Source organism: Coloeus monedula (genome assembly GCF_965178545.1).
Source record: "Coloeus monedula genome assembly, chromosome: W".
Lineage (NCBI taxonomy): Eukaryota > Metazoa > Chordata > Aves > Passeriformes > Corvidae > Coloeus > Coloeus monedula.
Window position 1 is genome coordinate 24,601,555 of NC_138821.1, and position 72,089 is coordinate 24,673,643.

Below are 72,089 nucleotides of genomic sequence, written 5' to 3' on the forward strand. Positions count from 1 at the left end.
CAGGTCGGGCGGGCGCTCCCCACTCAGTTTTTTTGTAACTGGCTCCCTAATCCCCCAGACCCTTGCTCCTGTTTAAATTGATGAAATTGCTACTTGAGCGGGCAGTCTTTGGTCCAGTGCCCGGGTTGGTCACAAAGGAAGCAGGTGTTTCGGGTCTGCTGTTGGGCCCGCTTCTGGCTGTTCCTTGATGGAGGTTGTCCGCTGCTTCGGCCCGTGGTCCTCTTCTGGTCCACAGCAGGATGGTGTGTTGCTGTTCCCACCGAGACCGCTCCTCGGGACCGTTGCTTGTCCGAGCTGGCAGGTTGCAGGTGCAGTGCTTTCGCAGCACAGACTTCTAACATGGCTTGGATTGTCGGCGGGGGGTCCAGTGGGAGGCTCAGGATAGCTGTCTTGCATTGGGAATTAGCATTTGCCATTGCCATCTCTGTTATGACCTCCTCTCTGGCCGCCGGCTGCCTGACCTGCAACTCTACTGCTCGGGTTAGTCTCTCTACAAACCGGAGGAATGACTCCGAGGGCTGCTGTCGGACCCGTGAGTAACTTTCCATGGGCGCGTCGGGTCTCAGGCCAAGGAATGCCTTACCGGCCAGTTCCTTGACCTGCTGCATCACCTCTAGGGGCAAACTCTGGGCCTGCTTCGGCGCCAATGCCCATTCCCCCTCGTCGCTTAAATGGTCCATAGTTAATGCCTGGTTTCAGCATCAACAGCCGTATCAGAGCTCTGCAGAAGCGCAGGAAGGAGTCGGCGGAGCTCCTTTTCCCATGCCGCCCTCCAGAGCAGAAACTCTGCCGAGGAAAACGAGAAAAGCTGACGCAGGTCAAAAGGCGTCATTACTGCTCCGGAGACATTTGCCTTTAAAAGGCCACAAAAATATTCGCTTTCTCTCCCGAACTTTTTCTGTGCCTTGCAGAGTTCTTTGATCGTTTGGTGGGAGAGGGGTTCCCAGTTGGTGTGGGTCATTCCCCCTCTCCTGGACCTTTGATAAAAAACTGGAGCGGCCGAAGGAATGGAGTCCAGTTCCAGGTTCCGGTCCTCAGGCCCCTCCCCTTCCGGCCACTCACCGTGGGAACCGGAAGGCCAAGCGTGGGAACAGGAAGCAGGAAGCGGGTGGCAACCAGACACGGATCTACAACAACTTCTAGGGGCGGAGCACGGGGGCGTGCACTGATGACAGGTGGGAGGGGCAACAGGGGTGGACCCAGCTTGGGTGTGGGAGGAGTTAGGGTACTGGGAGGGGTCATGACGAAAGGGGTTGGGACTTGGCAGAAAGGGGTTTTGGGATGAAGAAACAGGGGGAGGGCAAGAGGGGGTTTCTGCCATGTGGCACCCGCCATCTTGTCCTCGTCGGGCAAGGAATCCATTTTCTAAGTTCTCAATATAACTAAAGCGAACACAGGGTCTAACAACTGGGGAAGTCGGGGAACGGGATAGGCCCCGGGCAGTCTGGCCAGGACTGTCTGGGCGGGGGGCCGAGAATCCCGAGGGGAGCCAGGGAGTCGGTGGCAACCTTGCGCAGCATCACGGTTTGCTTCCTTCAGGACGCCCGGTTTAGGGGACACGGGTTTAGGAGAAGGCTTAGGGGTAACTGGGGAACCGGGGGCAGGCTGTCCTTCCCTCTCCCTTTTTTGATTTAAAGCAGACTGAATGTGTAGGTATAATAAAGAAAATCTATCTAGATCTTTTTCTTTTGTCAATTCAGACTGAGCTATTCTTGCTCCCACGGCGTTCCAAAAGGGATCGCTTAAAACTGAACTGTGGGAGCACTGAGGGAAGTGCTGGAACAGCCACCGCACATACCGTTTTAAACACCCTTTAGAAAAACGTTTCCCCCCGCCCTCCAGGAGTCCCGCAACTTGGAAAAATACCCCCTTTTGTGCTGTGGACAATTTTGGGCCCATAATCCACAGCACGACGTCTGGAGCTTTAAAAATAAACCAACCCTCAGACACCGATTACCCGAAACAAACCGGAGGCAAGCAACACACTCGCCCCGGGGCTGCGCAGCCTACCCTGGGCTCCTGCGAGCTGCGGACCGTGTGAAGCCATCCACCACGCGCTGCGCACGGCCGGGCAGGCACCGCCAGGTCCCACCGCTCCCGCCCGCGGCTCGTGTGGCTCCGCCCGCACGAGGGAACTGCCTCAAAAGGCTTTACGGTAAGTTCCCCCCCCGGGGAAATACTTACCTGCTGGTGTCCAGGCGAGCTCCAGGCGTCCCGATTTCCACCGAGGATGACTCTGCTGGCGCAGGCGGAGCTACCGTCCTCATCCCCAGGAGCGCAGCTCACTAAAACGGAGCCTATTACAACTGGGGTAGCTTGACGTCCCAAGGACGCACTTGGAAGTCCAATCAGTCCCTTCCGTGGGATCCGGTGGAAGCGGGGGCCCCACATTGGGCACCAAGCTGCCTCTGCGTCCTTTTTGGAGCAGTTCCCACTTTGCCCGGTCAGCTCTGGACGCAGCAGGCTGTGGGGGCCAGCCTCCGGAATCCAGGAGACGAGAGGTCTGGCTCATGGGTCCTTCCACAGGACCGCTGCAATAGAGGCAGGTGGTGGAAGAAGGAGGCAGGCTCAATTGTGGATGAAATCCAGAAGGTTTATTGTGTCTCCGAACAGGAGACCTTGCCCCCCGGGGGTGTCCAGCAATGAGGGACCCTGAACGCGCCTGCCAGGGGTTTTATGGGGGGGTGGTGACAGGGGAGGGATGACAAAGGCATCGAATCGGGGAAGGAGAAGGACGGGTCTGCGGGATGAGGGACACACAAGGGAACCTATCTTGGGGAAGGAAGGGAGGGATCCTCCCCCCAAGACCAATCACTCGACGCCCCTGCCAGAACTTTCTAGAAGCTTGGGAGGGGTGCCGGAGCGATTGGCAGGGGTCTGGGAGGAGACAAATAGAGAAAGCAGGGTTATGAACACGAAACCAGGAGGGTATAAACTGGGATGGTACAGTAACACAAAACCCAAAGGGGAGACTCGGACTGAACCAAACAAGACACACTCCCACATATAACAATCTGAAAAAGTTGGCCTGTTGGTCAGAAAAGGAATTTAATAGGACTTTCCATATATTAACTGAGCTTTTAACTGATGTAGATAGCATTAGGCATGCTGTACTACAAAATTGAGCTGCAATTGATTTTTTATTGCTAGCTCATGGCCATGGTTGCAAAGAGTTTGAAGGTATGTGTTGTATGAACCTGTCAGACCATTCCCAGAGTATCCATCGACAGCTCTCAGAACTGCAGGATGCTTTTCAAAAGATACAGATCCATACAGACAGCTTCTCTGAGTGGCTGCCCTTGCTCGGTCTGACAGGGTGGTTAGGAAACCTGGTTCAAGAAGGATTACGTCTGCTAGCTACACTAGTAATTGTAGCAATAATAATTTGTTGTGGTTTTGGGTGCATACGGAAAGCTTTAGAGAAAGTTGTTCATCGAGCTTGGCTTGTGCAAGAAGAAAAAGGGGGAATTGTAGAGAAATGGCTGAGTGAACAGGGACATGTACACGTGCACAATCCAAGCTATATTAGTGAACTGTCCTTGACTAGGGAAAAAAGAGAGGAGCAATGCTGATGTGGCAAGCCGACAGGATATTGCAGAGGGGGATGCTGACCATAGAAAGAGAAAGACTTATGTTAGTTAGTCACGTGCATATTAATCTGTAACCAATCGCTTGCTATTAAAGGCCGTGTGAACAGTAGCTGTAACCCAGTAGTATTGCACTAGTTTGAAAACAAACCAGTGGGAGGCACCAAGTCAGAATAACAATTTAATGGGGAAGTTAAAGAAAAGGAAAGAAAAAAAACTAAAAGAAAACACTGGTTCAAACTGACAGAGTCAAGATACAACCTGAGTCCCTGTTAGGCAGGGTGGTGGTAGCAGTCTGCTAGAATGGTGGCTGCAGTCCTGTGAAGCGGTGATCCTGTAGAAAAAAGGGTCTGCTCTTCCTCAGAAGGTCCAGTGGTGGCTGTGTAGCTCCTGTCCTCTGGAAATCCAGTGGAAAGGCGTTGTCTCTGGTGTTCAGCCTCAGCTTATATCCACGATGGGATGCTTGGTTCCTCCCTCTGGGTGGAGCATCTCACAATGGGGTAATGAGTCATGAGGCCAAGTGTTGATTAGGTTCATTAACAGAAGATAGTCCAGAGGGAGTCATCTATGAGTCATGCGGCAGGACAATGATAGGCCATTAACAGCAAGATAGTCTGGGGGGAGGAGGCAAGGAAACACTGCCCCACCTGATTTCAACACCTCATGAGGATGGTGATAGAATACACTGCAACCCAGGACAAGTATGGAGCTTGCTTATGTGTGTTTGAGGAATTAGGGTATAACTATGGGTCTGACAATAGAATAAACGGAGTTCCATTATATCTCTATGAGAAGCGTGGTTCATCCCAGCAGATCTCTGGCTATTATACTGTTAATAGTAATATTGTTAAATAGTTAATAATTGTTATGTTAATAATGCATGTACTGTCAAAAGGTTTGGTTATTATATTATAAAAGGGGTACTATGTTACACCTAAGTAAAATGCACCCCCCCCCCCCAAGCAACGAGCCAGCCTGGATGAAACCCGTAAGAACCAATCAGCACCTTTACCTTCATGCAAATGAAGGATGCAAACAGACGAATCCAAAGGGACAAAAAACAGTATAAAAAGGGGGCATCCAGGTCAGTGAGGTGTGCCACTCAACCTTGAACATCGGGAACATCCCTGCTCTGAAGAAGAAGATCCAGTGCCAGCTCTGCATCATCCACGCTCGTCCCTGACCGGGAGCCCTCCTGCTCTACTTTCGCCGGACCATCGAAGTGCGCTGTACCCCCAGACCCCTATGCTTTAGGCCACATAAAAAAAGCTGAAATCACTTTAGAACCGGGAGTGCCTTCCCATATCTAACATGTTTAAGAAAGTTAAAACAAGATTAATAAAGTTGTATAAGAGATAGAGTAACGGGTGGGAAGTTAAACAACATGGGACAAAAAGCAAGTAAGACAAATCCCAAGAAAAACAAAAAGGTGTTGGATGATATACCACCCGATAGCCCACTGGGGGTTATGATAAAGTACTGGGATGAATCTAGTATTACTAAGGGAAAAGATAAAGTTAAAATGATAAACTTCTGTATGATGGTATGGGCAGAAAGAAAAATTAGATCTGAGAATCTACATTGGCCTAAATATGGTTCATGTGAGGGTTGGATGTGCCAGGCATTAAATGTATATGTTAACGGAAAGAAGCCTTATAATCTGGAGGAATGTGAATATGCGGCTGTCTTGGTTTGAAAGACAGGTGTCTGCTAAGGAAGGCAGGAACCCCCTTCCCTCTGAGTTATTATAATTTTGAAATCAAGGGGCTTTTAGGCAAAGATGTGGAAAATAGGAATAACAGTTCTTTACAATTATATATCTATATGTGTATAACAAGTCAAACAAACAACAATAACTATGGCAGTAACAGCAAACAATCACAAACCCAGTGCCAGCCTTCTTGGCTGTCAGGCCCTTTCCCCTTGGGTGCAGTTCCGGTCGCAGCAGGCAGGGGTGCTGGCGGCTTCCGGGGAGCAGGGCAGGTGCAATGGTTTCCCCGCGGCTGCAGGGGGCGCTCCGGAGCGAGCTCGGGGAGCACGCGGCACTGGTGGCCTGGGATCCCGGGGAGGGATGGAACAAAAAAGCTTCACAAACCCCTGGGCAGCTGATCCCGGTGTCTGGCCGGACCCTCGGGAATGGCAGGCTGGAACAGCAGGCTGGAACGACAGGGATGAGCACAAATCCCGGGTGGCAGACGAGATGTATCTGAGTGGGGAACCCCCAAGAGGTCTGGGCAGGCAGGTCGAGCAGGGTTACAACGTAGCGAAGGCTCGAAGCAGCGGCGGGGGCAGGACGGCCACGGCCCAGCTCCCAGCGGGGCAGGGAAAGGCGGGCTTTGGGATCCCAGGGCTTCTCCAGCAGAAGGAAAAGCAGCCGAAGAAAGCAGCCTCCCTCTCTGTCCAAACGCTGGAGACCCACTGCCCACACACCCAGGTGAAACAAAAGAGTAGCCAGCTCTTTTGTTTTTCTGAAGTACCCAGCCATTTGTCCCCCTAGCAACATGTATGGGTAAAATTCCTTTAACAGAAAAAAACAAACCAGGAGAGCTCCTAAAACCCCAATGGCATGTTGGAGGGGATCAGAGGTAAAACCCACAACAATTCTAAAAGTAGAGGAGGCTAAAACAAAGCTGGGGGGAAGTAATTGGGATCCTTTAGAACATCTCTCTCCACCTTGTAATCCCCCTCCTGTGGAGGTTCCGCTACAAGAGGGACCTCTGCCACAGGGAGAGGAAGCCCCACTTAGGGTAGAAAACCTCCAGCCATGCCGCCGAGTCAAATGCTCAAGAACAATAGAAGAAAGGGGAGAGGAAAAGTTATTTCCTTTAAGAGAGGTCCCTCTGGGGGGTGTACAGGGAGGAATTGGGTTTATAAATGTTCCCTTAAACTCTACAGAGGTAAGAAGTTTTAAAAAAGAGATGAAAGCATTGTTAGAAGATCCCTTGGGTTTGGTGGAACAGTTGGACCAATTTCTAGGGCCAAGCATATACACATGGGGAGAGATGCAGTCTATTATGAGTATATTATTCACCCCAGAAGAACGACAAATGATTACAATAGCGGGAATGAGAATATGGGAAAGGGAAAATCAACAAGGAGTCCCCACTGATCAGAAAATGCCTCTTCAGAGTCCCCAATGGGACCAGAATCAACCTCAGGGAAGACAAAATATGGTGGATTTTCAAAACCTAATCTTAAGTGGAATAAAAGAGGCAGCCCCAAGAGGACAAAATGCAGCTCGGGCATTTGATAGCTGACAAGGAAAAGATGAAACACCCATGGAATGGTTAGAGAGACTTAGAAAAACAATGCAGCAATTTTCTGGCGTTGACCCCTCTGGTCCAGTGGGACAGGTGGTACTTAAAGTAAATTTTGTTACTCATTCTTGGCCAGATATTCGAAAGAAGTTAGAAAAATTAGAAGATCGGCAAGACAGGGGTTTAGAGGAATTATTAAAAGAGGCTCAGAAAGTATATGTCCGGAGAGATGAAGAAAAAGCAAAAGCCAAAGCGAGAATCATGATTGCCGTTATGAAGGAGGCAGAATCCACAAACAAAAGGAGGGAAACCCAGAAAGGAAAGGGGTCGGAACAGTGCTCGGAAAAGTGGTCAGGGACCCTTGGGGGAACAACAATAGGAAAATCAGAAAGACGCGTGGGAAAGTTTAGCTGTCATTACTGTGGTGCTCCTGGGCACTTAAGGAGGAATTGCCCGAAGTGGGCCAAAGACGTGAAAGCTTTTGAAGGGGAAATGGCATAGGGGTGTCAGGGGCTTTTTATACTGGGGATGGAACACCAAACTGAGCCCTTGATAAAATTAAAAATAGGACCCTAGGAAGAAGAAATAGAATTCTTAGTTGATACTGGAGCTGATAGAATATTACCGCAGGCCTGGTTCCTACGGTATATCACCGTGTCCCGCAGCCATAGGGAGGAGGAGGAGGGAAGATCCAGCAGGCAGGAATTGTGCAGCAAGATTGATTTATTTAATTATTTTACAAACTCTTTATAGACTTTTCTCTTCGTAGTCTAATTGGACAAAGGACCAGCCACCCCTTGGGGGTGATTGGCCAAAATCCTAAAACATCCATTATCAAAATATTTTCTACTATACCATACTTTTCAAGGTTGCAGGTGGCTTGGTTGTTTACATTCCCTGCTACCTCTTCTGTGAGAGAGAAAAGTCTCTCACGGACTTAGAAAATAACAAGAAAATCCTCGCTAGCAGCATTTTTGTAACTACAATAGAACATGTATATTAAAGGTTCCTGAGGGGTGTAATATAAGTAAAAAGGTTATTAGTGTGATAGGGGCGAAAGGGGAAGGGTTTAAGATACCCTTAATCGAAAATGTACATGTAGAAGGCCCTAATCGATTCACAACTGGAGACTTATTGTTAGTGCCGGGTGCCAGATGGAATTTGTTGGGGCGGGATTTGCAATTATTATTAGGTATAGGTGTACTCCCAGAGGAAGGACAAATGAGAGCAAAGATTTTAACTTTAACTAATGAAGACGAGAATAAAATTGAGCCTGAAGTGTGGGCATCTGAAAATAATCAAGGAAAGATAGACATGAAGCCAATAGAAATAAGTATAGAAAATCCATCATACCCCATAAGGGTCAGGCAATATGCAATACCTAAAGAAGGAAGGATAGGGTTAAAGGTAGTTGACAAATTGTTGCAAGAAGGAACTTTAGAAGCCTGCATGTCACCTCGCAATACCCTGATATTGCCGGTAAAAAAGGCTGATGGAACATATAGGCTTATCCAGGATCTAAGAGAGGTTAACAAAAGGACACATAAGCAGTTTCCTGTAGTTTCCAACTCTTATACTCTTCTGAACCATATCCCTCCCTGTCACACATGGTACAGTGTGATAGATTTAAAAGATGCATTTTGGGCTTTCCTGTTAGCAGAAAGTAGCAGGGACTACTTTGCATTTGAATGGGAAGATCCTGAGACAAGAAGAAAGCAACAATTACAGTGGACTCAATTGCCCCAGGGATTTACAGAATCTCTGAATCTATTCGGGCAAGCTTTAGAGGCTCTTCTTATGTCTTTTGAACAAAGTGAAGAGGTACTTATCTTACAATACGTAGATGATTTATTAATATCAGGGTCAGACGAGGAAACAATTCGGAACACCACTATTAATCTGTTAAATTTTCTTCAGAAAAAAGGGCTATGGGTTTCAAAGAAAAAGCTACAGTTTGTAGAACAAGAAGTAAAATATTTAGGACATTGGCTAAGCCAAGGAAGTAAAAAGTTAGATCCTGAAAGGGTGCAGGATATATTATCCCTCCCTCCATCGCAAACTAAAAAGGAAGTTAGGAAGCTATTAGGATTACTGGGGTACTGTAGACAGTGGATTGATGAATGTAGCAAAGTGGTAAAATTTTTGTATGAAAAGTTGATCGGTAAGGATAATATCTGTTGGACACAGGAAGACAACCAGAAGCTAGAAATAGTAAAAGGGAAGCTGATAGAAACTCCAGTCTTAAGTTTACCAGATGTAATCAGACCCTTTCAGTTGTTTGCTGATTCAAATGAAGGGGTAGCGATGGAGTACTCACACAGGAATGGGGGGGTCCAAGAAGCCTGTAGCATTTCTGTCTAAATTATTAGATCCTGTGGCCAGGGGGTGGACAGTCTGTGTACAAGCTATATCGGCTGTAGCACTGTTAGTAGAAGAAGCTCGGAAGCTCACGTTTAGCAGAACCCTAGCAGTACATACCCCACGTGCCATATGATCAGTATTAAACCAAAAAGCCGAGAAATAGCTCACAGATTCAAGGATGCAAAAGTATAAAACGGTGCTTCTGCAAACTCCAAATTTAACCATCTCCACCAGTAACCATGTGAATCCTGCTCAGTTTTTGTATGGGGAACCAGAGGGGAAGGTTATTCATGATTTATTATGGTATCCCGCAGTGGTAAGGAGAAGAGAGATCCAACAGGCAGGAATTGTGCAGCAAGAGTGATTTATTTAATTATTTTACAAACTCTTTTATAGACTGTTTTCTTCATAGTCTAATTGGTCAAAGGATCAGCCACCCTTTGGGGTGATTGGCTAAAATCCTAAAACATCCATTGTCAAAATATTTTTCTACTGTACCATAAACAAAGCTCTGCAAGGTCGCAGGTGTTCATAGTTTATAGAACTCTGCTAATATCTTCTGCGAGAGAGAAAAGTATCTCACGGGACTGGAAAGAAGCAAGAAAAATTCTTGCTAGCAGCAATATTGTATCCACAATGATTGCTTAGAACTAATACATTACCAAACTAAAATATGGGAAGACCTAATGGGATGTGAGCTACCGGATGGGGAAAAGTTATTTATTGATGGGTCTTCCCAGTGCCAGCAAGGGCAGCAAATGTCTGGGTATGCAGTGGTAGATGGGAGAACTATGGGACTTAAAGAAAAGGGAAAATTGCCTAGTCACTGGTCAGCCCAGTCTTGTGAACAGTACACCCGTAATAGAGCCCCAAAGTTATTAGAAGGAAAAGTAAGAACAATCTTTACAGATTCAAAATACACATATGGAGTAGTACACACTTTTGGGAAAATCTGGAAAGGAAGAGGGTTATTAAATTCAAGAGGAAAGGGGCTGATTCATGAAGGACTTATTTTTGAAATCTTAGAAGCATTAAGAATGCCTAAAGAAATAGCTGTGGTACATATTAAAAGACACCAAAAGGGGAGTACCCTAGAGATAAGAGGGAATAATTTAGTAGATCAAGAGGCTAGGGATGCAGAAGAAAATGGAAGTGAAAAAGTTATGTTAATCCTAGCTCCAAGCAAAGAAGAACCAGAAATCCCAAAATTTAGCGAAGATGAGGAAAAAGAACTTTGTAAAAAAAGGGGGGAGCAAGACCAGTCTGGGAAATGGAAACTCCCTGATGGGAGTCAATTACTTAATAAGCCCCTAGCCAGAAAAATAGTAGAAGATATGCATCCAAAAACCCATTGGGAAACTCAAGCCTTATGTGAACATTTTTTGAGGAATTATGGATGTATTGGGATTTTTGGATTAGCCAAAAAAGTGACTAAAAATTGTATAACATGTCAGAAGATAAATAAAAAAGGTATGAGAAAAAACACACCGGGAGGGCATGAGTTAGCCCTGCGGCCATTTCCAAACATCCAAATAGACTTTACTGAACTTCCCCAAGTACAGAAATGGAAATTTTTATTAGTAATAATAGACCATTTAACTCATTGGGTAGAAGCTGTCCCAGCTGTTAAGGCTACAGCCAGCATAGTATGCAAAACCCTCCTGGAACAAATTATTCCCAGGTATGGAATGGTTAACAAAATAGACTCAAATAAGAGGAACACATTTTACATCAAAGGTGTTACAACAAATCACATGGGCTCTGGGAATGGAGTGGGACTTACATACCCCGTGGCACCCTCAAAGTTGGAGTCGGGTAGAACAAATGAATCAAACTCTAAAAAACACCTTAACCAAAATAATGATTGAAACACAGATGTCCTGGAAAAGGTGTTTACCTTTAGCCATGTTGGGGTTTTAAGAGTTCTAGGGTTTTTTTTCTGTTAAAGGAATTTTCCCCCATACTGTTGCTAATCGCTGGGTACTTCAGGAAAACAAAGAGTTACCCACTGGGGGTGGGGTGAGCCTGGCTACTCTTTTGTTTCACCTGGGTGTGGAGGCAGTTGGGTCTCGGTGTCCAGAGAGAGAGGAAGCTGTTTTTCCTACGGCCTCTTTTCTTTCTGCTGGAAACAACACCAGGATCCCAAGCCTGCTTTCCCTGCCCCGCTCGGAGCTGGGCCTTGGCCACCCTGCCCGGCCGCTGCTTTGAGCCTTCACTACGTTGTAGCCGTGCTCGCCCTGCCTGCATAGACCTCCGGGGGGTACCCCGTTTGGATACATCTCGTCTGCCATGCGGGATTTGTGCTCGTCCCTGCTGCTCCAGCCTGCCACTCCAGCCTGCCGCTCCAGCCTGCCGTTCCCGAGGGTCCGACCGGACACTGGGGCCAGCTGCCCAGGGGTTTGTGAGGCCTTTGTTCCATCCTTCCCCGGGATCCCAGGCCACTGGTGCCACGTGCTCCCCGAGCTCGCTCCGGAGCGCCCCCTGCAGCCGCGGGGAAACCATTGCACCTGCCCTGCTCCCCGGGAGCCGCCAGCACCCCTGCCGGCTGCAAGTAGAACTGCACCCAAGGGGAAAGGGCCTGACAGCCGAGAAGGCTGGGACTGGGTTTGTGATTGTTTGCTGTTACTGCCATAGTTATTGTTGTTTGTTTGACTTGTTATACACATATAGATATATAATTGTAAAGAACTGTTATTCCTATTTTCCACATCTTTGCCTAAAAGCCCCTTGATTTCAAAATTATAATAACTCGGAGGGAAGGGGGTTGCATCTGCCATTCCGAGGGAGGCTTCTGCCTTCCTTTACAGACACCTGTCTTTCAAACCAAGACAAGCCATATTAAGGGTCAGGACACAACCCAGATCAGACCTGGCAGTGTCCCCTTATGAAATGATGTTTGGGCTGCCCTTTCTGACCACTCAACATAAAACAGCTTCTTATGAGGAAGGGGAGGCAAGTGTTAAAAAATATATCACCACAATTGCCCAAACCCTGGAAAATTTGTGAGCGAGAGGAATGATTTCTCAAACCGCACCCTTAGACTTTAAAATCCATAATATTCACCCTGGGGAATGGATAATGGTTAAAACGTGGAAGGAGCAGACTCTGGCTCCACAATGGGAAGGTCCGTTTCAGGTGTTTTTGCTGACAACCGAGGCAGCGATCCGAACCAAGGAGTGAGAGTGGATCCACGCCAACAGAATCAAAGAACCCGTGGAAGAACCTAAGGAGTGGACCCTAATGTCTATGCTGGGTGATACAAAATTAACTCTTAAGCGCGGACAGGGGTGTAATGAACTGAGAAAACCTGAATGATCCACAGAGAAATTTAAGCATTGTAAATGATGAAGAAATAAAACTAAACCTGTATCAGTGGTTCCAGATATCATCAGGGCAAGTCCTAAAACCTTTGTGTTATCCCCCTTGGGGAGAAACAATTCCACCCCAAACCGGAGGATCAGGACTGTATGAGACAGAGGGTCCTAATGTGTTTGCATTAGCTTGTGATTTGTATTTTAAAAAAATCACATTATATCCTGACCTGAAAGCATTATTACAGCCCCCACCAGTGCCATTCCAAATGCCTTGTTTAATTCATCCTAATAGTACATACTGTGTCTGGGTCGAATGTAAGTGTGAATGCTGTAAGCAAAATTGGTATTGTATTTCCTATAAGCGGCAACCTCGATGTCCGCAGTGCCGTAGATACAACCACCTGACTGCACTCTGTCACCTTCAACGGCTAGCAAAGGTTGTAACCCTAATTTGTGGGCGGAAACTAGCACTCTCTGCTGAGTGTTAAATAAGTGAAAAGGAGTGGGAAATTATACAAGCCCGGGTAAAAGAACATCGGCCTGACGATCAGTAAGACACTTAGAATTATTCGAATTATACAGCATAAGAATAATGCAAACTCTCAAAGGACCAAAAGAAATCATTACCAACCAAAAGACCCAAAGAAGGCAGCTTTCTTGTTTAAAACGTCCCCACTTAAATCATCAAGCATGGGTATTGTGCAAATGTGTTAAATGCCTAAATAAGTGGTATTGCTCTTCAACAAAGAGGCATCCCCACTGTCTGAACTGCCAAAATAATAAAGAACAAAAAGGTCAGGAAAATGCTGTGGTAGAACAAATTTTGTGTGGGTGAGAGTTATTTGTACCTGAAATTTGGGAAATTCCCAAAGAAAAGTGGGAACAAGAGTTACGCTTATGTGCAGTGCGGTTTGCATGGAAGTGGGACAAGCAGCGTAAAGAGGGTAAGACCAGGTTGGCCTCTGCACCTGCCTTAGGTATAGTCTGGCCACGAGCAGCAACCTCGGAGGGCATGAGACAAGGGGGTGTATGTCATACCGGACCTCTGATTACAACCGTGGCGATCATAATTATCGCATGCACCCTTGCATGGGTAACCCCAAGCAATGCAAATCCAGCAAATCCCTGCACCAAGTGTAACTACCTTCTACGATGGAGCAGTCGTGCTTCTTATCTAACGAGAATGAAACATCCCTAGAGACTTGTAATTATGGGGAACACTCACTATGGGTAGCCAAGTTAAAATCCTCAGGGGGATGCCAGCCAGGACCACCATGTCCAAAGGGACAGTATGTTTGTTTTGTCAATGCAGAAATGTGGGGCATTTCAGATGGTGGGGGTGCACAAGACAAAATTAAAAAAGAACTAAGAAAGCAGCGAGTGCAGACTCTCAAAAGCTCCTCGAAACAGACTCAGTCACTCCCAACTCTTTCAGACTCCCTCTACAAGACAGTTAACAGCTAAAAGAAACACTATTTGTCCTGCCGGTAGGCAAAAATCTGTTTATAGATTTAATGGAAGTAATAGTGCAAGCACTAAATGTCAGTGACTGTTAGATATGCGGAGGTGCATTGACAACAGAGCTATGGCCCTGGAAGGGAATTCGCCTAAGTGTCCCCGAAATTCTTTTTTGGAATAAAAACAAAATATCTAGAGAACACCGTCCTGAAGGATGGATGCTAAATTCAGGAGTAATGGGTGAAGAAAGCATTGGGAGGGAAGGTAAATCAATGTATAAAACCTGGGTAGGAGTAACCCCGTGTAAAAGAACTCTACTCACAAATGTGACCCATCGTTAGTAGTCACCAAAAACCCCTAATGGCTATTGGAAACTGAATAAATGACCAAATGAAAAATGTAGCACCTGGAAAAACATTACCTTATTCTGGTGTAACAGTAGCAATGATGACTTTATCAGTCCTTTTGCAGGCATGGCAGAGTTACATAATTATTGGAGCCACAGTAACAGTATTAATATACCGTGGGATGCCCCCGATGGGCTCTTTTGGATTTGTTGGAGAAAAGCTTATACTAAACTTCCCAAAGATTGGAGAGGAGTTTGTACAATTGGAACCATTCAGCCAGGATTTTTTCTATTGCCAGAGGCAGTAGGGAAAAATTTAAGCATTCCAGTTTATGAAGATTTACAAAGACAAAAGCAAAGCTCAACAGAAAATATCCAAAAATGGAGTGGTAATATAGGAGACACTCAAAGGTGGAAAAACTATGAGTGGCCACCTGAAAGAATAATAGAATATTTTGGCCCAGCCACCTGGGCTCAAGACCGATCATGGGAATATAGGACCCCCATTTATATGCTAAATAGGATAATAAGACTCCAAGCAGTGGTGGAAATCATTAGCAATAAAACGGCCTCAGCCTTAGAATTAATTACTGAACAGTTATCCCAAACCAGTACAATGACCTATCAAAACCGTTTAGCCCTTGACTATTTGCTAGCAGAAGAAGGCAGAGTGTGTGGGAAATTTAATTCCTTTGATTGTTGCCTGCAAATAACTGATAATGGTCAAGCTATACTTGATATTGCTACTGACATATGAAAGATTGCTCATGTACCGGTTCAAAAATAGGAAACAATACTAGAAGCTAGCTGGTGGGATAAATTCTTAGGAACCACATGGTGGAAAAAACTATTTTTTTTCCTCTTGTGTGCAACTGCTGGGCTGATATTCCTTTCTTGTTTAATTCCCTGCTTCATCCAGCTAATCACAAGTGTCGTCCAAGGTATCCAGGTAATTACCATGCCTATGGACTTGGAACAAGCTACTTCTGGAACAACAAAAGGATAATGATACTGAAGAAACAAACCAGCACTGGAGACCCCCTTGAAGAAGCTAGGTTAATCTGTAGAAATTTCGAACGTAACAGTGAAGTGTAATTAAAGATTGTAGCTCAAGCCAACATAACTGACAAAAAGAAAAGGGGGTGTCAAGGGTTCGGTTTGTAACCGGGCGGAAACACCAATTTAGTGTAGTGGTTTGGTCCAAAATACTCATTACTGTTTATCTGCTGTAATATAAGAATTAGGAGAAATGCAAAGCAGGCACCAAACTTGAAAGAATATAAAGAAGTTTATTAACAGACCTAAAAGAGGAAAAAAAAAAATTATACCACCTTCAGAACTCTCCTCCTCCCCCCACCTTCCTCCCTTCTCCCACTGACAATGTGAAAAAACAACCCTTAAGATGTTCAGTCTGTTTACCACTTCCATAATAACCTTGTTTAGTCCATTTAGAAAGAGAAGTCTCTTCTAGCTCATGCTATGAAAACATTATCACAATGAGACAGCCGCCCACTTCCAAATATCATTCAATCCATTTAGGAAGAGTCTCTCTGCCTGTGTGTGAGTCCTTTCCCCCGACTTGCAGCTTTTCCCGCAACTGCTTTCGAGGGTCCACTCTTGAAGTTTCTTGGGGTACTGTTTTAAGGTTGAGCCATTCAGAAACAAAAACAGAGGCACTTGTCCTTCCCTGGGAGCAAAGGGTCTTCATCATCTTCATTGTTAGGACTATCTCTGGGAGCATCTCTAGGGACTGAGGTTTTCTCCTTTCCCGTTTGGAGCAAAAGTCCTCATCTGGTTCATCTCTCCCTGTCCAAACTTCTCATGAAATTACAGCTGCGTCAGCATCTGCCTATCTCAGCGCAGGTGCTTTTGCTTACGAGTTGAACACTCCACCCCTCATATATTCATGAAATTACAACAGGATACTCTGATATATCATAGCTTCACAACAGAATTTCAGCTTTAAGCATCTCCTCTCTCTCTTCCCTCAGGTTTTCAGCTCTTCACAGCAGTAAAAGGGTTAATCTCACCTCGGCCTTGCAGCTTTGCAGCTGGATTGTTGAATTTTTCTTATCACAGTGGAGAGGGGGGGAGAGCCAAGTTGCTCCGGCTGCCCACGGCAAGGCAGTGGGGGGGGTTCCACGGCTGGAACAGGTCCATCGACTCCAGGATGGCCGTGGCCCGGCCCGGCCTGGCCCAAGCAGGGCCTGGCCGGGCCTGCTGGCCCCCACACGGGGCCCGCAGCCACCTGTCCCAGCGCCGGAAACGAGAGAGAGCTTGGGGGGAAGTTTGCCTATTCTTAAATGTGGATCACAGAGGTGGTCACAACTTTAAGTGGCTTAGAGAATTGTCCATATTCAAACTGGCCAGCTGATAGGTTCTATCAGTTCCCAGAGGAAACTGTAAGCACCCCTTAGCAAGGACATCCCTTCCGGGACTATGCTTGCTAACCTATGACAGGGGGGATGGTGGTAAATGAGTGAATGATAAATGTTGTCTTTCGCATATAGGATTTTAACATTTGTAAGTGATGATGTATTATGTAGAAATAGAGTTAAGGTAAAATGTAGTTAAATAGAAATGAGATTAAGGTAAATAGTAACTTTGAAATAGTTGTAATATGTTAAGAAATGTAATAATAAATGGCATGAATATATTGTGATGTTGGCTTTTCGCATGTTACATAATGAGAGAAAAACTTTACCTAGGTTCTGTTATGTAATACATGATATAGAATATCTATTGTTTATGTAGTTAATTTAGAAAAGATAGACAGAGAAAGTCTTCACATTCCTGGAGTATCTTATCTGAGAAGAAGAAAACCAGAAACCAGAGAGAAGAATTTATGGAGGGAGCAGAGACATAATGGAGCCAAGGAGGAAGATAAGGCTGATGGGATGATACACAGAACCTCCAAAGAATTTATGAATCATGCATGATTGTGATGAATATGCAATAAGAGATGTACTTTTAAAGACGATCTTTTGGATGTAGAAGGGTGCCTTTGGCTCTGCCAAAGCACCCAGCCGTAATACCCTTTTTGCTATTGTCTCCTAATTGTCCCTTTTATTAAACATTTTTTAAAATTTTACAAAGAGTGAACCTTGTTCTTCACAACTGGTGGCCCATACAGGGAAAAAGACCTCGCCTCTGAGATCTCCTGGGGAACCCAGGGCGGGAGGGGCTCCCCCACCCGCTTTTGGCGGCCTCGCTTTGTGTTTCCTGACGTGGGTCAGGGGGTTTGCAGGTCAAATACCCAGAGGACAAAAGAGGAGACAATAAAGCAAAAAGAAAGGAAAGAAAAGGCTCCCTAAGATACCGCGGTACTTAAGCAAACAAAAATCTTGTGCACGAAGACTCAGACAAAGGCATTTTTTTTCTTTCCTCTGTTTCTTGGGGGGGGAGCGGATACAGGGGATGAAAATGTGTGTATGAGACACAGGCTGGTTACCCTCAAGCCTGCGAAGCGAGTGAGGAGCTTCTGAGGCTGCATTTCTGCAGTCAGTAAAGAGGCAAAGCAAAAGATAAACAGAGTGAAAGAATCCCCGGTTTAATTGGGACTGGGTTTCAGGGGAGGGATTGGATCCCTTGAAGAAAGGGAGCCAAGAATTTCCTAGTACAAACCATGAGGAAACGAGACAAAAAGTAAGAGGGCCCCTAAAGACTTGCCTGGTTGAGGATTGATCCAAGAAATTTGGGTTTTAAGACGGCCAAATTGAGTATTGAATCCAAGAAATTTGGGCTTAATTCTGCCAAGTTGAGGATTGAATCCATGAAATTTGGGTTTTAAGACTGCTGAATTAAAGATTGAATCCAAGAAATTTGGGCTTAATTCTGCTAAATTGAGGATTGATCCAAGAAACCTGGAACATTGTGCCCATGCGTGAATATTAGCCAACGAATTGAAATTAAAAGGTACCTTAATCTTGTGTGTTTGTGACTGATAGTGCTTGAGAAAGAGATATCGGAACAATAAAAAGGACCGAGTGAGAATGAATGAAAATGTATGTGATAGAAATGTTAAACCCTGAAATATAACTTTATTTTCTGGAGGGAGGCTGTCATAGGTTAGCAAGCATAGTCCCGGAAGGGACGTCCTTGCTAAGGGGTGCTTACAGTTTCCTCTGGGAACTGATAGAACCTATCAGCTGGCCAGTTTGAATATGGACAATTCTCTAAGCCACTTAAAGTTGTGAACACCTCTGTGATCCACATTTAAGAATAGGCAAACTCCCCCTCCAAGCTCTCTCTCGTTTCCGGCGCTGGGACAGGTGGCTGCGGGCCCCGTGTGGGGGCCAGCGGGCCCGGCCAGGCCCTGCTTGGGCCAGGCCGGGCCGGGCCACGGCCATCCTGGAGCCATGGACCTGTTCCAGCCGTGGAACCCCCCCCACTGCCTTGCCGTGGGCAGCCGGAGCGGCTCGGCTCTCCCCCCCTCTCCACTGCGATAAGAAAAATTCAACAATCCAGCTGCAAAGCTGCAAGGCCGAGGTGAGATTAACCCTTTTACTGCTGTGAAGAGCTGAAAACCTGAGGGAAGAGAGAGAGGAGATGCTTAAAGCTGAAATTCTGTTGTGAAGCTATGATATATCAGAGTATCCTGTTGTAATTTCATGAAGATATGGGGGGTGGAGTGTTCAACTCGTAAGCAAAAGCACCTGCGCCGAGATAGGCAGATGCTGACGCAGCTGTAATTTCATGAGAAGTTTGGACAGGGAGAGATGAACCAGATGAGGACTTTTGCTCCAAACGGGAAAGGGGAAAACCTCAGTCCCTAGAGATGAACCAGATGAGGACTTTTGCTCCAAACGGGAAAGGAGAAAACCTCAGTACCTAGAGATGCTTCCAGAGATAGTCTTAATGATGAAGATGATGAAGACCCTTTGCTCCCAGGGAAGGAGAAGGGCCTCTGTTTTTGTTTCTGAACGGCTCAACCTTAAAATTGTACCCCAAGAAACTTCAAGAGTGGACCCTCGAAAGCAGTTGCGGGAAAAGCTGCAAGTCGGGGGAAAGGACTCACACACAGGCAGAGAGACTCCTCTTCCTAAATGGACTGAATGATATTTGGAAGTGGGTGGCTGTCTCGTTGTGATAATGTTTTCATAGCATGAGCAAGAAGAGACTTCTCTTTCTAAATGGACTAAACAAGGTTATTATGGAAGTGGTAAACAGACTGAACATCTTAAGGGTTGTCTTTTTACATTGTCAGTGGGAGAAGGGAGGAAGGTGGGGGGAGGAGGAGAGTTCTGAAGGTGGTATAATTTTTTTCTTCCCTTTTTTAGGTCTGTTAATAAACTTTATATTCTTTCAAGTTTGGTGCCTGCTTTGCATTTCTCCTAATTCTTATCTCACAGCAGATAAACAGTAATGAGTATTTTGGACCAAACCACTACAGAGGCATATTGTATTAAGAGGAGGGAACATTTGTATTCTAGGAGAGGAAAGGGGAAAGAGGGGGTGGGGTCCGGATTGCTTAAAAAAAAAAAAAGTGGGAAACAAAGGCCTGGGAAGGGTAGATAAGATTCTGAGAAAATGGGACATAAAACCAGTAAGCAAGAATCAGGAAATAAAAAAAGGGAATAGAAGTGTGCCAGCAGAGATACCCCAGGAAAGTCCTCTGGGAGTTATGTTAGCTAACTGGAATACTAACCCAAGTACAAGAAGAAAGAGCAAAGTCAAAATGATACAGTTTTGTATGTTTGATTGGGCCGAGAAGGAAATAAGATCTGACCATGTTTTCTGGCCCAGGTATGGCTCTTTTGAAGTTTGGATCTGTCAGGCTTTACAAGTATTTGTAAATTCAAAAGAACCCTTTAACACAGAAGAAGGCAAGTATGCTTCATGCTGGATGGGAAACATAGAGCCTAAGGGGATAAGAATTTTTAAGTTGTCAGAGACCCCAGAAAAGAAGCAAAGGGAAAACAAGAAAGAGAAGGGCTGGGACCCCCTGGAAGCATTGCCCCCTCCATTCCCGCTTGCCCCACCCCAAGCCCAGGCTCCTGTTGAGCCACTCGCAGCTGCACCGCCGGTCCTGGGGCCCGAGGTCCCACCTGTCCTGGCTCTTATGGCTCCACCCGTGGCACCACCACTTGTCCCAGCAGCGGCAGCTACACCGGTGGTCCTGGTGCTCCCACCTCCCCCTTCAGCCCCTGCAGGTCCTGTGGCAGCCCAGCCCACTGCTTTTGGGGTTCCCCCGCCCCTACCCCGGCTCCGGCCAGGGTCCCGGTTCCCGCCCCGGTTCCGATGTCCGCAGCCGTTCCACCAGCCCCTGCCCCCACTGCGTTGTCTGCCACTGCTCCATTGAACCCGGCTTCGGCCCTGTGGGCTGTGCTGGGTCCACCGGCAGCACAGAGTCCTGCCGCCATGACTGCTGTGGACCGTGTGCAGAGTCCACGCTAAACTCTGATATCCCCTGTAAGAACTTATCCCCTTGGCGGTTCCAGTGGCAGTGCCCTCCTACACCCCCACTCCTGGAGGAATCAGCCTCGGAGAGGACTCCCACCTCCTACCCCCACTCCCTCACCTGCACTGTTCCCCTGGCAATGACCACTTCTGCTGTTCCTCTTAAAGAGGAAGCAAAATACCAGAGTACGGGAGGCTCAGTTACAGAACAGCCCTCTCCCAACACCCCCCCAAGACAGGAAAGAAGTATGAGAGAAGAAGGACACAAGAATTGGGATGGTGAGGTCCGTTTGTTCCCTTTAAGGGAAGTTCCAATGGGAGCTGGGGGAACAGGGTTTGTAAACGTCCCCCTCACTTCTTCAGAGGTTAGAAATTTTGAAAAGGAGATCAAAGGATTTTTAGACGATCCTATAGGTACAGCTGAACAATTAGATCAATTTTTAGGCCCAAACATTTTCACTTGGGAAGAGATGCAAGCAATAATGAAAATATTATTGTCTCAAGAGGAACGAGAAATGATTAGAGTTGCAGGTATGAGAATTTGGGAAAGAGAAGACCAGCAGGGACCACCAGAAGATCCCATTAACACCCCCTGCTTAGAATCACAATGAAGAGGCTGGGCGAAGGAATATGAATGATTATCAATCAAAGGAATACAAGAGGCAGCATCTCGAGGACAGAATTTACATGCATCAAAAAACTCATTGGGGTACCAAGGCTTTGTGTGATCACTTTCTAAGGAATTATGGGTGCATTGGAATTTATGGGTTGGCTAAACAAATAACTGAAAGATATATGGTTTGCCAAAAAGTAAATAAAAAGGTGATGAGAAAAACAACTTCAGGAGGTCGCGAGTTAGCTCTCCGACCATTTCAAAGTATCCAAGTGGACTTTACCGAACTCCCCAAAACACAGAGGTGGAAATTCTTGTTAGTAATAACAGATCATCTCACCCATTGGGTGGAAGCTGTTCCCACTGTCAGAGCCACAGTCAATGTAGTATGTAAAACCCTCTTAGAACAAATTATTCCCAGGTATGGAATGATTAACAGGATAGACTCAGATAGAGGGGCACACTTTACATCAAAAGTTCTTCAGAAACTAACTCAAGCCTTGGAAATAAAGTGGGAACTACATACCCCATGGCACCCACAGAGATCAGGACGGGTAGAGAGGATGAACCAAACTTTAAAGAGAACCTTAATTAAATTAATAATTGAAACCCAAATGTCGTGGGTAAAATGCCTACCTCTGGCTTTATTGAGGGTTTGGACACAACCCGGGTCAGACCTGGGAGTGTCACCTTACAAAATGATGTTTGGGTTACCCTTTCTGACCACCCAACATGAAACTGCTACCTATGAAGTAGGAGAAATGAGTGTTAAAGGATATGTCAACACAATTGCAAGGACTCTTGAAGATTTGCGGTTAAAAGGGATAATCCCTCAAACCACACCTTTAGACTTCAAATCCATAATATCCATGCAGTGGAGTGGGTACTAGTAAAAACATGGAAAGAGCAATCTTTAACTCCACAATGGGAAGGTCCTTTTCAGGTACTGCTGATGACTGAGGCAGCGATCTGGACCAAGGAGTGAGGGTGGATCCATGCCAGCAGAATCAAAGGACCCATGGAAGAACCTAAGGAGTGGACTATAACATCTAAGCCTGGTGATACCAAGTTAAATCTTAAGCGGGAACTGGGTGGTAATGCACTGGGAAGACCCAAATGATCCAAGGGATGCATCAAGAATCACACCTGATTGGGAAATAAAGCCAAGCTTATATCAGTGGTTTCAAGTGTTGCCTGGACAAGTCCTGAGACACCTCCAATACCTCCCTTGGGGAGGAATACTTCCACTCCAAACAGGAGGACTATTTCGGTCTGAGAGTTCTCATATTCTGGCCTTAGCCTGTGACTTATTTAAAACGAAGAAGGAATTTCCACTTCCAACAGTGCCATACCATATACCCTGTCTGATTCATCCCAATACTGGACATGCTAGCTGGGTTAAATGTAAATGTCTAGACTGTAAAAATTATTGGTATTGTAGTTCACTAAAACGACACTCTCATTGCATGAAGTGTCGAATGCCAAATCTATTCCCCATCCAGGTAGAGCAAAAAACAGCTGAAATAGTAACCTTGCTTTGTGGATGGGAATTACTAGTGCCTGTTGAATGGGAGTTACCTGAGGAATGGTGGGAAGCTACAATTAAGAAGTGTCAAAAGCAATTTGCCTGGAAATTAGCAAAAAGGAAGTGATGAGAAAATAGAGGGCAAGACCAAATTGACCACTGTACTTGCCACCAAGAAGATCACATACCCCTGCTGTGGGTAGCAATCCCATAGGCATGGGAGGGGGAGGTATAAGCCATATCGGACCTCTGTTATTCCTTTATCTGTCACTCCTTTTTTGTCTCTTCTCTCTGGGGATACCGACAAAGCCATTCCATAGGTGTTACCGAAAGCTGTATATGGAAAAACACCGAGGTTCCTTTTTCATTGTGCATACCCATGTCAACAGTCACTGTTATAACCCATCCACATTAGGAAACTGTATACAAAATGGGAAAAAGTACTGGATTGTAGAAAACTTAGGAACTGTTGCCTCTAAGGAGGTGTAGAGACCTGGTTCAGGAACGGTACGACGACCACCTCAGGTGGTTCGGGCCATCAGCTCACAGACACCAATTTGGTGGACGGCAAATGGCTTTTATTCATGGGTTACACAGGGTTAAATAACCTGGGTTTACCGCGTCACTTCCTTCTGGTCAGGTATTACCTGTAGAGGGGAGGGGTTCTACCTGTCCCGCACAACGCGATATCTTCCGAACGCCTGTCCCTAATCTCCTACATTTCCCCCCCCTCTATCCTAAATTATCCACATTTCCCCCCTCCCCCCATGATTGATTAAAAAACATGCAAAGTATAAATGGTGTAAAATTTCAAGAACTAGTAAAAACCTACATAACAAGTTATAAAAAGTGATATAACATTCAGTAAATAAATGCGCTCTAGAGCAATTGCTGGCAGTCAACAAACAGAATGTTAACCTTTTCTAGCCGGCTTTTAACAAATGACACCAATTTGTTTAGTATGCAAGGCCCGAAAATCAGCGTTAGGAGTAACATAGTGAGGGGGCCTATTAGAGTGGACACAAGGGTGGTCAGCCATGGAGACTGGTTAAACCAAGACTCGAACCATCCTTGTTGGGCTTCTCTTTCTCTTTTTCTCTGGGCTAGTCTTTCTCTTAGTTCAGTCATTGAGTCCCGTACAACTCCGGTGTGGTCTGCATAAAAGCAGCATTCCTCTTTCAAGGCTGCACACAGGCCTCCTTGTTGCATGAGCAAGAGGCCCAGTCCTCGCCTGTTGTGCAGGACGACTTCTGAGAGCGAGGAAACAGATTTCTCTAGAAAGGAGATGGATTTTTCAATCCTTTGTAAGTCCTCATCAATAGTCATCTGCAGCTGAGAAAGTCCCTGGTGTTGGGTCACGAGGGCTGAAACACCTGTGGCCGCGCCGGTGGCTCCAAGGCTGAGCAGCATTACGATCGTGATGCCTGTTATTATTTCTCTCTTGTGGAGCCGGCTAGGTTCTTCAAAAAGGTGGTACATTTCTTCTTCTTGGTGATACAGGACTCTAGGAACAATTAGAACTTGGACACAAAAATCAGCAGAGTTATCGAACTTATCAAGAAGCACACAGGGGCTTATTCCAGATTGCTGGCAAACAAACATTCCTGACGCGGATGGGACCACCCACTTATTGGTCGTTCTGTCAAGTTTGACAAATTCAGTACAGACATTGCCCATTCGTTTTCCTAAGGCTGCACTGCCAAAGCACTTGCCTTGGCCGGTGATCTGACTCAGAGTAACTCCTCTGCGGGGGATGTTCCACCTGCACTGGTGTGGATTATGTGCTGCTGAGTAGCCAAAAGGAACATTAAGTGCAATGCCCTCATAAAAAGGGGGTTGCGCGTCATAACACAGCCAGCATGATTCTGTAAAGTTCGGGTTTGATTGATTCAATGACAAAAAGGTAGCGTTTAGTAAGCTGAGGAACGAATCGTAAGGAGCTGACTTGGGCATCTGATAGGTACCTAATGGGCCAGGTGGGGTGAGGATAGGATTTCTATTTACCGTAAGAATCTGATTAGGCCCGACTGGTCGGGATTCTGACGGTAGGAGCTTGACAATTTGTACGTTCACCCAATAGTTGTGAGGGGCGCGAACATACACTGTCCACGCTCTACCTGAGGCCCAGCTCTTATGGACCGGCTGTAGAATTGTCATTCTGTAGTGTGTGCAAGTGTGTCTCGTTCCGTCTTGGGGCAGGTATATTCGCTTGTCAAGTGAGAATTTTGGCTCGCCACAGCCTTGGGGTGCATACTTGACTTGGAGGAACTCATCAGGTTGCTGCGGTGGCCATCTATCGCTTGTCACGATAGTCTCACACCCCCAATACTCACAGTAACCGTACCCAGGATAGTTACAGTAGCTTTTACCTGGGTTTGAAGCAGGACACCAATAGGTTTGGTACAGTGAAAAATCACCGAAATTAGGAAATTGCAGATGCGAGGGAAAAATGTCTTTTAGCTTAAACTCAAAAGATGGGCTGTCTGGTGTGACGGTTTCTTTGATTGCTTTGTCGCCCGAAAGGTGGCGTAGGACCCACCTGAATGGCTGGTGAGGATGATGTTCTGCATTGGCTTGCCCTCTGCCAAGGAGCTGTAAAAGCAAAATTATGCAAAGATACCGTTGTTGCTTGGATTTCACTGGTGTAGGATTCTTGGGTGCTGCTGGGCTGCTCGATGACTTGTCGCTTCCCTCAGGCACAGGGATGTATGGGTCAAGGGGGCGTCCAAAGATCCAGTCCTGCAAACAAAACCTCGCAGCTTTCATTAGTCTTATTCTGAAGGTCAGGTTTGATAGACTTAAGTGGACACCATTTGACTCTACCATCTTTTTTAACAGCCGCGTACCCTCGCCCCGTGAGCACTAGTCTCCAGCCTTGTTCCCATTCCCCCAACTCATTTTTGATTACAACTTGCGGGCCTTCGTCTAGTGCTCGAGTGGCCCAGTGTTTTTGAGCGGGACTATTTGTCTCATCCCCCCTAGGGAATTGGTTCAGTGCTAGCAGGGCAGTTGCCAATATGCGCGCCTGGTCTCCTGGGGGAATAGAATTGGTAAAGCCCTCTGTTTTTGCTAACACTTCCAATTTGGTTTTCAGGGTTTGATTTGCCCGCTCAACAATGGCTTGCCCGGTACTATTGTACGGGATGCCATGTACCAGAGTGATACCCCACTTTGAAACAAATGTTTGGCTCAATTTTGAGATAAAGTTCGGACCGTTGTCTGTCTTGATCTGCTTTGGAACGCCGAGCCACGCCATAGCTGTTAGCCAGTGTTGGATGGTTGCTTTAGAATCAGTTCTTAGGTGTTGTGTGGCCACGATCATTCCACTATATGTGTCCACAGTCACTGCAAGCCACTCTCGGGGTTTTAGCAGATGACATAGTGTAAAGTCCGTTTGCCATATTTCTGAGGCTTTAAGGCCTCTGGGGTTAACTCCACTGGACCACAGCGGTGATTTTTGACAGTGGGGGCATGTGGCTACGATGTGTTTCGCATCAGCAGTCGAAATCCCGCACCTTTTTGCTAGTGCTCTAGCTCCGATGTGGAGAGACTCGTGTAGCTGACAGGCATCTCTCAGTGTCCACAGTCCTTTTGTGGAGGCGTCTGCATTGTCGTTTCCGATTTGAAAGAATCCTTTAACCGGATTGTGGCTGTTAACGTGGATGACAGATATGGTGCCCTTCCGCGAAGAGAGCACTTCTTCAAGCATCACAGCCACCGTGGACACTGACACGCCAGGCCCTGACATGGCTAGGCAAAGCTTAGCCACAAACATAGAGTCAGTCGCAATGTTGAGGTGCTCTTCCGGGAACAGTCCACACGCCAACACCACGGCAGCTGCTTCTAGTTGTTGGACTGAAAGCGTAGGGTCGGTTGCTTTGATGCACTGCCACTGCCCTCCCGACTGCCACACCACTGCTGCAGTTGAGGTTAGCGAAGATGCGTCTGTGAAGACCGTCAGTCCCGGTTGTGGTCGGTCGATGACTTTTGGCGGGAGGTCGATGTCAATGATCGCAAGCAGCTGGGTCCATGGGGGTTTTGCGGCATAGCGAACCTCTCCTCCAAAACCGGTGAGGGCTATGGCTAAAAGCTCTGACATTGTCGTTGATTGCGCGGAGAGCTGTTTGCGGAAGGGTAGGTATATCTTGGCAGGTTCCATGCCCAAGTGCCTTAGGGCAAGCCTTCTCCCTTTCATGATAAGGTTGCCAAGACACTCAACTCCCGGGGAAAATGCACGCGACGGCTTTCCCAAGACCACCCACTGTATCGGTTGGGCTTTGTCAGGGGGCCCCATGGCTAGCGCTTCTACCCCTCCTTTCTTTGTAAAGTGGACATACAAATCAAGAGGTGCTCCTGGGTCCCACCTGGTAAGCGTACTCACAGAAATTTGCTGCTCGATAGTCGAGCGAGCTTGTCGCTTCTGGTGTCAGAGCTTTCTGTTCCCATGAGTTTTTCCTCTCAGGAGGTCATTTAAAGGGTCCATGACCTCGGGAGGAATCAGGATGATGTTGCGGAGCCATTGTAAAGATCCCACCAGCTGCTGCATATCATGGAGCGTCTTGATATCCCTGTGGATCTTTATCTGGAGCGGGGTTATGTAGGAGCTTGTAATTCCCACTCCGAGAAAGGTTACACATGGTCCCTTTTTTATCTTTGCGCTCGCGATTTCAAAGCCATTTGCTTTCAAAGTCTCTGAGACTGTCGACACCAGTCGGTCTACCTGGCTCGTTGATGGCGCTGCAATAAGGATGTCATCCATGTACTGAATGATGGTCGCGGCTGGGTCGCTGCACCGGACTGGCGCTAGTGCTCGGTCCACCATGATCTGGCAGATGGTGGGGGAGTTGACCATCCCTTGGGGTAACACCTTCCACTGGAAGCGCAGGTTCGGGAAGACGATGGAAAAGGCAAACCGCTCTCTGTCTTCATCATGCAGGGGTATGGAAAAGAAACAGTCTTTAATGTCAAGCACCGCGCAGGGCTGCCCTTTTGGTATCATCGAGTTCATGGGCAGCAAGGTTTGGACTGGACCCATTGGTTGGATTTTTTTGTTCACCTCCCGCAGGTCGTGCAGGAGGCGAAAGCCCTCGCCAGATCGTTTGGGTATTACGAAAACCGGGGTGTTCCATGGGCTTGTGGAGGGCTCTATGTGGTTCCGCTGTAGCTCGCGGCTAACTAGCTCGAGGAGGGCGGTCATTCGAGGCTTTGACAAGGGCCACTGCTCGGTCCACACCGGGTCAACCGATTTCCATACCAGTTTGATGGGCAGCGGTGGGTACGCGGCAGTGGCCCTTAGAATAAATTTGTCACCCTGACTTTCAGTAGGGCAAGGGCATCCCTCCCCAACAAGGGTGGACACTTTGGCATAACATATGGGAAAAGGGTGATAGTTTTCTCCGGTCCTCTTTCGGTGCGGAGCGTTATCGCTATCAGTTGGGTGCTTTTTTGGGCCCGAGATAGTCCCCCAACTCTGCCCACCATGGGGGCCTCCTCCAGTTCCCAATGTATAGGCCAGTATGTTTCTGGGACAACGGTAACATCTGATCCCGTGTCAATCAAAAAAGGGAGACGAATAGCAGAGTCACCTGGGTTGTTATGGAGACAGCAAACTCCCCACACGATCGGCGGGTGGCTGCCCACTTTCATGGCCAGAGCCACCCAGGGGTCTCGCTCCCAGGAGTTTGTTCCTGCTGTGCCTGGAGCGCAGACAGGTTCAACTGAGCCATTGGTTGAGCTGTGGAATTGGTCATTTCCCGGGGGGGCTGTGGATGCGGGAGCTCCATGGCCCATTGGGGATTGACATAGCTGGGCCTCTTCATGTCCCGAGTGGGAGGGAGCTGTGTGCGGCCCGGATGCCCCCTCCCCCTCCCGTTTCCCTGGAGCTTGGATCTGCATTCTCTGGCAAAATGTCCCTTTTTCCCACATGCCCAGCATGGCCCCCTAGGTCGGGTCTGGCGTGGGGGAGCTGCTGTTGTTGGAGGCTCTAATTGAGGACAATTCATTACAACGTGGCCTGCCTGGCCACACTTAAAGCATGCCATTACACTGGTTATTGCAGTGCGGACAGCTGACTGGATTGGGGCCAGATGTTCTTCTTTTGCCACATGCTTAATCATATCTGCAATACTGGACCCGGCTGGTAATGACCGTAAAATGTCCTTGGTGGCAGAGTTGCATTGTTGCCGCAAGCATTCTGCCACGACAGGGCCCTTTGCTTCTGAGGGCAAAGCAGAGGAATCGACTGCTGCTTGGAGGCGGTCTACAAATTGTGTGAAGCTTTTGCTCTCGCTCTGCTTTATTGTGGACCATGGCAATGGTCTAGCAATAACTCTGGAAGCAGAGCAGATAGCTTCTCTAGCAGCACGGGTAGTTGCCATGACTTCGTGGGCCTGTAGGCCCTCGGCCTGCGCCTGGGGTGTGATCATGGTTGGGTCTGTGCCCATTAGCCGCTGTAGGCTGGAGCCGTGGAGGGGATGGTCTGCCCCAGTTACTAGGGCTAGTTGCTTTGCGCAATTGTCTTCCCACTCCTGTTTGAAAACAGTCATCCCTGCCCCATCAAAAATTAATCTGCAGGTTTGTTTGATGTCAAATGGGAGCATGTCATCCCCTCCAAAAAGGCTGTCGATGAGGGTGGAAACCATAGCCGAATTAATCCCTCTATCTGCAATTGCTTTAACAATTGCTTGTATATCTTTAGGATTTATCGGTGAGTAAGTCCTCCGGTTTCCGCCTTGCCCTCCTACCCGGACCGGGAAAGCTAGCGTGGCTGAAGGGGCCCATTCAGCACAGGCTGTTTTTATCTTTCTCCAGTCTGTAAGCGGGGTACGTTCTTTTTCAAATTTCCCCTTGGCCCAAGTAGGAGCGCGGTGGTTATAGCATTTATCTATTCTTAAATAATCTTGGTCGGAGTCGGAGTCGGTTACGGACCATTCGTCAGGCCACCCGCTCCAGCTGTGGTCCGACTCGGAGCCGGAAGTCGACTGACTGGATACTTCCGGGCTCCGGAGCTTTTTCACTGGGCTCCTGCCCCGCCCCCTTCTCTTAGGATTGGGCCGTTCCTTCCCCCTGGGCTCGCCCCGCCTCCTGCTGAGGGAGGCTCTTGCTATATATGGGCATGTTTCCGGGCGAGCGCTCTGGTTGGCCCTGGTTCCCCCTCCGGGATTCCCCCCCCTTTTCCATTCAGGCGCGTCTGAGTTATCTGGCGGCCCTTCTTTGATCCCGCCGGCCGTGTCTGCGTTACCTGGCGCACCTCCCCCGCTTGTGCCGGCCGCGTGTGTGTCTCCCTGCGCACCTCCCCCGCTCCCGCCGGCCTGTTTGCACCCATTGCTGTGCTTGGACACATCCCAAGGCTACAGATACATTATTCTGAACTATTCCTAAGGCTTTGCTATGTTAGTAACGTCGTTTCATTATTTCTTCTAATTTATGCAATAAATTTGCTGCCAAATGTTGAGTATCTGCTAATGTGAGCAAAGAGGATTGTAAGGGAGTGTCTATTGTACATAATGCTGAGGTTATAGTGCTAGTTTTATTGAGAAGCACCTCTTGATCAATGGAGTTTAGGATTCCCAATCCTGATCTGAACCAGCCACTCATGTCTCTCTTTTGTCTGTTTGATTTGCCTTGAGAACTTAACCAAGTTTTCCACCCCCATAGAGCAACATTAATAAGAGGGGTGCATTCCGGTTTTACTGTTGATACATCTGTTTGAATTTTAATTTGAACCCCCTTTAAGGAGTACTGGGGATTCCACAATAACTTTTGTTTGTTGGGTTGTTTTATTACATATGGTCCAACAAAAGTTTGATTGTGATTTCTAACTGCACACTTTGGTGGTTTTGTTGCAGTAATTGTGGTGGGAATATGTGTGGTAGTGGGGTTTATTTACTCAAGTAACGAAGCACGAGAGGTTTTTTGGCATGAGGATCTCCTGCTCTCAGCATATACCCAGTACAGGAGACTCTTGTGGGTTTGGAAATTGTTGTGGTTTGTATGCAAATGTTTTGGATACATGAAAAGATACTACATTTAGTAGCATCATGTGTGCCTTCCATTTTTATGTCTATGCTTGTAAATCCAGAGGCAAGACCAGTTGTTGGAAATATGCAGGCTATAATTACTGCCTGATTCATTGGTATATAGAATGTAGTTATTTGGTGATCCTGATTCCACTCTGATCTCCTTTTGAATGTCATTGTTCCCTCCCCCTCTGTTATCTCTTTTGGCTCGAGTACTCCAAATAGAGATAATTTGTTTTCTCCGTCATCCGGGGGGATTGTCCCTGATGGTCCTGAATAGCCAGAACCTTGTAGGGGTTCCCCATCAAAATTAAAGGCAAAAGAATTATTTATAAATAGGGGAAGATATTAGTGTTTTGAGGTTTTATAGCGACAGATTGTCTCCATAGGATTGTTTGCTGTGGGTTTCTTACTCATTTTTTCAGGGGATCGTGTTATTCAGGATTGTGAAGCTCGTGATTCTTTCAGGAGTAAGGTGACACTCCTATGGGCTTGTCTCCGCTGCCTGTCTTCCTTGTATATCTGACACTTTAGCGTGCCATAAATCGAGTCTCTCCTGATGGGAGAGGATTTGCTGAGAGTCCTTGCAAGGCGCTTAAAAGATAAAGCGAGACGTCTTCTGTGGTTTCAATGCTTCTAGATAGTTGTTTATTAAGCCTTATCAGAGAAACTGAGCCACTAGCGTGACCCAGGTACAGCATCGAGGGAGGAAAAGAAAAAGTGAGAGCAATTATCAAGATTTACACAGCCTTTTAAAGACATTTTAACCAATAGCTACTAAAAACGTACATTATTTTTACTTTCTTACCAATTATTCAATAAAACGACGAGGAACTGCAGAATTTTTTATCCAATCAATCCAAACTACTTTTACTGCAAAATATGGAGTGGTAGAAGAAGGAGAAGAAGGTTTAGAGAACAACAACAATCCTCCATTTTGGTATTTTTTACTTTTATCTATATACTATAAAGAGAAGCCTAAAACCTCCAAACTTTTCACCCTGTGACAATCCCACACAGAAGTCTATAACCTAATTCACACCACTGTATTTTCTAGTTCTTGTCTGATTGTTGGTAATTTTTTCCAAGGTTTGAAGCTAAAACAGTATTGTTCAGGGGGGTAAAAACCCCCAAGAACAGGCAGAGAAATATTCTCGGCATTCTGGGTTCCTACATATATCCTGTACAATATAGAATTACATCATGGGTGAAAGTAAAATCATAAGAACATGTTTCTTCGTGCATACAGGTTACAAAAGATAAGTAGTGGGTCTTGTTTGTTATATGTTATATGTACAGCATCTATTATATGAACTGCTGTTAGGGCTACTGGATAAAGCAGTTCCCTGGGCTTAAAGTTACATCCTATTGTTACTGATGCACTTTCTGGTATTTGAAATGGAGAATTCTGTTCTTTACTTTCCCACTTACCTTTTTCAATTTTTGTTTAACTTACCATTAACACAGTGGTAATTTTCTCAAAAACCTGTCCCCATTGGTCCGTGTTATTTAGGCCTGAGTGTCCATCCTATCCATATTTTTCCCAATCATTCCGCGTCAGCTGTGATTTTCCATGTTCTAATTCTGTGTAATCACCACATTTCCAGTTCTGTCCATTTGTCCATGCAATTAGCAGCAGCAGCGCTTTTGACCTTAAGGATGTTGGTCCGATTGGTTCCACCTGCGGTTGTCCTTCAGGTGCTTTCTTAATTTTGGAGTAATGGATCCATGAGGGTAGTTCACAGATTTTTACAGCTGTGAAGGTGGTTAAAAGGACCTGGAAGGGTCCTTGCCATTTCTCCTCCAGGGGATTTCCTGCAAAGGATTTAACAAAAATCCAGTCTCCAGGTTTATGAGGGTGTATGGGTTGATCCAGGCCTCTTGCCCTGGTCCTGGCTACTCTTTTAGATATTTGATCAATATGTTTTCCCAGCAAGATTAGATAATCTGTTAAATGTCCTTCTCCCATTTGGTGAGGGTCTTCACCACAATACTGAGTCTGGTATGGTCTCCCATACAACATTTCAAATGGACTGAGTCCTTCTCTGTGTCATGGTTTAGTTCTTGTCCTCAATAAAGCAAGGGGAAAAGCTTGATACCAATGTAAGTTAGTTTCTTGGCATATTTTAGTCAGCTGTTGTTTGATCAAGTGATTCATTTTCTCTACTTTGCCACTTGCTTGTGGCCTATAAGGGGTATGTAGTTGCCAATTTATGCCAAGTATTTTACTGATTTCTTGAACTACAACAGTACAAAAGTGTGATCCTCTATCAGAGGATATGGTCACAGGTACCCCAAATTGGGGAATGATTTGATTTAGTAAAACTTTAGTAACTTCCCTTGCTTTATTGGTTCGACACAGGAAGGCTTCTGGCCAACGAGAGAAAGTATCTGTTAGTACCAAAAGGTATCGGTACCCTCCTTTTCTGGGCAATTCTGAAAAATCAATTTGCCACTGTTGCCCTGGGAGTGTACCTTTTCCTATAGTTCCCAACTGGACCCTGTTAGTGGTCTGCGGATTATTCTGCATGCACGCTTTGCATTGTTTAGTGACCTGCTGTACTGTAGTGTCTAAATGTTTTCCTACTATTTTCTTGGTTAGGTCACTATACAAGGCATCTGCTTCCCAGTGAGTCCTATTATGTTCTTCTTATACTATTTTCCACAGTATTCTACTAGGCACTCTAGTTTGTCCACTAGGGATAACTTAAAAATTGTCTTTTAACTGAGGATTTAAATTCTGCATAAGTTTAAGATCTTCTTATGAATAGGGTATATTAGTGTCCCAGGTTATGGGCTTACCATTTGGTATCAGGGCCAATGCCTGTACCTGTTCTTTTTCTGCCGCCTTTTTGGCCTCTAAGTCTGCCAATCGGTTTCCCATCTCCTGTTCCGTGTTAACTTTTTGGTGTCCCTTACAATGCATGATTGCCACTTGTGTGGGTAGGCATCCAGGAGTCGTAGGATTTCCTTTGCATGCTTAATTTGTTTTCCGTGTGATGTTAAAAGTCCCCTCTCTTTCCCTACGGCTCCATGGGCATGCGCCACGCCGAATGCATATCTTGAATCAGTCCAGATGTTAGCAATTTTGCCTTCTGCCAGTTCCAGTGCATGGATCAAAGCTAGAATCTCTGCCTTTTGATCTGAAGTTCCTGCTGGAAGGGGTTGGGTGTTACAGTTGGGCTTTGATTACCTTTTTAGTAGTGGTGATCGCATATCCTGCTTTCCGGGTTCCGTTTCTGACAAAGCTGCTTCCATCAGTATACCATGTTTCCTCAGCCTCTTCTAATGGTGCTTCTTTCAGGTCTGGTCGGCTGGAATAAATGGTCTCCATAGTCTCTAAACAGTTCTGTACCACAGGATCCCAGGTTGCTGATGTTTCACTGAGAAAAGAAGCTGGGTTCACAATGTTAGTTGTGATGATGTTCATATCATCTTGCTCTACTAGTATGGCTTGGTACTTAAAGAACCGAGAGGGAGACAGCCAGTGCCCCCCTTTCTGCTCCAGTACAGCCAATACTGTATGTGAGACAAAGAGGGTTATTTTCTGTCCCAGAGTGAACTTTTGGGCTTCCTGTATGTCATACATGAAATCCCTATTTGTGCTTGGTCTTTGCATATTAAGTGCTTTAATTAATTAATTTCGAGTTAAATATTTTTAAATTGAATCTTAAAATTAACCCATCAGCCCAGGTACAAAAATCAAGTTCCATTATCAGTGTTTTCAATTGTTCAAAGTAGTTTATTAAGAAAGTTGCACCCTTCCCAGTTAAAAATTCCCCAGTTAAAAATCCCCAACTTAATGCTCTCTTTTCAAACTTCAAACCACCTGTACACCATAAGAGTTACCTTTCCTGTGTTTACTGTATACTTTTACAAGTGTTTTAAGATGTGTTGGATGTATTTTAATACCTTTTTTAGGTGTTTTCACTTACATTCTGGTTCCAAGGCCAAAAACCCCAGTTCTAACAGCCAGCAGCTATTTTTAGCCACAGAGCCATTACTCTGCAGGCAAGCTCCATGGCAACCTGAATACCTGAATTTTAATGAAGGCATTTCAGCTCCCTTATCTCAACTAATACTACCCCTCTGACAACGATGAGCCATTGGTGGACGGAGATGATCTATCAAAGGGAAAGCACCAATCACTTTAAACCGAAGGGGCGGGCTGTGGGGGGACTGGGGGGGGCGGAGCAAAGACACTATAAAAACAATGAGGCAGAGAGGCAGGGCCTCTTCCTCTCTCTCTCTCTGCAGGCTAGCTGTGGTAGACGTCAGTGCTGGGCATTCAAAGCCTCACTCCTTTTAAGGGGCCTTTAGTAATTTTTTTAAAAGTCAGCCCAGCACTGCAAGTTCTTTTTCTCTACCTGAGGTCTAGTGCTGTCTCAGCCAAAAGATCTCGAATCCCTGCGCTCCTGGGGCATACCATCTACTGAGCCATAGGATCCCAAATTTTTATATTTTTCTAATTTCTGTAATTTTTCAATTTTTCTGTTTTCAATAAATTAATTTTTTTTTAAGAGTTGTCTCATTTCTCACACTCTATGTTGAGTACCACAGCAGCAACAGCCCTGAAGCACCCTGGCCAACCTTTGCTTACGTCATCCAGTTGTTTTGAAAAGTAGGCTACTGCCCTCTGGTATGGCCCTATTTGTTGGGCCAATACCCCTAGGGCTATGCCTTGGCGTTCATGGGAAAATAACCAGCAGGGCTTTGTAACATCTGGAAGGCCTAGTGCTGGTGCCCTCATCAGTTCCTGTTTAAGCTGGGTAAATGCTCTTTTGGTGTCTCCAGTTCAGACCAAGTGTCCACTCTCATTTTTCAGCATATTATATAAAGGTCTTACCAGAAGTCCGTAGTTATAGATCCACAACTGGCACCATCCTGTCATACCTAAGAAAGGTTCGAAGCTCTTTCACCGTCTGTGGTTGGGGAGTTTGACAGATGGCTCCCTTTCGGTCTCATCCCAGCTCGTGTTGTCCCCCCCCGAAATGATATATCCTAGATATGTCACTTGTTTCCTTGTGATCTGGGCTTTCTGTTGAGAAACTTTATATCCATTAAGTCCCAAGAAATTGAGTAAACTTACTGTCCATTCATTGCACTCCTCCTCCATTTCTGTTGCAATCAGGAGATCATCCACGTACTGCAACGATACTTCAGTTTCCGTTGGTGATGTCCAGTTCTCCAAATCCTTTGCTAGTTGTTTCCCAAAAAGGGTTGGACTGCTTTTGAATCCTTGTGGTAACACAGTCCAGGTTAGTTGTGTTTTCCTTCCTGTTTCCAGGTTCTCCCACTCGAAGGCAAAAAGCTTTTGACTGTCCAGGTCCAGAGGCAGGCAGAAAAAGGCATCTTTTAAATCTAAAACAGTAAACCACACTTGTTTATCATTTAATTTGCTTAGCAATGTGTATGGATTTGCTACTACGGGGTGGAGATCTTCAGTTATTTTATTGATGGCTCTTAGATCCTGGACCAATCTATAATTTACCCCATCAGGTTATTTTATTGGTAAGACTGGGGTATTATATTCTGATTCACATTCTATTAATAATTTGTATTTTAAAAAGTTATCTATAATTGGTTTAACACCTTTATGATCTTCTAATTTTAGGGGGTATTATTTTATATGTACTGGTCCCATTCCAGGTTTTAATTTAATTATAATTGGGTCTGCATTTTTAGCTTTTCCGGGTTTTTCACTTGCCCATACTCCAGGGTACACCTGATTTAATATATTTCTTGGGGTACTGTAGTCTTCAGGTGTTGTTAGGGCAAGGCTTAGAATATCAATGAATTTGTCATCTTTTACTTTAAATTGCACCTGTCCAGCTTTGAATTCAATTGTTGCTTCCAGTTTTTTTTAACAAATCTCTGCCTAATAATGATTTTGGAGCATCTGGCATGTACAGGAATTTATGTATGCCGATGGTCTTTCCCAGTTTGTATTTGAGTGGCTTCAGAAAGTGTGTTTTCTGTCATTGGCCAGTTTCCCCTATGTCTCGGTTTTGAAAGACAGGTGTCTGCTAAGGAAGGCAGAAGCCCCCCTTGAAGTGGCAGATATAACCCCTTTTCCCTCTAAGTTATTATATTTTGAAATCAAGGGCCTTTAGGCAAAGATGTGGGAAATAGGAATAACAGTTCTTTAATATATATATATATATATATATATATATACATATATATATATGTATATAACCAGTCAAACAAAACAACAACAACTATGGCAGTAACAGCAAACACAAACCCAGTCCCAGCCTTCTCGGCTGTCAGGCTATTTCCCCTCGGGTGCAGTTCCACTCGCAGCCGGCAGGGGCGCTGGCGGCTCCCGGTGAGCAGGGCAGGTGCGATGGTTCCCCCGCAGCTGCAGGGGGCGCTCCGGAGCGAGCTCGGGAAACACGCGGCACCCGTGCCCTGGGATCCCGGGAAGGGAAGGAACAAAGGCTTCACAAACCCCTGGGCAGCCGATCCCGGACTCTCGGGAACGGCAGGCTGGAACGGCAGGCTAGAGCGGAGGATAGAACGGCAGGCTGGAGCTGCAGGGACGAGCATAAATCCCGGGTGGCAGGCGAGATGTATCCAGATGGGAGAAACCCCCCGGAGGCCCAGGCAGGCAGGGCGAGCAAGGCTACAGCGTAGCGAAAGCTCGAAGCAGCAGCAGGGCAGGACAGCCACAGCTCGGTCTCCAGCAGGGCAGGGAAAGCGGCTTTTGGGGTCCCGGCGTTGTTTCCAGCAGGAAGAAAAAAGCGGCCAAAAGAAAGAAGCAGCAGCTCCTTTCTCTGCAGCTTCTCTCTCTGGACGCTCAGAGCGAACTGACCCCACACCCAGGTGTAGACAAAGGCCCCACTCCCCTTTTTTGTCTTTCTTAAGTACAGCTATTTGTCCCCTAGCAACATGCCTATGGGAGAAAATTCCTTTAACAGGAAAAAAACTAAGACTAAACTAAAATCCCAACACCCTACTACATTTACAGAGGTTTCATCCTGTAAAGACAAACATTGGTTTAAGACTGAATAAGTAGCACCTGTGTTGATTAAGAACTCTAAGTGTTTTCCTTGTTTTCCCAGCTCAATTATAACCAACGGTCCTGCTAGGTGGGGATCCGCCAGTACCCTTCAGTTTTTTTGTAGATCAGAGAGTAGGGGAAAGGGATTATTTGAAGGATTATATTTGTTTTGTGGACAATTCCGTTTCCAATGTCCTTCCCCCTTGCAAAACGTGCATTGGTTGATTGCTAGCCGAAGCAAAGGGTTTCTTGCTCCAGGCTGTTTCCTCCCTCGTCCACGGATACTCCCCAGCCTTGGTTTAAAGGGTCTCCTGCTGCCCGTCCCATGTTCTCCCAGAGCTGCAATGGTTGCATTGGCTATGGTTTTACTTAATTTCCTTTTTTCCAGGAGATCCCTGTTTCAATATACCCGCCATGCCTCTCCAATTAATTTCTCTAGGTTCTTTTGGTCCTCAGTTTTCATCCTTTGCAGCTTTTTTCAAATGTCATCTGAGGACTGCTCAAGGTATAGAGAAATTAATTGTTGCTTTCCCTGTTCATCTGAAGGGTCCAAGGTAGTATACTTTCACATAGCTTCCTGTAACCTGTCAAGAAATTCCATAGGAGTTTCTGTTGCATTTTGTTTTATTGCATAGAGAGTCCCCCAATTCACAGACTTAGGTATTGCATTTTCCAACCCGAATTTAATCCATCCCTGGTACCTTTTTAACAACTGGTAATGATCTGGGTTATTACAGTCCCATCTAGGCTTTACCATGGGCACATAATCATCTATAGTGCCCTGCAAAGTTTGTGCAGCAATCTGTGCCTGAACATGGGTTCTAGCTAACTTTAAAACAAGTTCCTTTTCTGTATCAGTTAATGCATCCAACATTAAATCAATATTTTCCCAGTCCAGGTCCAATGCTTTTACAAAACCGCCAAACCTTTTAGCTGCTCCTGATGGATCATCATGATACCTCCTAGCTGTCTCCTTCCAGCTATCCAAATCTCCCATTGAAAAATTTACTTTTAGCCATATCTGCCCTGTGGGCCCAGCAGCCTCCCTCAGAGGGGCCTGAAAAACCTCCCTAGAAGTCACCTGATTTTCAGGAGTAACTGACCTAGCCTTAAGTTTTCCCCAAGTTCGCCCGCTCAGAGGTGAAAATGATGGTAAGGGGGAAGCCCTGTGTCTTCCTCTTTCCATCCGCCTGCCCCTTTCTGGTGATGGTGGGGGAGAAAGTCCATTCTCCCCCCCTTTCCGCCCCAGGTGGACTGACAAAGTCTTCAATTCTCTCCTCAGGCTGTTTATTTTGATATTTTAAACAGCATTGTCCTATGGAACAAGCCGAGCAACATCGCGTTAGTTTTCCTACCCCTTGTTCCAAATTATCTTTTTCTATAGTTAAAGAAAAAGGGTCTCTGGTAGCTAAATTAATACCACACTCTTTTTGCCATTCAGGGTGGTCCCTGGGTTCAAAAAACATGTCAGCATACACCACCTGATCCCATTTTTGTTCTCTATGTAAAAACAAGATGTTCTGTAATAAGGTATTATAGTTTAAAGTTCCATTTTCTGGCCATTTCTCCCCCCCTTCAAGTCTATAAAGTGGCCACCACTGGTTGCAATATTTGATGAGAGTCTTTTTATTAATAGTCCCCCCTGGTGCCCCCCGATTTCCTTCCAGTGGGCTAGTATGCATCCTAAGGGGCTTTTGGCCACTAAATCTTGGCTTTGTTTGTTTCCCATTTTACTCTCCTTTCGCTTCACTCCTCTCTGGCCGCTCCCCTCGCGGGGCTATGGAAACATGAGTTAGAGCTCCCACTCGCTTCGCACTTATTTGTGCGTCTCAATCATGTCTTTTGCTCTCACACACAACCACTTCCGGACTCACTTTGCTCGTCCCTGGCCGTTTCCCTCGTGGGATAATGGAAATGCAGGTCAGAGCTCCCCACTCGCTTCGTGCTTAATTGCACGTTTCAGTCACTCACACATTTATTCTCTTTCACCAACACAAAATGATAAAAAAACCCCGCTTTTCAGAGGTGTGATAGTAAAGAGAGGAAAAGGGGAGAGAGAGGGTAGTGTTATTGGTTTTATCACCCCAACAGAGGTCAAAAAGTGGGAAAGGGTTGTTTTTCAAAAACAACTTAATTTGGCTGAAGAAGGGAACCCTCCCATAAACCTCCTTATTATTGAATTAAGGCAATAAAGTCCAGTCCCTGTAATAATTCTAGTATTTCCTCACTTATCGCCTCGTTCAATAGCGACTCCTGGAATATATATACTGCCTCTTCCTCAGAAATTCCTCCTTCCAAACTAAACCGGCTTAATTTCTTCCTGCAGAGTACACTACACGGTCTAACAGAAAAGTCATCAAAGGTTTTGTCCTTCTGGCAGCCTTGACAAAACCAACAAATCCTCTCTTTTGTGTCAAATTTGCCAGCGAAACCACACTGCCTACAAAAGATGCATAGGAATATCAGATGGCATTCTCCACACAGTCCACACAATGAAGGGGACACTCCTTTCTCTGCCCCCTCCACAACCCCAGGCAGGGTTTCCTCAATTAACATCTAACACACACAGGGGATGGTGGCGGATGGTTTGAAGCAAGCATAGATAAAGTAAATTACAAGGATTAATAAAATTGCCAGTCCAATCCCTAACCCAAATTCAGACCACAACATGAATGCAGTTTGAGGAAACAGAAGTATGTGAAATAACAGAGGCAATGGCCAACAGAATAACAAAATAGAAAATAAAATTATTGCTAAGACCACTCCAATACCAGCATCATACAACATAGAGAAAGTTCATTAACGTAATCAGGAGAAAAAAAGCACAAACCAAAAGTCATATAAGCTAAGCAACCTTAATTATTTTAAAGAGGTAAAAAAAGGCAGAACTTATTATCAACGAGACACACAATTTTCTAAATTTCTGCAAAGAGGGGCCTGATGTGGCACTCCCGCCCAGGGGCTCAATACCACACTCCCTGTGTATATCTTAAAAGGTGCTAGCAACCTGGTATACCCACCTCTAGTGTACGGCTTAAGGAGTGTATTACTTGTATTACTTTGACGAGTCAGGTTACAACCAGGTAAAGGGTGCTTTAAATTTTGCATACCTTAATGTCAGGATCTTGTCCTTCCCCGGGGTGATCCACCGGAGCACGGGTGGTCTATCCAGAGAAGTCTCCAGAGGCACCTGCTAGACTGTCCCAGCTTCAGAGGGTCCCGCAGCCAAAGAGAGTTTCTCCTGGCTGGCTCGCCAAACTGATTCAAAGGAATCTACTCCACAGCAATGTACTGTAAAGTAAAGCACACCTTTATTGCTCAGGCTAGGAGCACGCTGGGGTTAACACCTCCATATGTGTGTCCAACATGGTCATCTTACAGAGGTTTTTTATACGTTTACAAGTTTGTCATTCTACGTTTACAAGTTTGTCATCCTATGTGTACAAGTTCGTAATCTGCCCTTGCTTTGGTCACTTATCTAAAGTTACAGTTCTAGGGGGTCTTACATGACTTGCGGTTTCCTTATCTTAGGGTTACAAACACAGCACACTATTCTTAATACATTTATTACATCTATTTTGCTAATACACACTTAAGTCTACTATTGTACACTTTGTTGCTATATTAGTTATACTTTATTTATAATTGTGTATTGATTATGTTCCTATTCTCCTATTACATTTTTACCCTTTTGTGACAGTTCCTCTATTTGTCATTAAAACAGCAGTTAGCATGCATCTTCCCCCTTATCGCTTAGCCCATAGGGGCTAGGCCCCTGTTCTGCAAACAGTCGGTTAGCCAAACCCATTAGCTCGCATTCCATTATCATCCTACTCTACTCAGGTTTGTTTTTTCAGAGCAGTTAGCATTAGGCATAGCATCTCCTATTTACTTATCATCATAGCCCCTTTCCAGGGCTAGGCTTCTTGTCTTGCAAAAGCAGTTGCAGTCGAGCATAGCAGCCAACAGCCAACTTTTACTAATCTATACTTTATACTAAAGCACCTATGTTAAAAGAGTTCTATATTTCACATGTTAAAGGAGTCCTGTGTTTAAAGGAGTCCTGTGTATCACTTTAAGAAAGTAAAGGTTACATCTTTTTCTCCAAGACCATCAAGTGCTTTTGGTCAGCATTTGTGTGCATGCATTAGCCTTGTTCTTCCTTGGAGAACTTTCACAACACTCAGATGATCTGTGTAGCCTGTAGACTGCAGTAGCGGACTTGAAGGCTTCCAGCAGCAGTGAGATGCTGTTCATGTTTTGGATTTTCCTATATCTGAACCTTGTCCAAGGCTTCCATTTTCAAGCAGTTTGAAGAGCTCCAAATTAAGACATGAACATGTACTTGTTTTTTCATCACCTCAGTTACCACTGATGGTTTAGTCAAGTTATCCTGTGCATTGGATTTAATTGACTAGTGAAACGTGTGCTAAAAAGATGTATAGTATCTCCTCGATTACCTACCCAGAAGGGTTTGATTAGAGAACAAGGAGTTCTGAAGACAAATATTTGGCATACAAGAAGTAGAATTTAGGAGTTAATTGCAGGGCACTGCATGCAGAAATGGTTAGAGAGGATCCATCTTTTTATGTCCCCTCTACGCTTGTTCTCATTTGAAATACTGAACATTCTGCAGGTTGTTTTAGCTGCTGAGCCAGCAGCTATGATGGCTGAGGGGCCAGGGAGCCCCAAAAGAGAAGAGGCCTGTTGGTGGGCCGATTCCGAGGTTTAAAAGCATCCCCTGGCTTAGGGTGAGAAAGGAAAAGCCTCTCCCATCTGGCTTTGTGGTGCTATGCATATTTGGTCTGTCTGGTCGGCTTGTTACCCTACATGCCCCCAGACCTTCCCCATTGGCTCCCTTTCCTTAGTCCCACCTTTGTACCACCCCCGTGCCCTCAGATCATTGGTCCCTGATGCTTGCCCTGCTCCTGTACAAAACCCTGGACACTACGTGGTCCTGGGTCTCTTTCGTCTCTGGTCTCCTTCACGGCAAGGCTGCTGCAATAAACTGTCATCCGTGGAACGCCATACAGGGACCCCTCCTGACTCTTTGTCTCTGGTAACGCTGAGCTATCCAGCTTGAGTGTGTGTCTGTGTCCACACCTCCAGCCACGCGGGGGAAGGAGTTAGCTTGCTAGCGTGCTATACCGCACCACCGGAGTAATCTCTTGCCAGGGACACTTTCAGAAGAACACAGAAAACCCTCCACCGAACCCATGCACTGCGTTACGTGGCCTCCTGAACTTGGACTTTTGCTGAAAGTCCCTGAAAACATCCCTGAAACCTCTGTGCTACCAGGAGTCATGTTTCGGTGCAGCTGCTTCCCAGAGAACAGATCTACGTTTATTAGGTCTGTTTCGAAGGGTGGCTGGGAACCCTCTGCAGTACGGGAGGACCAGCCGAAAACCAGAGGACTATACCGAGAGTTTTATTTGACCCCCGGAGCACCGGAACTGTGTGAGTGAAACTCTGTTTGGGTCCCCTTTTTGCACTCTTTTGTTTTACCCTTTCCTCTCAGTGCTAGGAAGAGTTTTCTGGGGAAGGATGGGTGGAAACTTAGCCCTTCCCCAAAGGGAGGTTTATTCCCAAATTAAAGGTAACCTTAAGGTGGGAAAATTCCCCTTTTTTAAGGGAAATTTAAAATGTTTTGTTTGTTGGCTGTTTGAGTTTTTTCTGGACTTTTCAACGGTTTCTGTCCAGTCTCTTGGGTTCTGGGACAAAGTTGGGGAGAAGCTAACGCTTCTCAGACAGAGTGGAGATGCCTCGGTTAGCATGTTTTTCCCCTTGTTAGTCGTTATTTATAAATCAGTTAAGAATTCAGAGACTGAATCGGCAGTGCTGGGAAATCCGGGTCCCTCTGGTGTTGGTACCCCTTTGTTTCTTCCCTCTCCCTGTGTCCCCTCTCTGCCTGACCCTCAGGGAGGATCAGAAAGTGTATCTCACCATGCAGTGGAGACCCTTCCCAGCCCCCCTAGCCTCTCCTCAGGTCGGGACCGATCACCCTGTCTCGGGGGCCCCCATAACCACCCTCCCAACGCCCCAAGGTCCCGCTGTGTCAACCCTAGTTACTTTACAAGATGGCACTGACCCTGTGGCTGGCCGCACCATCTTGCCACCTTCTTCTTTGAATTAGCCTGCACCTGCCGAAACCCATGGCCCCTCCCTAACTCCGCCTACTGCGTCATTGCGTGTCCCCACGTCAGATCCCTCCTCCACGTTGGTGGGTGTATCCACGTCAGCCCCTCCCCTTGCCATCGGGAGTCCCCTCCCGGGGGCAGGCCCTGCCCATGTTTACGTCCCCCTCTCTGGCAGTCCTGCCCCTGGCCAGCCCCCCCCTCTGGTTCCCATGCTATCGGGGCCAGAAGTGGGAGCGGCGCTGACCGGACGGAAGCCATCCTGGCTCCTGCAGTCCCATATCAGCGGGGATGCCACCCATGCTGCTTTTGGTGCCGAGACACCTCCCCCTCTTCGGAGGAGGGAGAGAGTGATCTCTCAGATGTCTATCACTGGGCCAAGATACAGAGGTAGGCCACAAAGGGCGGGGACTGGGAGCTGGCTGGTAAAATCCATGTAAGAGCAGCTCCGATCTGCTATGATGGGGGGGGGGAACCTGAAATGGGAGGCGCTCCCTACGAGCAGTTAAAAGAGTTGTGTAAAGCAAGAAAAGGTTTTGGGCGGGATTCCCCTTATTTTAAAAACTTGTTCCAGGCTACCTTCGCCACAAACATCCTGGTCCCGCACGACATAAAAAACATTATGTCATGCCTTCTCTCCCCTGCAGAATACATGGTATGGGAGAGGACTTGGAAAAAGCTGTTACGGGACCTCCTCTAAAGCTATCAGAGGGACCCCAACAGACCGAATTTGGCATTAGACCAGCTTTGCGGTGAGGGGATTCTAGAAAGTCCCCAGGATCAGGCACAGCAGCTTACTGAAGTAGTCCTGGGAGATATTAAACGGGTAGCTGAAAGAGCTTTGTTTCTGACACCTAGTGACTCCACCCCCTCTCATAATTTCTCCACCATAAAGCAGGTGGTCGATGAGTCTTTTATAAAATTCATTGACAGACTTAGGGAGTCAGTCGAAAAGCAAGTTGAGAATTTGGAAGCTCAGAAAGAGCTGTTGTGTGTATTGGCCATTGCAAATGCAAATGAGAGTTGTAAAAAAATCCTCCGGGCTCTTCCTTTGGATCCAGCTCCTACCATTGACCAAATGATCGAGGCCTGCACCAAATTGACCTCCCCTGAGGTGACTATCTCCCAGGCAGTTTCAAAAGTGGTGGTGGAAGCATTGGCAGTTTCAAATAAAATACAGAGAGAGAAGCCAAGGTGCTTCAATTGTGGAAGCTTTAAACATCTGGTTAAAAATTGCCCTGAACCAAAGGATAATAACAAGGATTCCAAGTCTGTTCCCTCAGACTGTCCCACATGCAAACACCACCACCAGAAACATTCGGGAAACAGACATTAGAGAGCGGAACAGCCCCACACAAGGACATCAAGCATCGAGCCGTTTCCCTCCACCATGCTTCCAGCCTGAAGGATGGACCTCAGAACTGTAAGCGAGCAGAGACTCATCATCTTTTGGTGAGTGAGCTCTCTTTTCACGTTGAGGACAATACACTGCACACAATAACTGTGGGACAGATTGGATTTTTGGACAGGACTACAGACATTCTGATCAGGGGAGATCCTGTGCGTGGACCACCTGAACTTTTTATCTTTCCCGAGGTTCAGACTGTGAACACAAACGGTACAGTTACTGTCGCTGTTTTCTGTAACAACCCACCGTGGTTCATGAACAAAGGGACACCTATTGCACAGGCCAATCTTCTCCCCCAAGAGTTCCCACGGTGCCACAGAACGCCATCCATATGGTGGGCAGAAATTGTGGGCAGGGACAAACCTATGTGTCATAGGTTAGCAAGCATAGTCCCGGAAGGGATGTCCTTGCTGAGGGGTGCTTACAGTTTCCTCTGGGACCTGATACAACCTATCAGCTGGCCAGTTTGAATATGGACAATTCTCTAAGCCACTTAAAGTTGTGACCGCCTCTGTGATCCACACTTAAGAATAGACAAACTCCCCCCCCCAAGCTCTCTCTCGTTTCCAGTGCTGGGACAGGTGGCTGCGGGCCCCGTGTGGGGGCCAGCGGGCCCGGCCAGGCCCTGCTTGGGCCAGGCCGGGCCGGGCCACGGCCATCCTGGAGCCGATGGACCTGTTCCAGCCGTGGAACCCCCCCCCCCCCCCCCACTGCCTTGCCGTGGGCAGCTGGAGCAACTTGGCTATCCCCCCTCTCCACTGCAATAAGAAAAATTCAACATTCCAGCTGCAAAGCTGCAAGGTCGAGGTGAGATTAACCCTTTTATTGCTGTGAAGAGCTGAAAACCTGAGGGAAGAGAGAGAGGAGATGCTTAAAGCTGAAATTTTGTTGTGAAGCTATGATATATGAGAGTATCCCGTTGTAATTCCATGAAGATATGGGGGGTGGAGTGTTCAACTCGTAAGCAAAAGCACCTGCGCTGAGATAGGCAGATGCTGACGCAGCTGTAATTTCATGAGAAGTTTGGACAGGGAGAGATGGACCAGATGAGGACTTTTGCTCCAAATGGGAAAGGAGAAAACCTCAGTTCCTAGAGATGCTCCCAGAGATAGTCCTAACAATGAAGATGAGGAAGACCCTTTGCTCCCAGGGAAGGAGAAAGGCCTCTGTTTTTGTTTCTGAACGGCTCAACCTTAAAATTGTACCCCAAAAAACTTCAAGAGTGGACCCTCGAACGTGGGAAAACCAATTGCTATCTGTGTGTGACTTTGAACAAGCTGCAAGTCGGGGGAAGGGACTCACATGCAGGCAGAGAGACTCCTCTTCCTAAATGGACTGAACGATATTTGGAAGTGGGTGACTGTCTCGTTGTGATACTGTTTTCATAGCATGAGCAAGAAGAGACTTCTCTTTCTAAATGGACTAAACAAGGTTATTATGGCAGTGGTAAACAGACTGAACATCTTAAGGGTTGTCTTTTCACATTGTCAGTGGGAGAAGGGAGGAAGGTGGGGGGAGGAGGAGGAGAGTTCTGAAGGTGGTATAATTTTTTTTTTTTTCCCTTCTTTTAGGTCTGTTAATAAACTTCTTTATATTCTTTCAAGTTTGGTGCCTGCTTTGCATTTCTCCTAATTCTTATCTCACAGAAGATAAACAGTAATGAGTATTTTGGACCAAACCACTACACTAAATTGGTGTTTCTGCCCGGTTACAAACACAACCTGCGACACTATGTTACATTGTAAACTGCGCAACGGGAAGGCCACTGTTTACTTGACGGGGATGGTAGACACGGGCAGATGTGACCATCATTTCTTGAGCTGAGTGGCCCCAAGAGTGGAAGGTCAAACCAATGAACAGGAGGATCACGGGAATAAGGGGAACAGACACTTCCATGAAGAGTGCTAATAAGATCGTGGTAGAAGGCCCCTATGGTCATGTAGCCACAGTCCGACCCTTTGTTATTGACTTGGGCTTTACACTCTGGGGCAGAGACCTTCTATCCCAATGGGGGACTCGGCTGGAAATTCCATCACCACAGGATTTCTAGCCGGGGCCACTGTAGAGCGCGCCATCCCACGTCTTACCTGGAAGACAGATAAAGCCATATGGGTGGACATATGGTCTCAGTCAGCAGAGAAATTATGAGCTCTCGAGTTGCTAGTGGAAGAGCAGCTTTCCAAGGCCATATGGTTTTCACCAATAACCCTTGGAACTCTCCTGTCTTTGTTGTAAAAAAGCCAGGCAAAGACAGGTGGAGGCTCCTCCACAACCTCCGGTGAATTAACAAGGTGATCGAGGATGTAGGTCCCCTGCAACCAGGGTTGCCCTCGCCCTCTATGCTCCCCTGAGAATGGGAGCTTGCCATCCTAGACATCAAAGATTGTTTTTTCAATATACCCCTGCACCCCTGTGATGCCCCCAGGTTTGCCTTCTCTGTCCCGTCCCTCAACCGTTAATCCCTGTTGTGCAGGTACCACTGGGGAGTCCTTCCCCAGGGAATGAAAAACTCGCCCACTATTTGCCAATGGTACATTGCCTATGTCTTGTCCCCTGTCTGCAAGGAGTTCTCGAAGTCCATTATCCTCCACTATATGGACGATGTATTAATCTGTGCACCGGACAATACTTACCTGGACTTGACTTTAGAAAAAACTATTCAGGCCATTTAAAAAGCAGAGTTTGAAATACAGCAGGAAAAGATTCAACGCACCTGCCCAAGGACTTACCTAGGACTCCACATCAGTGAATGGACCGTCGTGCCCCAGCAGCTTACCATCAGGGATGTCCCAAAGACCCTCCAGGACCTGCACCAGCTGTGTGGCTCTATCAACTGGGTTCATCCTCTGCTGGGACTCACAATGGAAGACCTGGCTCCACTGTTTAACCTCCTGAAAGGCAGCGAGGACCTGGACTATCACCGAGTCATCACTGAGGAGGCCCAAGGGTCCATTAAAAAGGTACAGCTTGCCCTGTCTTCTCACTAGGCCCACCAGACCAGTCCTGAACTACCCTTTAGTTTCATCATTTTGGGTAAGTCGCCCAAGTTGCATGGGCTGATTTTTCAATGGGATGCAGCACAAAAAGACCCCCTTTTTATAATAGAATGGATCTTCTTGTTGCACCAGCCATTCAAAACTATAACCACACCACAGGAACTGATGGCCCAACTGATTATGAAAGCCAGAGCATGCCTCCGTACCCTTGCGGGGTGTGATTTCACATGCATTTATTTGCCATTGAAAACTGGTGTCCTGGAACACTTGCTCCAGATAAATGAACACCTCCAGTTCGCTCTAGACAGTTATCCAGGCAAAGTTTCAGTTCACAATCCAAAACATAAATTGTTCAATTCGGCCTTTCATTTGGCTCTAAAGGAACTTCAGAGTTGGACCCCTCTCAAAGCTCTAACGATCTTTACGGATGGCTCAGGAGGATCCCACAAGTCAGTCATGACTTGGAAGGATCCCAGGACGCAGATGTGGGAGTCTGATGTCCAGGTGGTGGATGGTTCCCCACACATTGCAGAGTTGGCAGCCGTGGTTAGAGTTTTCGAGAGGTTCGAGGAACCTATTAATTTGGTGACAGATTCAGCTTATGTAGCTGGAGTAATTGCCAGAGCAGAACACTTTGTTAAAGGAGGTATCCAACCCTAAATTGTATAGCTTGCTTTAGAAGCTTGTTTTTCTACTCTCCCACTGAAAGCACCCGTTCCACGTGATGCATATGAGATCACACACTGATCTCCCTGGGCTGATTGCCTAAGGGAATCAGAGGGCAGACGCTCTTGCAATGCCAGTACAAGTTCCCAATGTACCGGACAAATTCGCTCAAGCGAAGTTGAGCCATCAATTTTACCATCAAAACGCGCCAGCCCTTGTGAGAATGTTTAAACTGCCTAAAGACCAGGCAAGGGCAATTATGGAGACCTGTCCCAACTGCCAAAGCTACCAGGTGCCATCATTAGGTTCCGGGGTTAACCCCCGAGGCCTAAGTAGCTGTGAAATCTGGCAGACAGATGTAACCCATGTCCCCCAATTTGGAAGATTAAAATATGTACACGTCTCCGTTGATACATTTTCTGGAGCTGTGTTTGCATCCGCCCATGCAGGAGAAAAGGCAAAAGATGTTATGAAACATTTTCTCCTTGCTTTTTCTACTCTGGGCATTCCGGCAGAGATAAAAACCGATAATGGTCCAGCTTACATCTCAAACAAACTTAAAGAATTTTTTAGTGTGTGGGGTATCCAACATACCACAGGCATTCCTCACTCCCCCACAGGTCAATCTATAGTTGAGAAGGCCCATCAAACTATCTGCGTCGAGAGGAGAGGGACCTGCCAGTCCCAAGAAGCAGCGCCGGATGGGTTTAGCTGCATGGCAGTCCATGGCTGGTTTTAGCTGCCTTCGGCTCTGGGATAGCTCCCCCCCCCCCCCCCCCCCCCCCCCCCCCGCCAGAGACCCAGGGTCTGTGCCATGGCGTTGGCAAAAGAAGAAGGGGACAGGGGCTCCTGCCCGTCCCGGCCGGGCAGGGCCCAGAGGCTCGGATGCCCCCCCCCCACCTTCCGGCAGGTGAGCTAGAACAAAAGGAAATTCCCACCTTTCCACGTGGTTTAAATATGTAAATTGCAAGAAGCATTATTGGTCTAAAAGACTGTCCATCAACTCAGGTTCAACCCACTACACTGGACTATCAGAGAATCCTTCTGCAGTTGGGCTTCTAAAGGTGGAAGAGCAATGAGTGCCAATTGCCACCTCGACAGTGCACCGCTGGCAGTATGGGACTAATCAAGATGGTGTGATCCCCATCTATAGCTATCTCTCTGGGTCTGTAGCTTCTGTGCCGGAGCGCGAGGTGTAGTGATCTCTAAAAGGCATCTCCAAAGTGAAGCCGCTCATCAGGATCAGCTATATACACTCACACACGCGTGCACGCACAAACGCATGGATAGCTTCAGTAATATGGTGTTGCAGTGGGGATACTGTAATACGTGTACCAAACAAGGAGTCCCGTGGAAAAGAAATATATATGGACAGATTCTTGATAGATGTTTCAGAGAGATGTTTATTTCTCCAGCGGCATGGCCGGGATCTGCCGAGGAACTCTTCTAGTCCCGGGACCAAGGGTCCTTCCCCGTGCAGGGAAACACAAATCAACCAATGGGGAAGGAGGCTGACCAGGGGCTAGGGAAACCCCGTCTCGGTCCCAGGACCCCTCTCCCAGGGCTACATGGCAGGGGGAGGAGACCCCGACATTTCACCCGTTTATTTTTAACAAAAAGAGATTTAAAACTTAACATTGAAAACAACTGGATAAACATAACAAGAACAGTTTTAAAACAATACAAGCCACCCTCCTGAATCTTTAAATGTTCAAACAGATTCTCTGGAACATTTTAAGGCTAACAGAAGGGAGACAGGACTCTCGGGGCATGCTTTGTGGGGAAACTGATACAGGAGAGGGTTTCTTCTATTTGTAACCTTTGGAACTCTAAACAACAACAGTTAATTTCTTCCCTCCCCCTCTTCATCCCCCACTCGGCATTGGAAAGGGATTTTTGGGGAAACAATTGGCAAAGGCATGGTTTTGTGAGGGAAACCATGGATGAAAAAACGGATTGGGAATACACTGGGGATAATAGGATATAGGGTAAACGGGAAAGGTGGGATTAGGAAAGGGAGACTGTAGGGGGGGCCTACAATGGAGATATTGTCTAACATTACTACGATTTTTTGCATATATACTGCCTTTTACAGGAATACCATCAGGCCCAGTGACCTTTGATGCTTGTAACCCTTTTCTACCCTGTACAATTTTGAATTCCACCACCTCTCCATCTCCCAAGCTTGGGATGCATTTTTCAGGGTTATTCTTTTTAATAGCAGTTCTATGAACGAATATGTCTTGCTGGTTGTCACATCTTGTTATAAAACCATAATTTTGTTTAACATTATGCCATTTTACTATTCCTAAAACCTTAGCTATGGTGATCTTTTCCTTTTTCCGAGTGGCTGCTGTTTTCTGTCTCGCTGCATTTTTGCTTTCTCTTTTGCTTGCTCACGTGTTGGAATTGCCAGGATTGTCAGTGCTGCCGGGGCTGCCAGAGCTACTCGTGCATGCGCGCTCTTCCTGGGGTTGTGTGGGCCGGGCTGGGCCGCACCGCTCAGTTCTCTGCGCGTCGCCTCCTCTGGTCGCCGCTTCACTGCCGCTGCCAGGCGCTGCACCCACGTCTCGGCCGGGCCCCCGAGCGATGACTCCCCCGTGCCCTGCTCCAGTGCGCGTCTTGGCTGGGCGCAGCTCCACTCCGCTGCCACCGCCGCCAGCCGCCGCCCGCATGCCACTCCTCTTGGTCGGGCGTTCACAGGGCTCACTCCACCACCCGCTGCACGGGGCCGGGCGGGCCCTGCCGGGTCGCGCCACTCCCGCCGCGCCTCGCTCTGCCACCAACACTGCGGCTCGTGTGGCTCTGCCCGCACACGGGAATTGCCTCGCTGCTGCCCGCAGAGGGCTCGGTCCACGGTCTCTGAGCCAGGCTTCCCTTTGCCAGGACACAGCTGAAATTGCTCAACAGTCTCGGTAATTAAATAATATTCAAGAAAATATTCTTCCATTGGCATGTATTTTGACTCAAAAATTAACTGTGTCCAAACGGTGTTCCAAAAGTCTTTGGTAAAAATCAAATCCCAAGAAACGCAGAAAAAGTTCTTAAACAACCATGCCAGGAAGTGTTTCAGTTCTTTTTGAGCTTGAATTAAGCTAAAATTTACAAATCGTTGTTCAAGAATCTTTTAAAGTTTAAGATAAATGTCCATATGCAGCTCTGAGAGCCAAGAGTCTTCCCACGGTTCTTCCATAGTTTAGATATGGAATAGCAAAACAAAAACAATAAGAGGAATCCACAGTTTCTAGAATTTACTCACAAATCCGTCGCTGTAGGGATCGGAGATCGTTCTGCTCACAATTCACCACCATTTGTTGCAGTGGGGATACTGTAACATGCGTACCAAACAAGGAGTCCCATGGAAAAGAAATACATATGGACAGATCCTTGATAGATGTTTCAGAGAGATGTTTATTTCTCCAGCGGCATGGCCGGGATCTGCCGAGGAACTCTTCTAGTCCCGGGACCGAGGGTCCTTCCCCGCGCTGGGAAACACAATTCAACCAATGGGGAAGGAGGCTGACAAGGGGCTAGGGAAACCCCGTCTCGGTCCCAGGACCCCTCTCCCAGGGCTACATGGCAGGAGGAGGAGACCTCGACAATATGGGTCGGTGGCAAAGAGGCAGGAAGGGTCTTTGCATGGATTTCTACAGGAGCAGTTTATTGCTTCCACACTGTGAAGGGTTCTAGAGGCAAAGACTCAGAACAATGAAGAATTCAGGCTTAAGTACAGGAGTGGGGCTAGCACCAGGAACCAATGGTGTGAGGGCACAGGGGCAGTACAAAGGAGGGACTAGGGAATGGGGACCAATGGGGGAGCTCTGGGGGAGTGGCGAGGGGCAGAGGCCAATGGGCAGAACGTGGAGTGGAGAACTTTCCATGGCATGGAACATATAGGTAGCAAGGGGGCGGAGTGGCCAACAGCAAACCAGGGAAGCAGAACTGGGGTAGATTACCATAACAGAACAAAGCATTCTGGGAGAGGCTTCTTGTCTCACCGTGACATAGACAGAACTCTATGGTACTAGGGACTGTCTTACCGAGAACTCTCTCTGTCCCTTGTACCACAGGCTAACTGGCCACCACACCCATCCACAAGATGATCTGTGAGCTGGAGAGCCAAGGGGTGGTCAGCAAGACCCACTCACCCTTCAAGAGCCCCATTTGGCCTGTGTGCAAGTCTGACGGGGAATGGAGATTGACTGTGGACTATCGTGGCTTGAATGAAGTGACTCCACCATTGAGCGCTGCTGTGCTGGACATGTTGGAGCTCCAGTACGAGCTGGAGTCCAAAGCAGCGGAGTGGTATGCCACTATTGACATTGCTAATGCATTTTTCTCCATTCTTCTGTTAGCAGAATACAGGCCCCCAGTTTGCCTTCACCTGGAGGGGCGTGTAGTACACTTGGAACTGACTGCCCCGGGGTGGAAGCACAGTCCCACCATCTGCCATGGGCTGATCCAGATTGCACTGGAAAAGGGTGAGGATCGAGAACATCTGCAGTACATCGACAAAATCATTGTGTGGGGGAACACCGCAACGGAGGTATTTGAGAAAGGGGAGAGAAGATCATCCAGTTTCTCCTGGAAGCTGGCTTTGCCATCAAGAAGAGCAAAGTCAAGGGACCTGCCCGAGAGATCCAGTTCCTGCGGGTAGAGTGGTAAGATGGACAGTGTCAGATCCCCACCGAGGTCATCAATAAGATCACTGCGATGTCTCCACCGACCAACAAGAAGGAAACACAAGCTTTCCTAGGCGCCATAGGTTTTTGGAGAATGCATATTCCTGAATACAGCCAGATCGTGAGCCCTCTGTACCTGGTTACCCACAAAAAGAACAATTTCCACTGGGGCCCCGAACAGCAACAAGCCTTAGCCCAGATCAAGCGGGAAATCGCTCATGCGGTAGCCTTTGGCCCAGTCAGGACAGGACCAGAGGTAAAGAATGTGCTCTACTCTGCAGCTGGGAACAATGGTCTGTCCTGGAGCCTTTGGCAGAAGGTGCCTGGTGAGACTTGGGGCCACTACTGGGATTCTGGAGCCGAAGCTACAGAGGGTCTGAAGCCAACTACACCCCCACAGAGAAAGAAATCTTAGCAGCTTATGAAGGAGTCCAAGCTGTCTCAGAAGTAATTGGCACAGAGGCACAACTCCTCCTGGCACCCTGACTACCGGTGCTGGGTTGGATGTTCAAGGGAAAGGTTCCTTCCATGCATCACGGACACTACTTGGAGCAAATGGATTACCCTCATCACACAGCGCCCGAATTGGAAACCCAAGTCGCCCTGGGATCTTGGAAATAATTACGAACTGGCCGGAAGGTGAGACTTTTGGGTTATCTTCTGAAGAAGAAGAGGAGCAGGTGACACGTGCTGAAGAAGCCCCACCATATAACGAGCTACCAGAGAGTGAAAGACAATACGCCCTCTTCACTGATGGTTCCTGCCGAATTGTAGGCACTAGCCGGAAATGGAAAGCCGCTGTATGGAGCCCCACACGACAAGTTGCACAAGCTACTGAAGGAGAGGGTGGATCGAGCCAATTTGCTGAACTCAAAGCCGTCCAATTAGCTCTAGACATAGCTGAAAGAGAGAAGTGGCCAAAGCTCTACCTCTACACTGATTCATGGATGGTAGCCAATGCTCTGTGGGGAAAGGTGGAATAAGGCAAACTGGCAGCGCAGAGGAAAACCAATCTGGGCTGTTGATTAGTGGAAAGGCATTGCCACTCGGGTAGAGAAGCTACCTGTGAAAGTCTGTCATGTAGATGCTCATGTCCCCAAGAGTCGGGCTAATGAAGAACATCGTAACAACAAACAGGTATATCAGTCTGTGAAAATAGAGGTGTCCCAGATAGACTTGGATTGGCAACATAGAGGAGAGTTGTTCTTAGCTTGATGGGCCCATGATGCTTCAGGCCATCAGGGCAGAGATGCCACCTATAAGTGGGCACGAGACTGAGGGGGGGATTTAACTGTAGAGGAATTCCTTGTGGAGTGGGGGCATAAGATACCCCAGGAGAGCTTGGGCATCCCAGGGCTGTTGCAGAAGTACCCCTGACGGGGCCTCAGGCTGAAGATAGGCTTGCAAGGCACCTGCTAGCCAGCAGCCTTGAGCAGCCTTGGGAAAAGGTATACACTGGTCAGCTCCCCTGCTGCTTAGAGGCTTTCTCATGGGAAAGAGGCGTGACCTTTGAAAAAGTATAACTTGGTGGAAGTGAACAATAAAACGGGAGCACCATGCTCAAATCGTATCAGTGTTCGCATCGTGACTCTGGCTGGATTCTTCTGCTCCCGGGACCCCCCCCCCCCCCCCCCCCCCGCTAAACGTGACGCCCGAACGGCAGGGACCCGAGTGAGTTTTGCTTCATGCAGGTTCGCTTAAACGGGGTAAGACTCCGAATTTCATCGTATCGGTGCGGTGGAGCCAGGGGAGCCAGAGCGGGTGGCCCCAAAGCCGAGTAAAGCCGGGGGCCTGGTCTCAAAGCAGAATAGAAAGCCGGAGGATAAGTCCCAAAGCCGAGTAAAGCTGGGGGCTAAACCTCAAAGCCGAGTGGCCGGAGACCGTATTTTCGCACAGCCAAGCGGGTACCCGCAGCACAGAAGCTATGGACTATGGGGCAGGACCTCGACTCCTAGCTAATAGTCTCTCTATGAGAGGTGAGATTGTGAAAGACCGAGATCTGAAAGCCCTCGTTACATGGGCCCAAGAACATGCATTATTGAGTTACACTTCGCTTTTGTTTTCAACCGAAGCATGGGGGGAAGTTGGATATAAATTGTGGCTGTCCACAATTGAGGGAGGAAAGGAAGCTAAAGAAGCTAAAGCTCTCGGCTTAACCTGGAGAGCAGTAACTGGCACTCTCGCAGACATGAAAACAGAGAGGACAGTGGCCGCGGCCGCCATAGAGGCTTTAGAGAGTAGCAGCTCCAGGTGTGGTGGCTCTGGGAAGGGAACAGACGGGGGTCTTATGGAGCAGTGGCCAGAGACCAGGGCGGAGTCCAGGGTTGCACAGTTCTTCAGGCTGGCCGCGAAAAGACTGATTAAGGGCACAGCAGCACCTGTCCACTCGCTGTGGGAGTTGCTGGACTCGGCAGGGAAGGAAGTTATCCTTCCGACGTCTGAGAGAGAAATGGCTGAGTCGGCAGGAGCAGAGCCGCCCGACTCAGGGGGTGGGGCACAGGCGGGCCAAGGAGAAACAGGCTGTCCTGGTGCCCGGCCGAAAGCGGCGGCGGAAACCAGTGGTCCTAAAGCCCGGCTGAAAGCGGCAGAGCAAACAAGCGGTCCTAAAGCCCGGCCGAAAGCGGCAGAGCACAACCCCCCCTCTGCCGGACAGCGGAGCAACATCCAGCAGCGAAGCAGCTTCTGCGGTTTTGTCGCCTGCAGAGCCAGAGCCAGCCAGGGCTGCCGGGGGTCAGCCCCAAGAGGGGGAGAAGCACCAAGAAATGATGCAAGAAGTAATCAAAAAGCTTGCTGACTTATCTACACGGCAAGACGCGCTAGAGTCCAAAGCTTGTGATATTACACCATCAGCACCGTGGCGTCCTGTGCCCCACCGGTCAAGTTAGCACTCAAAGCTCCTACGTCCCCATCGGGAGTATCAGGCAGAGTGCCTACAGCCCCTCCCTTCCCGCGAGGGGAGCCCCGACGGAGAGGACTGACCCATTGCGAAGGAGATGGAATGGAGTTATCTGTGATGCAATCGAGGGTGATTGGCAAGCAGTGAATGCCCTCGCTTGCCCTGTACAGATACAAGGGGACACTGCAAAGTGGGAACCCCATGACTGGAAGATCTTGCAGCAAGCCAAGCAAACAGTCACCACGCATGGCTTGCGGTCTGAAGCTACACGAAGCATTCTGCAGTTTATCTTCACAGCAGATGCCCTGTGTCCAAATGATTGCATCAGCATCGCACAGTTGTTATTAACCCCTTCACAGTTCCTGCTCTGGGAGTGAACATGGAAGCGGCTAGCACAAGAAGAAGCTAGCAAACACCAAGGTGATACACAAGACCCACAGTATGCACTCCAAGCTGACATGCTAACTGGGAGCAGGGCTTATGGAGCGACAGTGATGCAGCTGACCATGCCCATAGTCCTTCATCAGTTGTCACAGACTTGCCCACAAAGCCTTGTTGTCAGTACCTGAAAAGAAGAAGTCTCCCCCGTATGCAGCAGTCCGACAGGGGCTGTCGGAGCCATATGGTCAGTTCATTGACCATTTGTCAGCAGCCTTAAAGGATGCAACTGAGCTGTCTGAAGAGCTCCAAGAGCAAATGTTCCGAACACTTGCCTTTGAAAATGCTAATAGGCAAACTAAGACAATTCTTGCCACACTGCCCCAAGGAGCAGGAGTAGACAAGATGCTCGTACGTGCTACCCGTGCAGAACAGTCATCTCAAACAGCTGCCTTTACTGCAACGCTGCAAAATGTCCTGCAACAACAGGGGCAAGTCATCACCGCATCGCTGACCAGAGGGGTGCCCAGCAAGTGGTGCCGTGCGACGCATACAAGACCCCGAAGCAAGAAGGTGCAGTTAGCATCAGCTCCTGAAGAAAGTGACGCCACTACCATAACAGCTAGAACTCTGGGGCCTCCGTCCCGAGAAGCCTTGGGAGAGGCTGCAGACGTGGCTGAATGAAGGAGCTGAGGACTTGCCAGATCCAGCACTCTCCATAGCAGGAGAAATGGCAAGACCCTGGGGCGAATGTAACAGCTGCCCTGGGCGGTTGCTAGTGACTTGTGGTGGGTGTTGGGGAACCCTCTCCAAAGGCAAAACTAAGAAGGAGAGTTGCATAAATTTTTGGGTATAGCACCAGACACAGAGGTAGAGTGAGAAATTGGTTTTTGACTGTCTTGAGACAGGAGCATTAGCAGACATTTTCAATCAGCTGTCTGCCCATGTAGATCGAGTGAAGGCAGTTAATTTGGCTAGCATCTATGTTTTTACCTGGTGCTTCAGCAGCCAGGGCTCACACTATTTTGCATAAACTTGCTTGCTGGGAGAGGGATGAGTTAAACATAACTTCGCAGATGCTTGATGAGCTAAGCGCAGATGTTACTAGTGTTAGACATACAATATTACAAAATCAAGCAGCCATTGATTTTCTGCTACTGGCTCACGGCCACAGCTGTGAAGGGTTCCAGGGTATGTGCTGTATGAATCTTTCTGACCACTCTGTCTCAATTCACAAGCACCTCTCTGACCTCCAGAGAGGCCTACACAACCTTCGGGAGACATACAACCCTATTGGAGATTGGCTTAAGGGTCTGGGTATCACCGGATGGCTGCGTACCTTGGTAGTAGAAGGCTGCCGATTGCTATTTGTAGTTATATTAGACTTAATAGTATTTGGGTGCATTTTTTCTTGCCTTAAAGCGGGGCTGCAAAAAATCATCGACCAGGCCTGGGTTGCCCAAAAAGAAAACGGGGGATATGTAGAGGAATTCCTTGTGGAGTGGGGACATATGATACCCCAGGAGAGCTTGGGCATCCCAGGGCTGTTGCAGAAGTACGCCTGACGGGGCCTCAGGCTGAAGATAGGCTTGCAAGGCACCTGCTAGCCGGCAGCCTTGAACAGCCTTGGGAAAAGGTATACACTGGTCATCTTCCCCGCTGCTTAGAGGCTTTCTCATGGGAAAGGGGAGTGAACTTTGAAAAAGTATAACTTGGTGTAGGTAAACAATAAAACTGGAGCACGATGCTCAAATCGTATCGGTGTTCGTGTCGTGTCTCAGGCTGGGTCTCCTGCACCCGGGACCCCCCCCTCCTGCTAAATTTAAGTATGGACAGTATCTCCCAGGTTATCAATGACTGTGAGACATGTGCTGCGATCAAACAGGCCAAGTGGGTGAAGCCCCTGTGGTATGGTGGGCGATGGTCCAAATACAAGTATGGGGAAGCCTGGCAGATTGATTACATCACACTGCCTCAAACACGCCAAGGCAAGCGTTATGTGCTCACAATGGTAGAAGCCACCAGTGGATGGCTGGAGACCTACCCCGTGCCTCATGCTCTGTGCCTCATGCTACTGCCCAGAACACCATCCTGGGCCTTGAAAAGCAAGTCCTTTGGAGGCATGGTACCCCTGAGAGAATTGAGTCATACAATGGGACTCATTTCAAGAATAGCCTTATAAACACCTGGGCTAGAGAACATGGCATTGAAGGGGTGTACCACATCCCTTACCATGCACCAGCGGCTGGGAAGGTTGAGCAGTGTAATGGATTGCTTAAAACCACCTTAAAGGCACTGGGTGGGGGGACTTTCAAAAACTGGGAGATGCATTTAGCAAGAGCCACCTGGTTAGTTAACACCCGAGGCTCCACCAGCCGAGAAGGCCCTGCCCAATCTAAGCCCCTACAAACAACAGATGGTGATAAGGTTCCAGTGGTGCACATGAGAGGTATGCTTGGAAAAACTGTTTGGGTTAATTCCGCCTCAAGCAAAGACAAACCCATCTGTGGGGTTGTCTTCGCTCAGGGACCAGGTTGCACCTGGTGGGTTGATGGAGTGAAAGCTCCTCTGGACTCAGGCCCAGAGGGAAGCCAAAACATAGGGGTTGAATTAAAACCTTTGGATAAGCTGAGATATATGAAGCCACACCAAAGTGAAATAGAAATATCAATTTTTTAACTTTTAGTATAAATATATACTAAGTGCCTTAAACATTAAAAAGCTGCAGCAGAGAACTTAAACACAGTTCTTGCTGCAGCAGTGTTACCTTTTCACAGAATTCTTTACTTTAGACAAAATATAGATAGAATTATACTGTTCACATTTTTTAGATAGTGTTCACATAAACAATAAGAACTGATAGAAACTGTATACGCAAATCTATGTAATACCTATGTAACACTTGTGTAAGACTTACGATTGTTAGAATTAGACCAGGATAGGTTAAGAAAAGAAAAACTAGAATCGTGTGTTAATCTTATTGGTCAATTAACAAATATAATCCACACTTCTGTAAGAAAAATATATATGGAGCATATAGAGCATATAGAAGAAGCTGTTTTTTCCTGCTGTTGCTGTTGCTGTTTGGCTTTATCATGTACCCCGCTTCGAACTCTGCCTTCAAGAAAGCTATGAGACTATGAAATAAAGAACTTAGCAGAACAGCAGCCTCCTCTGGTCTCTTACCCTGGTCCAAGAAGGAAGGGTACCCCATCAAAAGCTCAAGAGTGGGTGATGCAAAAGAATGGAGAGACCCAATGCATACCTCAAGGGGACCTTGTTTTAACGTGAACTACCCATGGCACTGAACTTGTATCAGTATCTGCACGTATACATGTGTTATGAATGTATTGTGATGTTGGCTTTTTGCATGTTACTTAATGTTAGAAAAACTTTACCTAGATGATATAGAATGTCTATTGTTTATGTAGTCAATTTAGAAAAGATAGGCAGAGAAAGTCTTCACATTCCTGGAGGATCTTATCAGAGAAGAAGAAAAACCAGAAACCAGAGAGAGAAGAATTTATGGAGGGAGCAGAGACGGAATGGAGCCAAGGAGGAAGATAAGGCTGATGGGATGATACACAGAAACTCCAAAGAATTTATGAATCATGCATGATTGTGATGAATATGCAATAAGAGATGTACTTTTAAAGACGATCTTTTGGATGTAGAGGGATGCCTTTGGCTCTGCCAAAGCACCCGGCCGTAATACCATTTTTGCTATTGTCTCCTAATTGTCCCTTTTATTAAACTTCTTTTAAAATTTATAAAGAGTGAACCTTGTTTTTCAGAATTGGTGGCCTGTAAGGGGAAAAAGACCTCACCTCTGAGATCTCCTGGGGAACCCAGAGCGGGGGCCCCCCCCCCCCCCCACCCGCTTTTGGCGGCCTCGCTTTGTGTTTCCCAGCGTGGGTCAAGGGGGTTTGCAGGTAAAACACCCGGAGGACAAAAGAGGAGACAATAAAGCAAAAAAGAAAGGAAAGAAAAGGCTCCCTAAGATACCGTGGTACTTAAGCATGTAAAAATCTTGTGCATGAAGACTCAGAGAAAGGTGAATATTTTTGCTTTGCTCTTTTTCTTGGGGGGGGGGAGGAGCAGATATGGGGGATGAAAGTGTGTGTATGAGACGTGGGCTGGTTACCCTCAGACCTGTGAAGCGAGTGAGGAGCTTCTAAGGCTGCAGTTCTGCTCTCCCACGAGGGAAGCAGTCAGTAAAGAGGCAAAGCGAAAGATGAAAGGAGTGAAAGAACCCCCGGTTTAACTGGGACTGGTTTTCAGGGAAGGGATTGGATCCCTTGAAGAAAGGGAGCCAAGAGTTTCCTAGTACAAACCACGAGGAAACAAGACAAAAATAAAAGAGCCCCTAAAGATTTGCCAGGTTGAGGATTGATCCAAGAGATTTAGGTTTTGAGACTGATGGATTGAGGATTAAAGTCAAAGAAATCTGGGCTTAATTCTGCTAAATTGAGGACTGATCCAAGAGATTTAGGTCTTAAGACTGCTGAAATGAGGGTTGACTCCAAGAGATTCGGGTTCAATTTTGCCAAATTGAGGATTGATCCAAGAAATTTGGGGTTTGAGACTGTCGAATTGAGGGTTGGACCCAAGAAATTTAGTCTTAATTCTGCTAAATTGAGGATTAATCCAAGAAACCTGGAACATTGGGCCCATGGGTGAATATTAGCCAATGATTTGAAATTAAAAGGTACCTTAATCTTGTGTGGTTGTGACTGATAGTGCTTGAGAAAGAGATATTGGAACAATAAAAAGGAGTGAGTGAAAATGAATGAAAATGTATGTGATAGAAATGTCAAACCCTGAAACATAACTTTATTTTCTGGAGGGAGGCATATTTTATTAAGAGGAGGGAACATTTGTATTCTAGGAGAGGAAAGGGGAAAGACAGGGTGGGTTCTGAATAGTTGGTTTTTATTAAAAAAGAAAAAAAGTGGGAAACAGAGGCCTGGGAAGGGTAGATAAGATTCTGAGAAAATGGGACATAAAAACAGTAAGTAAGAATCAGGAAAAAAAAAAAAAAAGGAATGGAGGCATGCCAGCAGAGATACCCCAGGAAAGTCCTCTGGGAGTTATGTTAGCTAACTGGAATACTAACCCAAGTACAAGAAGAAAGAGCAAAGTCAAAATGATACAGTTTTGTATGTTTGATTGAGCCGAGAAGGAAATAAGATCTGACCATGTTTTCTGGCCCAGGTATGGCTCTTTTGAAGTTTGGATCTGTCAGGCTTTACAAGTATTTGTAAATTCAAAAGAACCCTTTAACACAGAAGAAGGCAAGTATGCTTCATGCTGGGTGGGAAACATAGAGCCTAAGGGGATAAGAATTTTTAAGTTGTCAGAGACCCCAGAAAAGAAGCAAAGGGAAAACAAGAAAGAGAAGGGCTGGGACCCCCTGGAAGCATTGCCCCCTCCATTCCCGCTTGCCCCCCCCCCCCCCCCAAACCCAGGCTCCTGTTGAGCCACTCGCAGCTGCACTGCCGGTCCTGGGGCCCGAAGTCCTGCCTGTCCTGGCTCTTATGGCTCCACCCGCGGCAGACCCACCACTTGTCCCAGGGGCTGCGGCTCTGCCGGTAGCCCCGGTGTTCCCGCCGCTCCCTTCAGCCCCTACGGGTCCTGTGGGAGCCCAGCCCACTGCTTTTGGAGTCCACCCCGCCCCTACCCTGGCTCCGGCTGTTCCATCAGCCCCTGCCCACACTGCCTTGCCTGCCACGGCTCCGCCGGAAGCTCCGGCATTCCCACCTCCCCCTCCAGCTCCCGCGGGTCCGGTGGCAGCCAGGCCCGCCACTTTTGGTGTCCTGCCTGTTGCTACTCCGGGTATCTGTTCCACGGCAGCCCAGCCTGCCGCTTTTGGTGTCCCACCCAGTCCTAGTCCGGGTATCTGTTCTGCGGCAGCCCAGCCCGCCACTTTTGGGGTCCCCCCCGCCCCTGCCCTGGCCCCAGTGGTGGCCCCAGTTCCGGCCCCGGCCCCGGTTCTGATGTCCACGGCCGTTCCACCAGCCCCTGCCCCCGCTGCGTTGTCTGCCACTGCTCCATTGAACCCAGCTTCAGCCCCGAGGGCCGCGCTGGGTATGCCGGCAGCACAGAGTCCTGCCGCCATGACTGCTGTGGACTGTGTGCAGAGAGTCCACGCTAAACTCTGGTATCCCCTGTAAGAACTTGTCCCCTTGGTCGTTCCGTTGGCAGTGCCCGCCTATGCCCCCCCACTCCTGGAGGAATCAGCTTCGGAAAGGACTCCCACCTCCTATCCCCACTCCCTCGCCTGGCAACGACCACTTCTGCTGTTCCTCTTAAAGAGGAAGCAAAATACCAAAGTACGGGGAGCTCAGTTACAGAACAGCCTTCTCCCAACACCCCCCCCCCAAGACAGGAAAGAAGTATCATAAGAGAAAAAGGACACAAGAATTGGGATGGAGGGGTCCGTTTGTTCCCTTTAAGGGAAGTTCCAATGGGGGCTGGTGGAACAGGATTTGTAAACGTCCCCCTCACTTCTTCAGAGGTTAGAAATTTTGAAAAGGAGATCAAAGGATTTTTAGATGATCCTATAGGTACAGCTGAACAATTAGATCAATTTTTAGGTCCAAACATTTTCACTTGGGAAGAGATGCAAGCAATAATGAAAATATTATTGTCTCAAGAGGAACGAGAAATGATTAGAGTTGCAGGTATGAGAATTTGGGAAAGAGAAAACCAGCAGGGACTACCAGGAGACAGAAGATCCCATTAACACCCCCTGCTTGGAATCACAATGAAGAGGCTGGGCGAAGGAATATTAATGATTAGCATTATTTAATAATCAAAGGAATAAAAGAGACAGCCCCTCGAGGGCAGAATTTAAAAAGGGCTTTTGAACGGCAACAGGGAAAGGATGAGTCTCCAACTGAATGGTTAGAGAGACTTAGGAGAAATATGAAACAATTTTCTGGGATAGATCCCGAGACAGTAGCTGGACAGGCTTTACTAAGAGTAAATTTCATCACTCATGCTTGGCCATATATTGGGAAGAAACTAGAAAAATTGGAAGACTGGCACGAAAGATCATTAAATGATTTATTAAAAGAGGCTCAAAAAGTTTATATCAGGAGAGATGAAGAAAAAGCCAAAGTAGAAGCAAAAATTATGGTAGCCACTATGAGAGAAAGTAACTTTCAAAGGAATCTGAACTCTGCAAGGGGAAGGTCCTTTTCAGGTACTGCTGATGACCGAGGCAGCGATTTGGACCAAGGAGCGAGGGTGGATCCATGCCAGCAGAATCAAAGGACCCATGGAAGAACCTAAGGAGTGGACTATAACATCTAAGCCTGGTGATACCAAGTTAAATCTTAAGTGGGAACTGGGTGGTAATGCACTGGGAAGACCCAAATGATCCAAGAGATACACCAAGAATCACACCTGATTGGGAAATAAAGCCAAGCTTATATCAGTGGTTTCAAGTGTTGCCTGGACAAGTCCTGAGACACCTCCAATACCTCCCTTGGGGAGGAATACTTCCACTCCAAACAGGAGGACTATTTCGGTCTGAGAGTTCTCATATTCTGGCCTTAGCCTGTGACTTATTTAAAACGAAGAAGGAATTTCCACTTCCAACAGTGCCATACCATATACCCTGTCTGATTCATCCCAATACTGGACATGCTAGCTGGGTTAAATGTAAATGTCTAGACTGTAAAAATTATTGGTATTGTAGTTCACTAAAACGACACTCTCATTGCATGAAGTGTCGAATGCCAAATCTATTCCCCATCCAGGTAGAGCAAAAAACAGCTGAAATAGTAATCTTGCTTTGTGGATGGGAATTACTAGTGCCTGTTGAATGGGAGTTACCTGAGGAATGGTGGGAAGCTACAATTAAGAAGTGTCAAAAGCAATTTGCCTGGAAATTAGCAAAAAGGAAGTGATGAGAAAATAGAGGGCAAGACCGAATTGACCACTGTACTTGCCACCAAGAAGATCACATACCCCTGCTGTGGGTAGCAATCCCATAGGCATGGGAGGGGGAGGTATAAGCCATATCGGACCTCTGTTATTCCTTTATCTGTCACTCCTTTTTTGTCTCTTCTCTCTGGGGATACCGACAAAGCCATTCCATAGGTGTTACCGAAAGCTGTATATGGAAAAACACCGAGGTTCCTTTTTCATTGTGCATACCCATGTCAACAGTCACTGTTATAACCCATCCACATTAGGAAACTGTATACAAAATGGGAAAAAGTACTGGATTGTAGAAAACTTAGGAACAAGTGGTAGCAGGTTGGGAAGTAAATGTCCAAAAGGGGAAAGATGGATTTGTTTCACATATATTGTTGGGAGTAAAGTCTCAGGCTTAGTAAAAGAACAACTGGTAAACAAGAAGGCAAAGCTAGCACAGCAATCTAACTCTATATCGACCCTAATTCAAGACATGTATGAGAAACTCAAGCAACAATTAGAAAATGAAAAAGATATCTCAAAATTTGGAGAAAACCTGTTTGTGGAATTAGGGGAAAGGATAAGTAAAGAGCTTAATGTAACCAACTGTTGGGTCTGTGGAGGGCCTCTGATGACAGAGGAATGGCCATGGAAAGGCAGTAGCTTAAGCCCAATAGAACTCCTTAAGTGGAATCAGACAAGGATAAAGGGAGAAAACAGACCAGAAGGGTGGATACTAAGCTCAACAGTGATAGGAGAGGAGTGTCTTTGGCGAACCGGGAACAATTTCCTTAACGAAGTAGGAAATACTCCTTGTAAGAGATATAAAGTCAATAATGGAACTTTTACCTGGTGGGTTCCCGAGAAACCAGCTCCGTATTGGACTCAGAGAAAAACAAAGGAAAAGAATTGTAAGTACAATAATAAGGTCAAACTCATTCAATTCAATGATAAAAACAAAAATCCTTATTCTGGGATCCCAGACATTTCAGAATTTTGAGAAAATATAAATCAACAAAAATTTGATTACTGGAAGGCACCAGATGGCCTATTTTAGACATGTGGGTGTCTTGGTTTGAAAGACAGGTGTCTGCTAAGGAAGGCAGAAGCCTCCCTTGGAGTGGCAGATGTAACCCCTTTCCCTCTGAGTTATTATAATTTTGAAATCAAGGGCTTTTAGGCAAAGATGTGGGAAAATAGGAATAACAGTTCTTTACTATTCTATATATAACCAATCAAACAAAACAACAATAACTATGGCAGTAACGGCAAACAATCACAAACCCAGTCCCAGCCTTCTCGGCTGTCAGGCCCTTTCCCCTCGGGTGCAGTTCTACTTGCAGCCGGCAGGGCCGCTGGCAGCTCCCACTGAGCAGGGCAGGTGCGATGGTTTCCCCGTGGCTGCAGGGGGCGCTCCGGAGCGAGCTCGGGAAACACGCGGCACTGGTGGCCTGGGATCCCGGGGAAGGATGGAACAAAGGCTTCACAAACCCCTGGGCAGCTGATCCCCATGTCCAGCTGGACTCTCGGGAACGGCAGGCTGGAACGGCAGGCTGGAACAGCGGGCTGGAGCACCAGGCTGGAGCGGCAGGGACGGGCACAGATCCCAGAGGACAGACGAGATGTATCCAAACGGGGAACCCCCCAGAGGTCGGGCGGGCAGGGCGAGCACGGCTACAGCGTAGCGAAGGCTCGAAGCAGCAGCAGGGCAGGACGGCCTGTAGTGGTTTGGTCCAAAATACTCATTACTGTTTATCTGCTGTGATATAAGAATTAGGAGAAATGCAAAGCAGGCACCAAACTTGAAAGTATATAAGAAGTTTATTAACAGACCTAAAAGAAGGAAAAGAAAAAAAAGAATTATACCACCTTCAGAACTCTCCTCCTCCTCCCCCCACCTTCCTCCCTTCTCCCAGTGACAATGTGAAAAAACAACCCTTGAGATGTTCAGTCTGTTTACCACTTCCATAATAACCTTGTTTAGTCCATTTAGAAAGAGAAGTCTCTTCTTGCTCATGCTATGAAAACATTATCACAACGAGACAGCCGCCCACTTCCAAATATCGTTCAGTCCATTTAGGAAGAGGAGTCTCTCTGCCTGCGTGTGAGTCCTTTCCCCCGACTTGCAGCTTTTCCCGCAACTGCTTTCGAGGGTCCACTCTTGAAGTTTTTTGGGGTACAATTTTAAGGTTGAGCCGTTCAGAAACAAAAACAGAGGCCTTTCTCCTTCCCTGGGAGCAAAGGGTCTTCCTTATCTTCATTGTTAGGACTATCTCTGGGAGCATCTCTAGGAACTGAGGTTTCTCCTTTCCCATTTGGAGCAAAAGTCCTCATCTGGTTCATCTCTAGGGACTGAGGTTTTCTCCTTTCCCGTTTGGAGCAAAAGTCCTCATCTGGTCCATCTCTCCCTGTCCAAACTTCTCATGAAATTACAGCTGCGTCAGCATCTGCCTATCTTGGCGCAGATGCTTTTGCTTACGAGTTGAACACTCCACCCCCCATATCTTCATGAAATTACAACAGGATACTCTGATATATCATAGCTTCACAACAGAATTTCAGCTTTAAGCATCTCCTCTCTCTTTCCTCAGGTTTTCAGCTCTTCACAGCAATAAAAGGGTTAATCTCACCTCGACCTTGCAGCTTTGCAGCTGGAATGTTGAATTTTTCTTATCACAGTGGAGAGGGGGGGATAGCCAAGTCGCTCCGGCTGCCCACGGCAAGGCAGTGGGGGGGGTTCCACGGCTGGAACAGGTCCATCGGCTCCAGGATGGCCGTGGCCCGGCCCAGCCTGGCCCAAGCAGGGCCTGGCCGGGCCCGCTGGCCCCCACACGGGGCCCGCAGCCACCTGTCCTAGCACCGGAAACGAGAGAGAGCTTGGAGGGGGAGTTTGTCTATTCTTAAATGTGGATCACAGAGGTGGTCACAACTTTAAGTGGCTTAGAGAATTGTCCATATTCAAACTGGCCAGCTGATAGGTTCTATCAGTTCCCAGAGGAAACTGTAAGCACCCCTTAGCAAGGACGTCCCTTCCGGGACTATGCTTGCTAACCTATGACACGGCCACAGCCCAGCCTCCAGCAGGGTAGGGAAAACAGCTTTGGGATCCTGGCGTTGTTTCCAGCAGAAAAGAAAAACGGCCGAAGAAAAAGAACCAGCAGCTCCTTTCTCTGCAGCTTCTCTCTCCGAACGCCGAGAGCGAACTGACCCCACACCCAGGTGAAACAAAGGAGTAGCCAGGCCCACCCCACCCCCAAATGGGCAGCTCATTTTGTCTTTCTTAAGTACAGCCATTTGTCCCCTAGCAACATGCATATGGGAAAAAATTCCTTTAACAGGAAAAAAACTAGGACTAAACTAAAACCCCAACAGTGGGAAAAGGGCATATGCAAAGCTCCCCTCTCAGTGGAAAGGGAGTTGTACCCTGGGAATCATACATCCAGGATTCTTTCTTTTACCAGAGCTGGATGGAGATCAACTAGGAATACCAGTGTATGAAGATCTAAAAAGGAATAAAAGAGAATTGATTGGAGGATCTCAAAAATAGAGAGATGAGGAATGGCTCACTGAGCACATAATTGAAACGTATGGGCCAGCCAGCTGGGCACAGGATGGGAATTGGGGATATGGAACCCCAATTTACATACTGAATAAGATTATAAGACTCCAAGCAGTTGTAGAAATAATAACAAACCAAACTGGTCAGACATTGGAATTACTAGCTAGCCAACAAAGCCAAACGAGCTACAGTGATTTCAGAATAGGTTGGCTTTTGACTACCTATTGGCTGAAGAAGGAGGTGTTTGTGGAAAATTTAATACATCAGATTGTTGTTTGAAGATAGATGACCATGGGGATGCCATCCTAGATATAGCCAAAAATATCATAAAAATAGCCCATGTACCGGTCCAAAGGTGGGAATCCTCACTAAAACTTAGCTGGTGGGATAATGTATTGGGAATAGAATGGTGGAAGAAGCTAGGTTTCTTCCTTTTATGTGCCACTGCAGGCTTGGTATTTCTCCCTTGCTTGGTCCCCTGTTTTATTCGATTAATATCTACCATGGTCCAAGGCATGCAAATAGTACCAATGCCTGTGGAACCAAAATTGGCTACATCTGGAATGGCACAAAAAATCATGGTGTTGAAGAAGCAAAATGATATCAAAGACCCCTTTGAAGAAGCAAGATTGATTTGTAAAATAACCGAGCAAATAATAAAGGCTAGAAAACAAGGGATACTGCTCAAGCCAAATTATCTGTAAAAAAAGGTGTCTCGGTTTTGAAAGACAGGTGTCTGCTAAGGAAGGCAGAAGCCCCACCCCCTTGAAGTGGCAGATATAACCCCTTTTCCCTCCAAGTTATTATATTTTGAAATCAAGGGCCTTTAGGCAAAGATGTGGGAAATAGGAATAACAGTTCTTTACTATATATATATATATATATATATATATATCTATGTATATAACCAGTCAAACAAAACAACAACACCTATGGCAGTAACAGCACACACAAACCCAGTTCCAGCCTTCTCGGCTGTTAGGCTATTTCCCCTCGGGTGCAGTTCCGCTCGCAGCCGGCAGGGGCGCTGGCGGCTCCCGGTGAGCAGGGCAGGTGCGATGGTTCCCCCGCGGCTGCAGGGGGCGCTCCGGAGCGAGCTCGGGAAACACGCAGCACTGGTGCCCTGGGATCCCGGGAAGGGATGGAACAAAGGCTTCACAAACCCCTGGGCAGCCGATCTTGGACTCTCAGGAAACAGCAGGCTGGAACGGCAGGCTAGAGCGGCAGGCTAGAACGGCAGGGACGAGCACAAATCCCGGGTGGCAGATGAGATGTATCCAGATGGGAAAACCCCAGGGAGGTCCAGGCAGGCAGGGCGAGCAGGGCTACAGCGTAGCGAAAACTCGAAGCAGCAGCAGCGGGGCAGGGCAGCCACAACTCGGCCTCCAGCAGGGCAGGGAAAGCGGCTTTTGGGGTCCTGGCGTTGTTTCCAGCAGGAAGAAAAAACGGCCAAAAAGAAAGAAGCAGCAACTCCTTTCTCTGCAGCTTCTCTCTCCGGACGCTCAGAGCGAACTGACCCCACACCCAGGTGTAGACAAAAGGAGTAGCCAGGCCCGCCCCACTCCCTTTTTTGTCTTTCTTAAGTACAGCTATTTGTCCCCTAGCAACATGCCTATGGGAGAAAATTCCTTTAACAGAAAAAAAACTAAGACTAAACTAAAACCCCAACAAAAGGAAAAGGGAGGTATTGTTATGAATGTATTATGATGATGCCATGAAGATTTTTGCCTTTTCTTCTTTACCCCTGTTATACCCGTTATACCTTTTTACAGCTTCTGTATTCCTAGTGCTTTTTGCCTAAATTCTTGGACTTGTTTGTTAAGCTAAGAGACTAAACATCTTAGAAGCTTCGTAGTTAGGGATCAGTGTGCCCCAGACCCCAAGGTCCTCTCCAGAACATATTCTGTAAACCAAGATAAAACCATCCAGGGGAAGGTTCCTTGGGGAGGGGGGCTCACTTGAGCCTCTCATTGGGGAATCCTTGATAGATATGCTAATTAGTAAAGCCTATAATGTTATACCCAATGTTGGGGGGGATGAAGACACGAGAGGAGAGACACAGAGACACAGGGAAAGACTCGGTGGGGTACATCTCGATGCATATGACCTGGACGTGTACACCTAAGGATCCTTAAGAATAAATACCAAGGTAAAATCCCTTTTCCCCTTCTAACCGTGTATGCCTCTTGATTTTAAGACCAAGAAAAGGCATCAGTTGCTGGCGACCACGAAGGGACCCTAAAGACCTTGAAACTCGCAGTCTTGGGTTGGAACACATCTTGCTTTGCCCCTCTCTTTGCCGGCAAATTACAGAGGGGCAGGAGCAACAATCTAAGACTGTGACCAGGACTTTAGGACCCAGCACGGAAAGGCAGAAGCACGGAAAGAGGTGAGTGAAAAGGGGATCAGTAGCACTGAGACTGTGCTAGCACTAGGGAAGGAGATCTCCGAGGGGGTTGGAAAGGTTGGGGGCATAAAAGCCCACAAAAGGGCAAAGCTTAAACTTTTCCCCTGCAAACTGTGGAAAGGAGGGGACGCCCTCCAGTAGCCCAGAGGCTGCACCCTACGCAGCCGCAAGAGAGGCTCAGAGGTTGGTTGGTTGGTTAGTTCAGACTTCAGGAGTTGTGGGTTTGAATCCTGTTAAGATCAGATTTTCGCGCGCGCGCATTTACTGCTTGCTGAAACGAGTTGCTTTTTAGTGTTTTAAAGTGCTGTTTTGAAGTGTTAGTGTAGTAACCTAGATAAACTGCCTGGGAAATCGGAATTCCAAGGCCAGATTGCAGGCTGAATTCCAGAGTTGAGAGCTTTCCTCTGGCAGAGTTTTCCTGTCTGTGAGAAAACATGGGTGGTGTGAATGAAAAAATTCCTCCTAACAGCCCGTTGGAGCTGATAATAAAACACTGGAAATGGCTGTCAGGGCGAAAAACTACTTTAGACACCCGAGAATCGATCAGGCTGTTTACACGGATTTGGCCGACTTTAAAATTAAGTCAAGGAAATTGGCCTCGCTATGGGAGTTTGGAAAATAACATCATTAATGACCTGATGGTAGAACTGAGATCATTACGTAGGTTTGATGAACTAAGATATGCAGAACTTTTTACTATGTATTTGAATAGGGAAGAAGCATATGTGGTAGACAAAAGTAATATGAAAATGACTTTGAGGAAGAGAAAGGGAAAGAAAAAGCCACAGCAAGCTGATTCGTATACTAATACGGACAGAGAAATTGATATGACAAATACAGATATGGTAGCACCAGCTTTGCGCAATGGGAGAGGGTCTCCCCACCCTGTTCAACCGCCAGGGCAGCCCGCACGGCGGGGGGGTGGGGGAGCGGTGGCTCTGCCGGCGGGGCAGCCTGCACAGGTGGGGGCGGGGGATGGGGGAGCAGTGGCTCCGCCGCCGCCGCTGCCGCCTCCACTGTCCCCGCTGCTGTCCGAGCGGGGGCAGGGGAGGGAGCAGGCGGCCAGCTCCAAGCCAGAGGAGCGGCGCAGGGCCCCCCCACCCCCAGCCTCGTCAGGGGCGGAGGGTGGGCGCGGAGGCAGAGAAGGGGTGGA